General features: G+C 39.8%; 2 protein-coding genes, 2 long non-coding RNA genes and 1 pseudogene across 4 annotated transcripts in view; 2 read left to right on the top strand and 3 right to left on the bottom strand.

Moving 5' to 3' along the window:
- Positions 1-32,472: 32,472 nt before the first annotated feature.
- Positions 32,473-36,143, top strand: LOC104439699 ((-)-germacrene D synthase). Its single transcript, XM_039308800.1, has 7 exons — positions 32,473-32,628; positions 32,984-33,263; positions 34,093-34,465; positions 34,679-34,897; positions 35,009-35,147; positions 35,315-35,566; positions 35,674-36,143. Exons 1-7 carry the CDS (start codon positions 32,488-32,490, stop codon positions 35,968-35,970), a joined length of 1,701 nt encoding a protein of 566 aa, XP_039164734.1. The 5' UTR covers positions 32,473-32,487; the 3' UTR covers positions 35,971-36,143.
- An 8,297-nt stretch (positions 36,144-44,440) lies between these two features.
- On the bottom strand, positions 44,441-46,951 carry LOC108958598. Its single transcript, XR_005549260.1, has 2 exons — positions 46,844-46,951; positions 44,441-45,137 (listed from the first exon to the last, which is right to left on the bottom strand). It is a non-coding gene; the product is annotated as an uncharacterized LOC108958598 (long non-coding RNA).
- Positions 45,380-46,522, top strand: LOC108959798. Its single transcript, XR_005549261.1, has 4 exons — positions 45,380-45,437; positions 45,563-45,710; positions 45,846-45,959; positions 46,077-46,522. It is a non-coding gene; the product is annotated as an uncharacterized LOC108959798 (long non-coding RNA).
- A 1,011-nt stretch (positions 46,952-47,962) lies between the features above and the next one.
- LOC120291873 lies at positions 47,963-50,085 on the bottom strand (annotated as a pseudogene).
- Positions 50,086-71,865: 21,780 nt separating this feature from the next.
- LOC120291874 (dirigent protein 1-like) overlaps positions 71,866-72,089 on the bottom strand; it is a 972-nt gene continuing 748 nt past the window's right edge. Inside the window, exon 2 of the mRNA XM_039309644.1 lies at positions 71,866-72,089. This exon is cut by the window's right edge and continues 324 nt beyond it. Coding sequence (XP_039165578.1) covers positions 71,866-72,089 — 224 coding nt within the window.

Genomic DNA, 72,089 nt, shown 5'->3' on the forward strand with positions numbered 1-72,089 from the left:
ATGTTGCATTAGTCATATATCAGATGAGAAAGAACCGTCTAGTTATGATGAGGCATCCAAAGACCCACGGTGGTAAAAGGCCATGGAAGCAGAATTACAGGCCTTAACTGATAATCACACATGGGAGATAGTTCCTTTGCCCTCATATAAGAAATCCATAGGATGCAAATGGGTCTATAAAGTAAAGTATAGAGCTGATGGATCTATTGAATGATACAAAGCTCGATTAGTAGCAAAGGGATATACGCAACGAGAAGGTTTGTCACCATCCGCTCATTCTTATCAGTTGCAGCCATCCATGATTGGGTGTTGCACCAAATGGATGTTCATAACGCTTTTCTTCATGGTGATCTGGATGAAGAAATTTACATGGATATTCCTCAGGGCTTACGGAGACAGGGGGAGAATAAAGTATGTCGTCTCCGCAAATCCCTTTATGGGCTGAAACAAGTTTCCAAACAATGGCATGCTAAATTTACTAATGCTCTCATCAGTGCAAACTTCAAACAATCCAAGTATGATTATGCCTTATTTACATGAACCAAAGGTACGTCATCTATTTACTTGATGATCTATGTAGATGACATTCTTATCATGGGAAATGATGAAGTTGCAATAAAGAGCTTAAAGAAATATTTGCATACTACATTTCATATAAAAGATCTGGGAGCACCAAAATATTTTCTTGGGATTGAGATCGCTCGATCTCACCAAGGAATTTCTTTCAGTTAGAGGAAGTTTGTGTTGGAGATTATATCATAGGCCGATTTATCGGGATGCAGGCCAGCTGTCATTCCAATCGAGTAGAATATCATATTGACTACAGCAGACCACACTGGAGGAACTTCTCAAGATGATCCTATATTATAGGATCCGACGAGTTATTAGAAGCTCGTTGGAAAACTTATTTATCTGACTATGACTAGGCCTGATATATCATATGTAGTGTAGAATCTCAGTCAATTTATGCACAAACTAAAGGAATCCCATATGAATGCCACTCTAAAGGTCGTGAAGTATTTGAAGGGATGTCCAGGACTCGGGATACTTCTATCTAGAAGATGCAACATGGAAATGATAGCATATTGCGATGCAGACTATGCAACGTGCCCTATGAGTCGAAGATCCATAACTGGGTTTTGCATTAAGTTGGGAGATTCTCTTCTTTCATGGAAAACCAAGAAGCAAGTAACAGTTTCTCTATCCTCAGCTGAAGCAGAATATCGGGCCATGGCAAAGACCACATGTGAAATTGTGTGGATACGAGGATTACTTGGTGATCTCAGAATACAGCTAAAAGGTCCGACGAAATTATTATGTGACAATGAATCAGCTCTGAAACTTGTGGCGAATCTTGTAATGCATGAGAGGACCAAGCACATAGAAGTGGATTGCCATTTCACTTGGTAGAAGATTCAAGAATGGATAATCGAGACAAGAGGGATTGGAACTGCTGAACAACCTACAGATGTGTTTACCAAAGCCCTATGTCAAAGACAACAAGCATATCTACTGAGCAAGCTAGGCGTCTTGGACATTTACAAGCCACCAGCTTGAGTAAGGCGTCTTGGACATTTACAAGCCACCAGCTTGAGGGGGAGTGTTGGAAGATATGCAGAAGATTCTAGAAATATATTGGGAATTGATTGATCCACATTCTGATTATAGAGAATCAATCCAAATATTAGATTGATTTGTAAAATATTACATTGCCTTTCTTTGTGTATACACTTTGTAATATAAATAGCAAAGCCTTTCTTTGTGTATACACTCCGTTCCTTGCTTGCCTTCAGTTTTTGACAGTAAAGGATTGCCGTGATGGGGGTGTTCGTACAAGCAAGCGGCGATGGATGTTCATCGACAATGGACTCCCACGTGAGGAATTATTATACTTCTCAGCAAGACCAAGGAAGCAGCGAAGCTCACGGTGTGGTAACTCTCACTTGTGAAATCCACGCCTCGAGAAAATTCGCACGCTTGATGAAAGTCAACAAGTCTACAAGAAAGAAGAATCGGGGATTGGAGTAGCTACAGGTTTTTTAGTGCAGGATCACGAACAACTTTGTCGTCACGATGCAAGTCTTCTCTTATTAGCACAAGCAGCAGGGGTGGGTGGTCAGCATGTTTATGGAGCAACGAGAACAGTTGCGGGCTTGGGCTTGTGGCAGCGATGGAGATGCTGGCGTCGCAGGCAGCAAGCAGCAACGTCGGCTCGCATTGGCTCGGGTAGTGAGGCAGCAACTCAGATGAATAGGAACTTCGAGACTCGGTTGGGATGTAGGAATCGACGTGGCTTGGACAGGAAAGCAGGGGTGTTTGTAAGAAAAAATAGTTCATATGATGCGGAAGCCAGGATCAATTAAGACAAACCTCCAGCCATTGTACTTGTTCACGTTCGTCAGAAAAACTTGAAATCAAAGAAAAATTGGGGACACTTTACTACCCCAATTCACTCTCGTACTGATGGTGTATTCTGAATGAGAGAGTTTGAGTTAGACCTTGTCATCACCCGTCAGAAATGAACGTACGTTCCTATTTATATCTCGTCTTCCATCAAGACGGTTACCAAATGGGCGGTTGTCACGAAAGGGTACGAAGCGTGGAAAAACTTCATGTCGAATAGTCGCAACTTTAAGAGAAAATATGGGTCTAAAATGTGGGATCACAAAAATAAATAACATTCTCCCACTTGATCCCATCATTTTCGTCATACAGATTATCCAACTTATTCCATGAAAAATTTATGCTTAAAGAAAAGAAACAAAACACATGGATCATGGTGACATGTCCTCTAAGAGTGAGTAATATCTTCCACGTATCACAATGCATCTTATTTCTTTAATGTCAGCCTATATGTGACAACATATCTTAATGAATAAACCCCATGTTTATTCCAAAACCAAGGATAAATGTTATTCTCATAAACAACAAAATGTGTACACAAAAATTGAGAATCAACATTACAACTGAATAAGAGTTTCATACAACAAAAAATCGTTTATATGACGACAAATTACATGATGGGACCTATTCCCATACTAGTTACATGATCCTTATACTTCATTGGTGGCATGCCTTTAGTTAAAGGATCAACTATCATCAATTCAGTGCTAACGTGTTCTATGACAACTTTATTCTCCTTAACACGTTCCCTTATGGCTAAATACTTAATGTCGATATGCTTACTTCGACTGCCACTTTTGGCATTTTTAGCCATAAAAACCGCAGCTGAATTGTCACAATATATTCTTAATGGCCTAGAAATAGAATCAACAATTCTAAGCCCAGCAATGAAACTCTTCAACCATACACCATGCGAGGTAGCCTCAAAACAAGAAACGAACTCAGCCTCCATAGTGGAAGTAGCAGTCAAAGTCTGCTTGGCACTTCTCCATGACACGGCTCCGCCAGCTAACATAAAAAAATGTATCCAGATGTTGATTTTCATGAATCAACGCAGCCTGCGAAGTCCACATCCGAATAACCGATCACTTCCAGGTTGTCAGTCCGTCTATACATAAGCATATAGTCTTTGGTACCTTGAAGGTATCTCATTACTTTCTTTGCATCTCTCTAGTGGTCTAAACCTGGATTACTCTGATATCTTACAACATTCCCACAGCAAAAGCGATGTCAGGTCGAGTGCAAACCTGAGCATACATCAAGCTTCCAACAGCAGAAGCATATGGAATGTTGTACATTTGTTCCCTTTCTAGATCGTTCTTTGGGAATTGGTTCAAATTGAACCTGTCACCCTTCACAATGGGTGCTATACTTGGTGAACAATCTTTCATCCGAAATCTCTCTAGGACCTTATTGATATAGGTTTCTTGAGATAGTCCTAAAATGCCTCGAGGTCTATCTCTATGGATCTTAATGCCAATGACATAAGATGCCTCACCCATATCCTTTATGTCAAAACTCTTAGAGAGAAATTGCTTCACCTCATGTAGCAACCCCTTATCATTGGTTGCAAGTAGTATATCATCCACATACAGCACAAGGAAACAAATTTTGCTCCAACTGACCTTCTGGTATATACATTGATCCATGACATTCTCTACAAAACCGAATGAAGAGATGACTTCATGGAACCTTAAGTACCATTGGCGGGATGCTTGTTTCAAGCCATATATAGATTTCTTAAGCTTGCACACCAAATGCTCACCTTTACTAGAGGAGAATCCTTCAGGTTGTTTCATGTAAACCTCCTCCTCTAGTTTGCCATTGAGGAACGCCGTTTTCACATCCATCTGATGTAATTCCATATCAAAATGGGCAACTAAAGCCAAAACAATACGAAGAGAATCTTTCTTAGATACAGGAGAAAAAGTCTCCGTGTAATCGATTCCTTCCTCTTGAGTGAATCCTTTGGCAACAAGTCTAGCTTTATATCTTTCAATGTTACCCAATGAATCCTTCTTAGTTTTGAAGACCCATTTACAACCAATGGCCTTCACACCATCAGGTAACTCAACCAAATCTCAGACTTTGTTAGATGCCATAGAAATTCATCTCTTCCTTCATGACATTGTACCACAAATTGGATTTATCATTATCCATGGCTTGTGAAAACGTTTCGGGATCATTCTCAGCTCCAATATTATAGTCAGACTCTTATAAATACACAATATAATCATTAGGAATAGCCGATTTCTTTATTCTATAAGATCTTCTCAATGTTGCATCAACATTCTCTTGAGGAGCGTGTTGTTCAACCGGTTTGTTCAACAGTTTCGGTAATTGCTGAACAACCTGGATCTACTAGATCAATATCGGCAGTTGTGGAACTTCAACGATTGGTTGTTCAATAGCCGGTTGAACTGAAGGGGCATTATGAGCAACAATCAATCTTAAACTTGAGGTGGAAGGTTGAGTATCTGTATGATCTTTCTTAGGATCAAGGTCCTTCGATCGATCGCTCCCACTAATTAAGTCATTTTCAAGAAATTTAGCGTTTCTTGATTCCACAATCCTAGTGGTGTGAGATGGACGATAAAACTTGTATCCCTTAGACCTTTCAGCATATCCAATAAAATACCCACTTATGGTCCTTGGGTCCAACTTCTTTTCTTGTGGATTATAAACTCTCACTTCAGACGGGCATCCCCAAACGCACACATGATGCAAACTCGATTTCCAACCCTTAAATAACTCAAAAGGTGTCTTTGGGACAGTCTTGGTCGGAACTCGGTTTAATATGTACACTGCCGTCTTAAGTGCTTCAGTCCACAAGGATTTAGGAAGTTTGGAGCTACTAAGCATACTACGCACCATGTCCAATAAGGTCCGGTTTCTTCTTTCCGCTACGCCATTTTGGTCCGAAGAACCAGGCATAGTATATTAGGCAACTATCCGATGCTCTTGAAGAAACCTTGCAAATGGACCAGGTGCTTGTCCATCTTCAGTGTATCTACCATAGAATTCTCCACCCCTATCTGATCTCACGATCTTAATTTGCTTATCGCATTGTTTCTCTACTTCCGCCTTAAATACTTTAAAGGCATCTAATGCTTCATACTTATTATGAATCAAGTAGAGATACATATAACGTGAGTAATCATCTATGAAAGAAATGAAGTATTTCTGACTACATGAGTCCATATCCGGACTACAAATATCCGTATGTATGATTTCTAATATTTATGTACTCCTCTTGGCACCTTTCTTTGTCTTATTAGTCTGCTTTCCCTTTATGCAGTCCACACAAGTATCACAGTCAGTAAAATCTAAAGTATCGAGTACTCCATCATTTACTAATCGCTTAATTCTTTCTATGGAGATATGTCCCACTCTCCGATGCCACAACATAGAGGAATGTTCTTTCTCAACACATCGTTTTATACCAGCTTTATCATGAACATGCATCGCATCATAATAGGCATTGTCTTGTAAATTAATTCGAAAAGACCATCGACAAAGTACCACTCCCAACAATTTCAGATTTAAATGATAAACAAAAGTTTGAATCTGAAAAGTTAAAAGAGTATCCCAAAGGTACAAGTCTTGAAACTAAAATTAAGTTCTAGAAAAACTAGGAACATAAAAGGTCTTTTCCAAATTTAAAACAAAACCACTATTGAGAACTAGTCTATATGTCCCAATAGCTTCCACATGCGAACGCATATTGTTTCCTGAATAGATGCTTTGTTCACTTCCCACTGGCTTCCTGTGGTTTTGAAAATCCTGCAAGGAATTCGAAATATGGATTGTAGATCCAGAATCAATCCACCAAGTGTTGTGACTTATATCAGTCATATTAGATTCATAACAAACACAAGAGATTGGATTACCTTTCTTCTCGAGCCAGGCCTTATATTTGACACAATCATTCCTTATATGCCCCTTCTGTTTACAGAAGAAACACTTGGATTCTTTCTTAATGTCAGCTTGGGGAGGTATTTTACCTTTTCCCTTATGCTTGCTATAGCCCTTATTCTTTCCTTGTGTTGCCAAATGAGCACTTTCTCCCAATTCCATAATTAGTCTTTCTTCCTCTTGAACACACATGGTCATCAATTCATTAATTGATCATTTATTCATATGTGTGTTATAAGAGATCTTGAAAGGTGCATATTGTTGTGGGAGAGTGTTCCGAATATAATACACAATAAAGGATTCAGATATCTCAACCTCAAGGTTCTTAAGCTGAGCTGCAATGTTCCTCATTTGCATGATGTGCTCACGCACACCTCTAACACTAGTGAGCTTCAATGATGAAAACTTCATAATCAGGGTCACGGCATGCGCCTTTTCATAATTTTTAAACTGCGCATCTATGGCCTCCAATAAAGCCTTAGCATTGCTATGCTAAGCAACTGAACCACGAATACTAGGAGATATCTTAGCTCTTATAAACATGGCACAAACGCGGTTGGACCGCTCCCATTGGTTATAAAGAGCTATCTCAGCTGGAGTGCTCGAATCAGTAGGAGCAGGTGGTTCGTCTTTCCTTATAGCATAGTCAATGTCCATCCACCCCAATTGAAGAAGAACTGACTCCTTCCAAACTTTATAGTTCTCACCATTCAGTATAGGAACATCAAACTTAAATTCAGAAAAATTCACAGGTTGCAAAACTGCATATCAAATAATCATGCTTATGTCACAAAATTTGAGGCAAATATAAATAAATCATGTTTTACCAATGTAAACATGTCACAATATGAATCACATAACATAAAAACTACCTATGGGCTAAGTTTTTAATTTAATTAGATTTATATTACTTCATGAAGAAACTACCATATTATATGCCTTTTCTTAATCCCTGTGGGTAAATTAAGAAAAATAATTTGATATTTCATCCTAATTAATCATATTAATATAATTAATTACAATTAATGTCCATTTCTAAATATGATCCAAAGGCTTTTATTATATAATTTAATTAATTAAAGATGCTGTGGCCACTCTCTAATTAATTAAATATATGGACCATTGGACATTTAATTTCATGTATAAAATGACATAATAAATAAATACATCAAGGGCAGAACAGTAAATAAATAAATTGGCCAAGGGCAAGATTGCAAAAACATGAAAAATTTGGGGCAAAAGTGTAAAAAGGAGTCGCGGGTGGGAGACGACAGGCGCGTGCCGAGCACGTGCGCGTCCAGCGCACAGGCGCGTGCTCGGCACACGCCAGAATCCGCGTGGGCGCGTGCCCCGCACGCGCGCCGTTCAGCGCGCAGGCGCGTGCAACTCACACGCCTGGCAACTGCCGCGCGCGTGGATCCCACGTGCGTAGCGGTTGAGCGCGTGTGAGGGCGTGGCGCGTGGATTCCACGCGCCTGCAACCTCAGCGCGCGAGTGGGCTCCACGCGCCTTCTTCCTCGCGAACAGAAGCCTTTCCGTCGGTTCTTCCGCCATTTTCAGCCGCGATTTCACCCCGTTTCTTCTCCGGCAGCCCATCTCAGACCGAAATAAATGATGGTTTTTATAAAGCATGCCGGCACGACTACAGGGTTCAAGTTTCGGCGAAAATGACGAAGAAATAAGCCCCAAAATCAGACGAAAATTTCCCAAAACACAATTCCTTCAACCACCGCGACTTCCGCCGCCCGATTAGCCTCCGGCGAACACCGATATGCCGAAATAACTCATGACTAATATTCCTCATGGCGGTGCGACCGTGCGGGTCCGAAATCAAGGGGTGGGTCGCCGGAATTTGCCTGGAATTTGGGAGTTTCTGTCTTGGCCTCAAAATCCCGAGTTACTGTTCATCTCCAAAATGCCCGAAAACACACCAAAAATTCGAGAAAAACAAGGCAGAGGCACTAGACATGCTCTAATACCAAATGTAAGACAAAATAATTTATATGATGCGGAAGCCGGGATCAATTAAGACAAACCTCTAGCCATTGTACTTGTTCACGTTCGTCAAAAAAACCTGAAATCAAAGAAAAATTGGGGACACTCTACTACCTTAATTCACTCTCGTACTGATGGTGTATTCTGAATGAGAGAGTTTGAGTTAGACCTTGTCATCACCCATCAGAAATGAACGTACGTTCCTATTTATATCTCGTCTTCCATCAAGACGGTTACCAAATGGGCGGTTGTCACGAAAGGGTACGAAGCGTAGAAAGACTTCATGTCGAATAGTCGCAACTTTAAGAGAAAATATAGGTCTAAAATGTGGGATCACAAAAATAAATAACAGTGTTGTCTAGAGGGACCAAGGGAAAGAGTCTTCGTGTGTCTGTCGATTGCGTGGTATCCTGGGCACACGCAAGTCAGAAGCCTGCAGAGAAGTGTTCCCTTTTTTGACTTCTCCTCCCCCAACGAGTGCTCTCTAACTTTTTTTCTCTTTCAATCTCATGTCGTGTCCATGCTTTTCTCAGGTTTGTGGCCGTGTCTCAATTTTTTGGTGGCCTCCCTGTTTTGTTCATATTCGGGCCAATTTATAGGCAAGGGCTTTTGTAAAATTTCATTTCCTTTTTTATATCAAGATACATGAAGATCACCTCCCAAATGCAATATTTCGACATCTCTTCTAGCCTTATTTGATTTCCTTTGTATCTTTCCAAATTGGACTGCAAAAAATGAATATTCTTCACCAATAGCTGGATGAAGCTCTTGTATGCATTGCTTCTCTAGCCTTAGACTTGACAGGTACTTTAGACTCCATGTTGCAGAAGCCTTTGTAAGCATGTCAAACTGGAGGCTTGTTGACAACTTTGACAATTGATCTCGAGCTAGAATTATTTCTAAGAACTTTAAACACTCTAGCTTGCAGATAGAGCTACTGATTTGTGGTGACTTTGGACAATGGTCATCAAAAACTAGTATCCTCAAATTCAAGCATGTTGAGAAGTCGGCAGTGGTTGAGAGATGGCACCTCATAAGATGTATAACTTTCAAATCATGATTCGCCTACAAAATAGTTAGAATTTATTGAAATATGGCAAGGGAAATGGCTACAAACATATCCATGTGATATGAAAGCATACCAAGCATGGCCCCCATCCCTTCCAGTTTTGTGGAAAATTGCTATTTGAAAGCTTGAGCACAACTAAATTCCATAGATATAGATTGATCACTTGCAAGTTTGAAGGGCAAGGATGCCAAGAGAGCCATCATAAACTTGAGAGAAGATTCTTAAAGTCTCCTACCAAATTCTCTCCTTCCAATTCCAACAATCTTAGGCTAGGCAGCCTTGAAAACTCTTCACTTGTAAGTCATTCTCTTTTGAAAGTCTTGTTAATTTGAGCACTGTGAGTTTCTCTGTTCCCTGACGACATGAAAAGAAATAAGTGAACTTTCCATAGTTAAAAAAAAAAAAAACTAACTATTTCCATACGTCTTAGACTTGATCAGCATGTAAATAATTATGCTCGCTTCTACAATCATATTGGAAATGTAAGCTAATAATATCTTTCACTAGATATAATTATATTATCTTCACTCAAGTTAAATAATTGTTTTCTCTTCCTTGCACTAGACAGATAGAAGAGCACATTCAGTGTATAAGCTGAAATTTGAGCTAATGTCAATATATACCTTTCTAGTCTGCAATACATCCAATGCAATCTTGGGATACCATAGCCTACTACACTTCCTAGCAAATTTGAGGTCTTCTTGTTGAATAATTTCTCTTCCAAGATCTTTGAGTAGGTCATGCAACAATAGTCTATCATTTTAATCAACCATTATCAAAGACATACAGGCGAGGACATTGACACCACTTCTCGGGTGAAAATCCAATGCTTTCCACATATAATATGGATGGATTCTTACTTCACCAATAAAGAAGCATGCAATATTAAGAAAAATTTCTCTCTCTACATCCTTTAGCATTTTGAAACTAATCTTTAATTTATCTAGGACGTCTTGATTTGGAACTAAGTTTGAATTCTTCAATGTGTCTTTCCAAAGTCGCTTACTTTTGCAATAAAGAGAGGAATGGATAATTTCAAGAGCCAAAGGAAGTCCATCAACTTTGCTAATAATATTGCAAGAAATATTTATGTAGTCATACGGAGGGGAACCCATTTTGATAGATTCTAAACTCTTCAAAACACGTTTGGACATTCTTTTCTCCGATCTCCTCTTTGATTGGGAAAAAGTTAGTGTTTCGTGTTGTAATAATGATTCTGCTCCTTAAACCAAACCAATCATGCTTCTCTGCAAGTTTGGAGAGTTGATCCCACTTATCTAGTTCATCAAGCACAATGTGAATTTTCTTGTTGCGGAATCTTCTTTTAATTTGGTTAATCCCTGCATCAGGGTCAGAGATCTCCATTGGTTTGAAGTTGAGAATATCTGACAATAACTGTTTTTGCAATTGAGTGATTTTGCCAACTTGTGAAGCTTCTCGAACGTTGGAAAGAAAGCTACACCCATGAAACTGACAATAAACTTGGTTAAAGACAACCTTGGTAAAAGTCTTCTTACCAATGCCGCCCATATCATGAATTACCATATAATGTACATCAAGAGAACCTTCATCTAATAGGCACACAATGTCGACAACGTCTTCAACACGATCCTGGATATTAACTGATCAGGCAAATTTTTTCTCTCTTTTATTCAGCCTGATCAAAAGTTCAGCTGTGACTAATTTAATGAGTTCACCTGGCTATCATATTGGATACAAAAGGGGTCTATTCAGAAAGATCACAGATACAATATTAAGTTCAGGAATATTGTTAAAAACACAAATTAGCCATGGAGGGAGAAATATAAAAGGAAATCGCCCCCAACCCAGTGTTAAGAAAATCAGCCGACCGTCCCCCTCTAAAAAAAATTGAATATATTACTCCACAAATATAAAAGGAAAAAAATATCAATTTAAAGAAAATCACCCCAACCCAATGTTAATTTAGTTAAATAAAAAGTAATCTCATATATAGTTTCAAGCTCTAACTTTATTTTTGTTAAGAGAGTCGATCAAAATCTATGCCAATTATACTCGAATGGATTACAATTATGTATTGTATCCAATAGCCAAAGATGTAAATTGTTAAGATAAGAATGAAGTCTTAAACTTATAAAAGATACCCCCTCATCCTTAAATTGTAACATCGAAACCTTTGGATTTTGTTCCTTTAAATATATGCAAAGGATTTGTTTATTCCTATTTTATTGCTCACATACAGTGCATGCTCTCTTTCCTAGTTTTGCATGGATAAAACTAGTAATAATTAGGTAAATTATTTTCTATATTAAACCTTCATAAAATTGATGTAGAAATTTTTAAAAATTATTTATATCGTCTCTAAAAGATGCAAATCAATATTGAATTCAAATTGGATTTATCATGGCACAGTAGAGAAATCATCTTGCATATATTGTTCTACATCTTGCCTTCTATGTATTAACAATTGTTTTATGTTATTTATTTCTTAGTATTATTTATTTTGTAAGAAAGTAGTTCTTCTTAAAAATAACTTTTCAAATTTCATATAATTAATATCACGACAACTAATTTTTTTTTTTTTTTAACATATTGCCTTGATACTTCGGAATGAAATGGAATCAACAAGGGAACAGAATATGACTACAACACTTTTTGGTTGGTGAATCATGGGAATAATGGAAATTCTTATAGTTGGTTGATAAAAAAAATACAGCAGGAATGGTATCCAATGAGAGTATGCTCATGAATTCCGAAAAATTTAATTTCCATGGCACTTATACGTATTATTCATAGAATCATTGTATTTAAATTAAGCTAATATCCTTTTATAATTACAGTAGAATAGTATATCAAGGAATCTTTCTTAAATATGATTTAGAAATGTTAGTCCTTTAGGAAAAAGAAAGCCCAAGGCTTACCCTCTATCTTTGAGATTCCCTCACTTTGGTACTAGCAACCTCCTTCAAAGCCTCCTTCCATCACATCGCACCCAAACTTCTGCTCGTGCTTCTGCAAAGCGTCCTGGTATAGGGTGGTTTTGAGCTTGACATCTTTGGGATCCACGTTGAAGAAGATTGGCAAGATCATTGTTTTGTTGTCTCTGTTTCTCGAGCAATCCACCATGTATGCAAGCTCGTGAAGACACCATGCGTTTAATGCATGGTTTCTAGAAAAGATGAATATGCAGATTGTGGATCTATTGATTGTGCCCTCCAATTTGCCTCCGAGCAGGTCAGGGAGGAGCAAGGGACGGGGGCATAGGACTTGGAGGCGAGCGGGCGGAAGACAGGCTGCGAGGGCGAGCTCAGGGAGGTGCAGCGGAGCCAGGAGAGCTTGCTGCCGGTGTCGAGGACCATGGTGGCGGGCTGCGTTAGGGACCCGAAGGAGAGGGCAATGGTGAGGGTGATGTTGTGGCGGAACGGGAGCTTGCCGGCGGCGGCAGAGGCTCTTGTCCTCCGGAGGGACAAGGAGAGGCGCGGGACGTGCTGGGTTTTGAGCGTGAGTAGGAGTGGTTGTTGTTGTTGTCGGTTTGGCGTCGGAGGCGACAGAGAGAGCGTGCACTTAGAGTCGAAGATGGCGGTGAAGAAGAGGAAAGCGAGGTGGTGGAGACAGGAGCGGCGGCCGAGAACGGCCATGGACAGGTTTTGAAGGAGGTCCTTTAAGGGAGGGAGGGAGGGAGGGAGGGAGTTCTGGTTCTGGTTCTGGTTCTGGATGGATGGAAGATGAGAGGTAACGAAGGAGACAAGAATGCAGGCGTACGTGTTCGTGTTCGTGTCGTCTGGACAATGGCCGACTTTTCAACGTGCGATTACTTTCGAGGGCAACCGAGTTCGTGCCTCATCGATGGGTGTTTTATACTGTAATTACTTCAGCTGAAACTTTTTTCTTAGGTTCATGAAGTTGTGTCATATTACATGTCGTTTTTGTTGTCCGAAAACAGTTGGTACTTGGAACAATCTATTGTCAAAATATAGTTACTATCTTTAAATATGGCACGAGGGTCGGTGCTGCTCGCAGCGGCTAGGCCGTGACGCGATCAGCCCGCCTGATGGGCGCCGCGGAGAGGCGGGAGTCAGGTTGGCCGGGTCGGATGCAAGGATCCAATCGGGCATATTTTTTTTTTTTTTTTTGGGTCTGGTTTTTTGGGCTAAGATGAATTAGGCCTGTTGGGCTTATTCTGTTTTCTTAGGCCAGATTTGGGTTTTTGTTTAGCATATGGGCTTGACTAATTCCTCTTTTTATTTTCTGATACTTCCCCTTGGGCCAGGCTAACCGCTCCCATTAGCCGGACTCAGCCCAGCCGAGGGCTTGACTAATTCCTCTTTTTATTTCCAATCACTTGTTCTTTATCAACAACTCTTATAAATTGTATTTAAAAGAAAAAAAAACACAAGAATAGTGAAGTGTTCATACTCAAAACATTGTATTTCTCTGTTGATACTTAAATGAATTTCAGTTAGAAGGCTATTAGTGTGGGAGAGTGGATGTAGACTTGACTTAATCTGAATCACTATAAATCTCGTGTTCAATTTTCTCTTCTATTAATTCTTTTTCATTTGTTCATTATAATATTTTTCTGAACTTATCACATTTCTAAACTATCTTTAATTGAGTTTGAGTTTATTTCAGAAGTTTGGTGGCACTTTTAGTTAGATTTTGCTTGAAATATAACTTATTATGCATTTATTTATTTATTTATTTTTACACCTATTTACCCCTCTCTAGATAGTAATAGTAGCATTTTAAGTTTTAACTTTTCTAGTGATGTTAGCATGCAAAACGACATTGTTTTCGGCTTATTTAGGCACGTTAGCGTTTTAGCCGGATTTTTTCACTGTTAACACTTAACTAATCCATTTTGTTATGATTTTAACATTTAAGCGTACATTTTCTAACTTTTAGTACTTTAAATGTCTTCCCGTGCCAAGTGTTAGGTCTGGGTGTCCACTTTCCTGGCAATTCTTTTTCTAGCACATCCAACAAGTTTGCGTAGGGCAGCCTTCAATGTTGCTCTGACATCTTGGTCTACTGTAGTCCCTATAGCGTCCCGGCAAACCAGCGACCTTCAGCAAACCTCCGACGCCTCAGTCGTGATATTGTGGCCTCCCCAAGTTCCTTGCAGTCTCGTGGCCAGTTTGGCTTCGCTCACATTCAATGCCATACCGCACGGCAGCATTAGTGTCTATCTCTTACAATTATATTCCGTTCATTGCCCAGCGTAGCACTGCTCCCCTCTACCGAGTTCTCAGGCATTTCTCATGACCTGGAAATCTCTGTCGGTCGTCAAATCTGGCCCAGCATCAGAGACTTCAGTCCCGTGTGATTTAGGCGCCCACACGGGTTCGCTGTGTAGGTCTCGGTCTTTGACTGGCCTAGAGGGGATTCTTACTATATATAAGTGTTCATTTATTCTCTTTAGTTAGTTGATTCCAGTATAGGATTTTAAATAAGCATTATTAAATATTGCAGCCTAGGTTATCTAATCATGTTTTGATTAACCAAGACGTATTAGGCCTCCCGACCTTTAGACATAAGTCAGACCCTAATGTCATCTTGCATGACTTGTGATGATTGATTTGATTAAGTTGGAATTCGATTGCTTTGAATTAACATGTTATCAATGAAACGATGAATTTTAAGTATGTGTGTTTCATCGTATCACAATATTATCAATCGTCATTGCAGCCACTTGCACTTTAGGAGTTTTCATATTTAGGGTCATGCATTATTGTTCTCATAATGCATATAGACTTAGAGCATGTTAAATTTTAGAAAGCATATAGATTTAGGACAATTCATCATTTTTGTTAAATATAAAATCAAATAAAAAATCTCACATAGATTGCATGTAGACCTAGGGTCAATCTAGTCTCATATCATATAGTACATGTCACGTCATACGAATATTCCTAGGTTATTCGCACTACATAGTTAATATAGTACAAAATATATAGGAGTTAGCATCGTACCATGTAATTGTTAGTCATATGGCTAAGTGATTCGAGTCTTGAGATTTAAATTTATCATTTTCATTAAAAAAACATAGAATAAAATAGCACTTCACGATTGTATATATGTAAAATGTCCCACCTTGCATATAGAAAACAAAATGTATGCGCATTTAATTTATAGACTTTTAGGGTAATTTGTCTTTTCATTAAGTAATAAAAGAAAAGGAACAAAAAAATCACATTAGTCAGCCTCATATACATTGCATCAATTAGGAAAAAATAATTTAGTATAGATTGCATTTCAATTAGTCATATCATGCATAATACTCATGCACTCCGCCTGCATATTTTTCTAAAATAATAATTTGCAGAAAGTTTGTGGTGATGGATAGAGATACACTTTGCTTGCTTAACGCATCCAAATTCTCAAAGTTTTCTGTAATTTATTTACTGCATTAATAATTGGATGTTACTTTTCTAAGTGCGCAGCCGCACCACATGTTAGCAGCGAAGGAAAAAAAAATGGAAAAAAGACTGCATGCAAAATATTTTCGAAATAAAGAGAAAATATATCAAAATGGCGTTAGATTAATCTAGCATAACTCAATTCCCAAATCCATTGAATCTTTGGTTCATAGAATAAAAATATACTTCCGCATTTTAATTGGGTGTCTAATCGACCTTAAACGATTTAGCAGTTGCTCCAAAAGGTATGGTTGAATCGAGTATCAAGTTGTGATTGATAGGATTACGAGACGTGATATGTCAACCTTCACCGACTCATGTTAGACCTAGAAAAAGCTTGAAGCATAATCTTTGGAAACTTAGCCGTCGGACGATGGAAGAGATGATAACACATTATGCGTGCGGGCCGGGGTTGGCGAATTGGGAGGCATCGTGGAATGGAGTCCCAAGTAGAATAAAACTATAGCAGAAAAAAAATTATTTTATTTATTATGTAGTAATACGCCTAACAGAAGAAGAAAAAAATTTTAACAAGGAAAAGGACATTAAAAGTCCATATCTGTCCCCTGTCACAACCCATTTTTATTTTGGTTTCAAGGCTTCATTATATAAGCCCTTTTGCAATATTATCATTAAATTTTCATAACAAATGCATTTCGGTAACGGATGGGAGCAATCCTAAAAGGTTAAATTCTTGAAGATACATAAAATTGCATTTCCCAATTAAGTTATGAGTTTTGGGTAGCGCATGCAAACGTTTCTATTTCTCATGGTTTCTGTTCTTTTGTTCCCCGGAACAAAAAAAGAACAGAAACCAGTTTGCTAACGACACATTGTTTTTTTTTGTTCGGGAATACAAACTTAGCCCGGGAATAGTTTGGGAACAGAAACAAGAAGCAAAAAAAAGTTGCTTCTTGTTCCCGGGAACAAAAATAAGAACCAATTTCACTCCTCACGGCCCTTCTCTTTTTTTCTCCCTTCTCATCTCAACTCACGGCTCAAATTTTTACGAACCCTAACTTCTCTTTCTCCCTTCGTCCGCTTGCCTCTCTTCGATCTCATCATCTCCGGTCGCCTCTCTCCGGTTCCGTCGCCGCCGATCTGTCGCCGCCGGTATCGTGGCCCCGAGTAGCCTCCGGTCGACTCTCTCTGGTCTCTTGCTCGTACTCCCGTTCGTGCCGCGCCGACCCACGATTTCGGTGACCCGTTGCCGCCCGACGCCTCCCCGTGCCGCGCGACCCAAGATCCTGCTGTTCGTTCCCGCCGGAGACCGTCTTCACCGCCGCTGCAACTCAAAGCCCGCTGCAACCAAGCCTGACGCCCCCGCTCGCCTGAGTCGGTCCCGCACCAGCAACCGAACGCTGCTCCCCGGCCTCGCCTGAATCGCGACACCTGCTTCTCGGAGCCAAAGACCCACCTGCTGTTCGGAGCCGAAGACCCGTGCGGCGACGCCCACCTGCTGTTCGGAGCCGAAGACCCGTGCGTCGCCCGTCGCCCAGCCTCCAAAGTCCGAGCCCTCGCCTCGCACCTGCTTCTCGGAGCCAAAGACCCACCTGCTGTTCGGAGCCGAAGACCCGTGCGGCGACGCCCACCTGCTGTTCGGAGCCGAAGACCCGTGCGCCGCCCGTCGCCCGGCCTCCAAAGTCCGAGCCCTCGCCTCGCACCTGCTTCTCGGAGCCAAAGACCCACCTGCTGTTCGGAGCCGAAGACCCGTGCGTCGCCCGTCGCCCAGCCTCCAAATCAGGTTTGTTGGTTTGATTTTTTCTCAAATTACCTGTTCTAGTGGTGATTGGGGCCTTTTCTGAAGTTGAAGGTCGCTTCGCTTTGGTCGCGTTGCCTCTGGTTGGGTTGCCTCTCTCTGATTCCGCCGCCTGCACTCTCTTCGCTCCGGTTGGCTCGCTTTGGTCGCGTCGCCTCGTGGTCATCTTGCCCTAAATAGGTATGTTGCTTTGATTTTTTTCTCAAATTACCTGTTCTAGTGGTGATTGGGGCCTTTTCTGAAGTTGAAGGTCGCTGTGGATTGGTCGCGTTGCCTCTGGTTGGGTTGCCTCTCTCCGATCCCACCGCCTGCACTCTTCGCTCCGGTTGGGTCGCTTTGGTCGCGTCGCCTTGTGGTCATCTTACCCAGGTTTGTTGGTTTGATTTTTTCTCAATTAACCTGTTCTAGTGGTGATTGGGGCCTTTTTTGAAGTTGAATTCGCCGCCTGCAGTGCCATCGCTTCTGATCGCGTATTTCCGATCCTGTTGCCTCTAGTCCCGTCGCCGCTAGTCACCTTTCTCCGGTCGCATCGCCTCTGGTCGTGTTGCCTCGTCGTCGTCTTGCCTTAAATCAGGTTTGTTGGTCTCACCTGACTGTTTTGGTGCAGGATTCTGGGATTCTGGGGGGATTTGGGTAAGATCCGGTTCTTTGGATGTGGTCTCCCCTACTCTGGCTCATTGTTGCTGGTTAATGCCTGTTTTTTTTGTGGGGTGTGATTGGTCTCCCCTGCGTGGCTCGATGTTGCTGGTTAATGCGTGTTTTTGTTGTGGGGCGTGATCAGGGTTATGCTTTAATATGGTAACACAGGCATTGCTCATGGAAGATTGAAGGCAGCATGTTATGCTGAAGCATCTTTCGCTGTAGTTTCTTGTCTTTCTATGTTTTTTCATTCTCTGGCAAAGTCCTTCAATTCCGAGCTTGTGATAAAAGCATTATGTGAATACTAGAAAATCTTAAGTGCATAACCATATTAAAAAAAGAACAGATATGTTAGAACAACAATAGCTTGGTTTTACAAAATCCTTAGCTTTATTGTACATTTCTTATATAATCGATGTTTGTTTTACTTTCCTAATGACAACTTTATATCAGAGTTGCCACCACAAAGAGAATGTTCAGAGTAGAGAAAGGACATAGAACATACTGCACGTGATTTGTTTACTTGCTCTTCCCAAGTAAATCCATTCATCAATCATCGAAGAGATAGAAACTGAGACTTTCCATTAAAATTTTGCTATAGATTTCTTCTAAAGAAACAATACCAAACAAAACACTCAAGCATTATAACAATGCTTCGTAATGGCTGAAAAAAACAGCATTCAGGAACAAAATATATATATAGATAAATGGCTTGAGTTCCCAATTTTGGAAGTGAAATTGTCTATGATCTTTCATTTCTCACCTCTCAAGTAAATCCACTAACAATATCAGCATAGTAGACAATAATTTTCATCCTCTAGAAAATGAAATAGTTGCTGGTGAATGTGTGTTCTTATTGTGTTCTTGTTGTGAGTGCCTATATATTTCATCCTTTGTGTATGTGTGTGCGTGTGCATGAGTAGTTGCAGTTGTCGATGCTCTGTTTTAGCGATAGGTTGTGATAAAGGCTCCGTTTTAGCCAATGAAGTTGCATGTTGCACTCTCTTTTTAATTGTCTTGAACTCATATTATGCTCAACTAGTGAAGGATACATGGCATCCCAAAAAGAGGCATTCATCGCAAAGTGGACTGAATCTTTAACCAATTTGTACGTCAATTTGTTGGTAGAAGAGGTCAAAAAGGGAAATCGAACCTCTTCTACTTTCAATAAAGCAGGGTGGAATTCCATACGGACAGAATTCAATAAACGAGCAGAACTTCAATATACTCAAGTACAGTTGAAGAACAAGGTTAACAAATTGAGAAAGCAGTATGGTAGTTTCAAGAAGCTTCTTTCACAATCTGGATTTGGCTGGGATAATGTGAACAAAAAAGTTGTTGATGATCCAAGTATATGGGAATTGCACTGTGACATCCCAAATTTTCAACCCTGTCTTCTACCGAATTAATCGGGCATTTCATTGACGCGTCTATAGGGTTATTCTCGAGCCGATCACTCTCGAGATAACTAGACTAGCTGGGAAATTATTAAGGAATTTTAAGGCAATAGACTTGAGAACTCGATCGGGAATCGCTTCTTGACCGTGTCTATCTTTAGAGGCCATTGCGGCGCAAAGTATAAAATCGATTAGAGATCGAGATAGGTCGGTTCGGCGAGATGTGTGGCTAATCGTGGGTGACACCACTAAATTAGAAAATTCTCGTTGACCGGCACTAGACCGATTTCTTATTGTTTTGGTACCTGTGTCCGTAATGAATCCTCGAGATTTTCACGACAATCAAGAGTCGTCATTGAGTCGAGTGGGTTTATAGTGGCTCGAAGAAAATCGACCACGGGTCATTTGCCTTAAAAAGTTCTGAAAACTACCAAATAGTCTAGGTCACGCTAAAAACGCACCGAATGAAAATTAACCGCCAATTCGAGTCCGATTTCAGAAATTGAAGTTTTGGCCATGTCACAATAAATTTTAGGAGCATCGACTCAGTCTCAGAAGATTTTTCTGACAACCGATACTTTTGGGAAAAGTCGTCGCCGGGTTGTTTTAGTGCAGAAAATGCCGAAGGTGGTTTTCGATTGTGAAATTGAGAAGCGTGAAGGATTGTTGGATGAGGGGAATTGTCAATTGAGGCATTGAAGTGCCAATTGATTTTGTAGAGGTCAAATGAATTTAAATCGAGCAAGTTCAATGTCCAATTGAGGAGGGCTTGTGCCAAATTTCGCACCCCACTGCCCACAACCTGGACCACTTGCCTGGGTCTAGAAGAGGTGTTTTGATGGCTATCAGCCAAGTATTCTTATACGGGCCAAGATTGATTTTGGAAGATATTTTGTGAAATATCCAACCAAAGTGAGCCCAACTCTCACTCATCTCTATCCATCTCTTTCCCCTCACCCCCTCAACCGATCGGACTCTCCCTCCCCTTTTCATTTTCGTGCGACATTTCCAACAGCCGCTGAAGAAGACCGAGCAAACCCCTGCAGCTCATACAAGATTTTCCTCCATCCGTATCTTCTGTCCAGCCAGCTGAGTCAAAGACCCGAGCAGTCTTCTCCGCAAGCATCGACACCAGCTGCATCTCCATTTGCCGCGCGTCCTTCACCCTCAGCTCCACGATCGTCTGCTCCACTATCCATCTTCACGCTGCCTCTCACGCCAGCTCACGGTCAACACCAGCAACAAGCGGAGACCGCGTGCAGCTTCCACCGAATGAGATCTCCCCGCCAGCAGCTGCTCGAAAATTCCCCAGCTCGTTCCAGCGAGATCCCCATGCCTGGTCAACGGGAGAGTCCAGCAAAATCGACTTGTTGACCGCTTGAAGACCACCTCCACGCGTCCAGTAGCTGCGGAAGTTCATTCCACCGAAGCCCTGTTGATTTAAACCACCTCACGTGCACACGATCCAGTCAAAGGTGCCCTCTCCTCCACCGTTTGTTGACCGAAGTCTCCACGACCAGCAGTCCCACGAAGAATTCTCTACTTCGGCTTGTCTTCAACGGAGCAACTGAAGACCAAAGCCAGCAGACGCCGCGCAACCCCGCCTTGCTTCTCTCGGCCAGCACATCTCTAACGTCTGCTCAGCCTTCAGCTTGCCCATCTCCACGAATCAGGACGCCGAAGCTGCTTCTTCTGCCTGTTCGTTGGCCCAGCGAAGCCTACGGAGTCTTGATTTGAAGCCACGAAGACCGAAGATAGGCCCACGTCTTTCTCTCGCCAGGCCCAGCTCAGCAGCTCATGTGATCTTCAGTCCAACAAACTAGCTGAAGACAAGCCCTGCAGCAAGCCCAGCCCGTGAGCTTCAGTCCTTTGGGCCACCGAATTCAGCACAAGACCAGCAAGCCCAGTTCAGCTAGCGCAGTTAGTTCAGTCCAGAAATTCAGCAGGTCCAGCCCATTCCAGTGCAAGAACAAATCTCAATTTGGGCTGAGATTTGTTGGGCCTAAGCTTAAGGCCCGGTCCAGGTCCGCCGATATTGTCGAAAGTTCGATTTCGGCCGCCGTCGCGTCGCCGTCGTGGTGATTCGATTCCCGCTTTTGATCAAGTGAGTTTTACTCACTAATGCTTTATTAGTTTGCTAATTATGCCTTAGGGTTGGTTAGATTTAATTACATGCACTTTAGGTGGTTAGATTAGGTTAGAACAATTAAATTAGTGACTTGAGGATGCATGTTAGGTGGTTAGACCTAGCTATTAGCAAGTAGAAATGTTTGGTTATTTATTGAATGTATCTCGGGATTTTTCCCGACCCGTTTCGGGCTCCAATAAGGCAATATGGGCCTAAATTGGATTTTTTGATGTTTATTTATTTATTTTCGAAATTATTTATTTAATTATTTATTTTTCCGGAAATTCAACCGGGATGGTCGGTGACTGGAATTTCGTGCCGATTGTCGTGGTGCAGACCGTTTATTTATTTGAGCTCTACGTTGTGTGGAATTGAATTTATTGTGGAATTTTAGGAATTGTCCTAAATTGTTTGTTATTGAGTATTTGATTGGTAATGGCCGAGCATGAGTATATAGCGCCGACGTTGATGGGCTATATAGTAGGGAGAATGGTGAGACCAATCAGGTACGATATTATTGGACATACGTGGTTCGGTGATTGGAAGTATCACTGGCGAAAACGGCGCCTTAAAGAACGCACGTAAATGACTTATAGACAAACGTGGTTCGGTGGTTATGGGAATATCACTGGTGAAAACGGCGCCTTAAAGAACGCACGATATTGTCTATAGCCGATGTCACCTTGGCGAAAACGGCGCCCTTGAAAGGACACGTGGTTCGGTGATCAAGGTTATCACTGGTGAAACGCGCGCTTAAAGAACGCACGGTGTCGGTGATCGGTATGTCATTGGCGAAAACGACGCCCGAGAAACACATGTGATTTGGTGAATGAGTACACCACTGGGAAATCATGGTATGAGTGGGAATGACCTAGAAAAGGTCTGGCTAACATGTAATCGACTTAGTCGATTGACCAGTGCTTGATCGGATGTCGTGAATTGTTTGAATATCTATGTTTAACCTCGAATTACAGGTTGGAACTGAGGCCAAGGTAAGTCCTCTGACTCGTGTTGTGCTTAGGCAACCGTATGGCATATTAGTTTACTAATCGAGTCGTAGGAGGTAGGACTCGCTGAGACGTGGTCTCATTGGTTATTGAATAACCATTTCAGGAACCTGAGAAGAAGCTAAGGAAGAGGAACCTGAAGGGGAGAAAGTATTTTGAAGTAGAAGATGATCCAGAAAGGGATCTTGAGTACAACCCAGATGTGGATTGAGATCCCATCCCTTGTGTAAATCCTGTCTTAGCATAGATAGGTGTGAGACAAGTATGTTGTGAATAGTATTGTAAATATTCTATGAGTTGTGCTGTTAATGAAAGTGTGGTTATGAATTTCAATATGAAAAATATGGCCTACTTTCGTATCCCATTGTTTTATTGTCTGGGGATTTATAATTGCTTCCGCATGTGCTTAATAAAAAGAAAGGGTCGGCGATACATAGTCCTGGGATATCGCATTATAAAATCGACCAAGTAGAAGGATGTGCGCGCGTCCGAGGATCGGGCCGTGACATGCACATCAAGGTATGTTTTAACCTTTGATCATTTTGGTACGTGCAATATGTTTAATTGTATTACTGATATATGTTATCATTGTGAAAATTGCAGGATAATATTGAGTGGGCAAAATTCAAGAAGGATGGGTTTCATCAATATCCCGACTTGTGTATTGTATTTGGAGATACATATGCTACTGGGGATTATGCAGGAGGAAGTGTCGAAGGTTTTGTGATGTCAGATGAAGTTGACATTGGTGGTGATGATGCAGACAATGGACTAGAGGACATTGGACCAGAGGACGTTGGTGAACCCCATCTTGATGAGGGAGTTTTTACGTCTGACAAAACTCCTACTCCAGGTCATGACAAACATAGGATGGATAGAACTCCAAATAGTAAGAGGAGAAGGAGGAGTGAATCATTTGGCATTGCTAGCACCTGCAAAGCCTTACGAGAGATGATCCAGAGCAGGGCTAGTCAATCTGTGAGTGGTTCCATCAACTCACAAGTCACATCACCACCTACAGACCCATTCTCCATATCTATTGTGATTGATCTTCTACTGGCCATTCCTATGTTGGAGCCGGATCTTTACAACAAAGCAGTGGAACGAGCCTGTGTTAATCCCACATGGAGGGAGGCTTTTATCAAAACCCCAGCTGACATGAGATATGGGCTTCTCCAATATCTTTAGTGGATGCTAGGAATTGCATGGAGTTTTAGTAGACTATGTTTTTTATGTTGCTGGTTGTCATTTTGTTGTTGAAGATATTGATGTTGAGATTATGTTTTTTATGTTGTTGGTTTGGATATGATGGATTGTGATGGATTGTGTTGACTTTCTATATTTGGTTTGCTTTCATGATATTGGTTTCTATTGTTTTTTATTTTTATTTTTACATATATCTATATTGATTTTCTTGTATTTGTGTGATGACATAGGTACTATGGAAGATGAATCAAATAGTGTGTCTAATGAAGAAGTAGCAACAGTTGAATATTATATGGATGAGTTTGATATTGACCTAACAATGGGATGGTTATTATTGGAAATTTATAACAAGTCTTTGCATACAAGAGAGCCTATTAGGGATAGTAAATTATTAGGAGCCGAATGGGTAAGGGAAATTGTTTACGGACATTCAGATAGGATATATGAAGCATTCAGGTTAGAGAGACATGTTTTTCTTAACCTATGTGATTTAATGAAGGCAAGAGGTTGGCTGAAAGATACTCGAGATATAATGGTAGATGAACAAGTTGGGATTTTTTTATCTACGGTTGTTCACAAAAACTCCAATAGAGATTTATGTGAGAGATTTCAATGTTCGGGACAAACAATCAGTAAGTTTTTTACTCTAGTGTTGAAAGCATTTCTCGAATTAGCGAAAGAAATTATCAAGCCGCCTTCTTTTGATATTGTTCCAGAAGAGATTCTTCTTGATCCTAATCATGGACGTTACTTTAAGGTATGATTTTTATATTAATTTTACATTATTAAAATATATATAGCCGATAATATTGTCTAACGCTATACTTTTATAAAATCACAGGACTGCATTGGTGCTATTGATGGCACCCACGTTAATGCATCCGTCCCTATATCGAAACAAATCCCATTTAGAGGCAGGAAAGGAACTACCACTCAAAATGTGCTGTGTGCTTGTTCGTTTGATATGAGATTTACTTTCGTATATGCTGGGTGGGAAGGATTTGCCAATGATTGTCGGGTTCTCTCAGCAGCACTCAAGACTCCTCGATTGCAATTTCCTCGACCACCACCAGGTATTTGCTTTGTTATATCATGTGATTTTCTTTATAATTGTATAGCTATTGTACATCATAATAAATTTATGTATATATTATTGTAGGAAAATATTATGTAGTTGATTCTGGTTATGCAGCACTTCCAGGATTTTTAACTCCATTCAAAGGTGAACGGTATCATTTGAATGATTATAGGGGTAGAACGAGACGGCCCAGATCAGCAAAAGAATTGTTCAACCATAAGCATTCTTCATTGAGAAATGTTATTGAGAGGTCATTTGGGGCATTAAAAAATCGCTTCCCAATTTTGAGACACATGCCTCCATTTTCAATTCGAAAGCAAGTATATATTGTAATCGCCTGTTGTACTCTCCATAATTATATTCGCGACCAAGACAAGATGGACAAGAACTTTGCCTTATATGGAGATCCGGAGTTTCCGTTTGGACCTACACAAGACGATGTTGCGGATGATACATTACGTGATGAAGCGGCTGAGATAAACATGATCAGGAAAAATATTGCAAATATGATGGCAAGGGATCACAATATGCAAGAGATTCCATGACTTTTTATTTCCGACTTTTGCGATGTGTTTTTGTTTTTTGGTGAAAACTTTTGCGATGTGTTTGTAAACTATTATAAATATATTTCTATTAAATAGTATTAAGGTCATCCAATTCTATCTCCATGAGCACAAATGCCATTGAATGTATCATAAATGTGGACAAACAAAAGAAAAGCAAATTGTAAGCAACCGTATAGTTGACACTTCAAGACATACAAACCGCCATCCAAAGCTTACATCCTATTCAAGAAAGAAAAAAAGAAAAAGAGGAGAGGAAAAACATCTCCCTTCATCAAAATTAACCAAAACCTTATAAGGTTATGTGAAACACGAAAATAAAATAATTTGTAATTTAGAAGAAGATGGGTAAAAAGTAGTATCAAGATGGGAAATTTCCAACCCCAACCCGACATCCATATCAAGATTACAATACTAAAAATTCCCAAGTCACGCATGCACTCAAATTACAATTTTTTTTAAAAAGAGTAAAAACTTAGTCCCAAGGAAATTACTACAAATTCAATATGCCTTGTGCTTTTTTTTTTCGTAATATTTGATATACCAAACAGTAAAATTCGCAAAAATAAAATATATTAATCTAATAATATTTTGATCTTTTCAATTCTACGTAATATCTAATATATTCTTTTTTATTTTTTATTTTTTATTTTTTTAAATTAAAATTTGGAATATAAATTTTTTAAAGCTTATCAAACGTGTTTTTTTTTTTGTTCGAGAAATAGAAATATCAAACAGGTTCTTTTGCTCAGAAATTGTTCCCCGGAACAGAAATAGAAAAGAACTATTTCTGAAAAAAAACACTTCCCCGGAACAGAAACGTTTGCATGCGCTACCTTGGAGTGTACGAGGAGTCTATTTTGTTGTTCATAGGATGGATAAAGTTGTTCATAACAAGAGATTAAATATGCTTTCAGTAATATGTAAGGCCTATTACTTTATTAGTGACAAACAAAAGATTAATAATAGATGAAATTTGTTTATTTAGCTCCATTACTCCTCAATAAATAACCAATTTGTGCTCTCCTGATCTAATCATGGATTTGAGAATTTGAACTCTTCAAATCTAGTTTTAAACCTAGGAGTTCTTCTCTCCTGATTTTGATCTAAGAATTTCATAATATTTTTGGAGATTCGATACCTCATACTCCGTCCGTGTACGTGTCTTCGCCTCTAATTTCAATGATGATTGCAGAAGCTTTGTCGTCTCATTAAACTATGAAGATTTGCTCTTCCAAATGTTATATCTGTATTTATTCAACCTATTACCACACACACACACACACACACATATAGCCAAAAAGGCTTTTCCACTCTTCTCTTTTCATTGTCATCTCCAACTTCAATCATGAAGGGGATTTGAGCAAGTCTCATCCTCCTCCATATCTATTTTGATTTTCTTGGAGTCTTTTTGTACTTTTCTTCTCCCAATCTAATTTAGGAACTGTGCTCCCGATCTAATCCTGGATTTGAGAATTTGAACTCTTCAAATCTAGTTTTAAACCTACGAGTTCTTCTCCTGATTTTGATCTAAGAATTTAATAATATTTTTGGAGATTCGATACCCTCATACTCTGTCCGTGTACAGGTCTTCTGCCTCTAATTTCAATGATGATTGCAGAAGCTTTGTCGTCTCATTAAACTATGAAGATTTGCTCTTCCAAATGTTATATCTGTATTTATTCAACCTATTACCACACACACACACACACACACACACACATATAGCCAAAAAGTCTTTTCCACTCTTCTCTTTTCATTGTCATCTCCAACTTCAATCATGAAGGGGATTTGAGCAAGTCTCATCCTCCTCCATATCTATTTTGATTTTCTTGGAGTCTTTTTGTACTTTTCTCCTTTTTTCTCTCCCAATCTAATTTAGGAACTGTGCTCTCCCGATCTAATCCTGGATTTGAGAATTTGAACTCTTCAAATCTAGTTTTAAACCTAGGAGTTCTTCTCTCCTGATTTTGATCTAAGAATTAAATAATATTTTTGGAGATTCGATACCCTCATACTCTGTCCGTGTACAGGCCTTCTGCCTCAAATTTCAATGATGATTGCAGAAGCTTTGTCGTCTCATTAAACTACGAAGATTTGCTCTTCCAAATGTTATATCTGTATTTATTCAACCTATTACCACACACACACACACACACACATATAGCCAAAAAGGCTTTTCCACTCTTCTCTTTTCATTGTCATCTCAACCTTCAATCATGAAGGGGATTTGAGCAAGTCTCATCCTCCTCCATATCTATTTTGATTTTCTTGGAGTCTTTTTGTACTTTTCTCCTTTTTCTCTCCTAATCTAATATAGGAACTGTGCTCTCCTGATCTAATCCTGGATTTGAGAATTTGAACTCTTCAAATCTAGTTTTAAACCTAGGAGTTCTTCTCTCCTGATTTTGATCTAAGAATTTAATAATATTTTTGGAGATTCGATACCCTCATACTCTGTCCGTGTACAAGTCTTCTGCCTCTAATTTCAATGATGATTGCAGAAGCTTTGTCGTCTCATTAAACTATGAAGACTTGCTCTTCCAAATGTTATATCTATATTTATTCAACCTATTACCACACACACACACACACACACACACACACACACACACACATATAGCCAAAAAGGCTTTTCCACTCTTCTCTTTTCATTGTCATCTCCAACTTCAATCATGAAGGGGATTTGAGCAAGTCTCATCCTCCTCCATATCTATTTTGATTTTCCTGAAGTCTTTTTGTACTTTTCTCCTTTTTTTCTCTCCCAGTCTAATTTAGGAACTGTGCTCTCCTGATCTAATCCTGGATTTGAGAATTTGAACTCTTCAAATCTAGTTTTAAACCTAGGAGTTCTTCTCTCCTGATTTTGATCTAAGAATTTAATAATACTTTTGGAGATTCGATACCCTCATACTATGTCCATGTACAGGTCTTCGCCTCTAATTTCAATGATGATTGGGAAGCTTTGCTTTGTCGTCTCATTAAACTATGAAGATTTGCTCTTCCAAATGTTATATCTGTATTTATTCAACCTATTACCACACACACACACACACACACACACACACCAAAAAGTCTTTTCCACTCTTCTCTTTTCATTGTCATCTCCAACTTCAATCATGAAGGGGATTTGAGCAAGTCTCATCCTCCTCCATATCTATTTTGATTTTCTTGGAGTATTTTTGTACTTTTCTCCTTTTTTCTCTCGCAATCTAATATAGGAACTGTGCTCTCCTGATCTAATCCTGGATTTGAGAATTTGAACTCTCCAAATCTAGTTTTAAACCCATGAGTTCTTCTTTCCCAATTTTGATCTAAGAATTTAATGATATTTTTGGAGATTGGATACCCTCATACTCTGTCCATGTGTAGGTCTTCTGCCTCTACTTTCAATGATGATTGCATAAGCTCTGACGTCTTGTTAAACTATGAAGATTTGCTCTTTCAAAGATTATATCTATATTTATTCAACCTATTACCACACACACACACACACACACACACACACACACACACACACACACACACACATATATAGCCAAAAGGCTTTTCCACTCTTCTCTTTTCATTGTCATCTCCAACTTCAATCATGAAGGGATTTGAGCAAGTCTCATCCTCCTCCATATCTATTTTGATTTTCTTGGAGTCTTTTTGTACTTTTCTCCTTTTGTCTCTCCCAATCTAATTTAAGAACTGTGCTCTCCTGATCTAATCTTGGATTTGAGAATTTGAACTCTTCAAATCTAGTTTTAAACCTAGGAGTTCTTCTCTCCTGATTTTGATCTAAGAATTAAATAATATTTTTGGAGATTCGATACCCTCATACTCTATCCGTGTACAAGTCTTCTGCCTCTAATTTCAATGATGATTGCAGAAGCTTTGTCGTCTCATTAAACTATGAAGACTTGCTCTTCCAAATGTTATATCTATATTTATTCAACCTATTACCACACACACACACACACACACACACACACACACATAGCCAAAAAGGCTTTTCCACTCTTCTCTTTTCATTGTCATCTCAACTTCAATCATGAAGGGATTTGAGCAAGTCTCATCCTCTTTTATATCTATTTTGATTTTGTAGGAGTCTTTTTGTACTTTTCCCATTTTTTCCCTCCCAATCAAATTTAGGAATTGTGTTCTTCTGATTTAATTCTAGATTTGAGAATTTGAACTCTCCAAATCTAATTTTAAATTTATGAATTCTTCTCTCCCGATTTTGATCTAAGAATTTAATGATATTTTTGGAGATTCGATATCCTTGTACTCTGTCCGTGTGTAGGTCTTCTACCTCTAGAAGCTCTGACATCTCCTTAAACTATGAAGATTTGTTCTTGCAAATGTTGTATCTATATTTATTCAACCTATTATTAACACACACACACACACACACATATATATGTGTGTGTGTGTGTGTGAATGTGGTAGCTGAGAATTCTTTTGGTATGGACAAAAAATCAGCAAGTACATTTTTTTTTTCTTGCAATATGTTTGGGCTCAAAGGAGTACTTTGAAAACTTGCATGAGTTTTCCACTTTTGTGACCACAAACTCGTCTCTTTTCATTAATTTCTTTAAAAATAACAGCAGCCTAGTACTCATCATTGGCATCTATTCGTAGTAATCTTTTTCATGTAGAAACGTACAATGATGGTATAGAGGAAATTGAACCTAAGTGCGCATCACCAAATGGCAACGCTGTAGTTATTGGAAAATTAATTTTTGGCATGTGCTCTCGTATCCAGTGATTGTCCACCAATTATTTTGCTCGATAGATCCGTTCTTTCGAAACGAGTGTGTGCTTAACATTATTGGTGCTTTGTTGATCCTCGTTGTTTTATGGATTTGGCTTCGTTTTGTAGTGTTCTGACCTTTACTTTGCTTCGATTTGCTTTATCATGAAAGTCTATGTACTTGTCATATATCTTTTTTTTTTTTTGGTAAGGTAAGAATATATTGATTTAAACCAAACAAAACAACGTGGAAACTAGCATAAAAAACTTACACTCAATGAGGTAACAAGCCAGGTCAAGTGGAAGATGCTAGGAAAAGGAAGCCAAAAGCTACCAAGGTAGCAACAGGAGGCCAAACGGCATCCACGAAAGAGCCAAATAGAAAGAAAAGCTACAAGAAAAAATAACCAAACAAGTGAAAACAACCAAAAGGAGCCAACGGACAAGAACAACACCAACCCTCCAAAAGAAAAGGCAATGAGACCTTGACACGCTGGTAGGCGACGAATCAGCAAAGGCCGAAGGAGATGGCTTTGTCCATCACAACTTTAAGTATGTGTCACTTGGTTAAATGAGATGGCTTTGTCCCTCACAACTTTAAGTATGTGATTCTTCATGATAGGCACAACGAGAGTCTTGCCCTGAAAGAGAATGCCAATCCTTGTCATATATCTTTTTAAGCCATGAATACAATTTTTTTTCAACAAAAAAAAAAAAGTGAGAACTACACTCATTACTACCAATCTCAATTTTTGCATTCCAATGCTCACGCATTTTGAGAGTAATTGTAAAAAATTCTGAACATATTGTACCCGATTAATACTAATTTAGCCCTAAATCTTTTGATAATTTGTTGACTGAAAATTATTAACCTTAATGTTGACTGTTCTATTTGGCATGCCAGTATTGACGTTAACAACTTTTACAAATTCTTGGATTGACCCTAGAACCAGCCCAAACCGATTGGTTAAGTTTGACCCGGTACTAGGACTACGTGGGCTAGTTCCCAATTCCACAAACCGGAAATTGACTATGCCCGGTTCAATTCAGGTTCTAGGGTGGGAACTAACTCACCTTAAGACCAATATCCATGTGTATATTCCTTATGGGTGATCGGTTATACAGTTGGTGGGTTCTAGATTTGAAATCTAGAACCTATCCTATTAGAATTGGTTTCCAATTTTTAAAGCTAGGAATTTACCTTGTTTGTCTTGAAACCAACTTTGGAACCTACCTTATTTGTCTGGTTCAACTTTAGGGTCTACTCTGAAACATGTTTTTTTTTTTGCTTCATATTTCAAAATGGAGAAATGATTTTGTGATAGTCTTTGGACTACTGTGAGAATAATAGCATGTTTTAAACAACAAAAAATCAAATAACAAACAATTATAAATTGTTGTGAGGTCAACTCCTTCAAAAATTTATGGCTCAAAACAAATTGTTATTCTAACAGTAGTCCAAAAAATATTATGCTAATAAAGCTCTTTAAAAAACAACCTAGACAAATATCGATTATAGCAATATAATATGAGCAACAAAATAGCTTAAAGTAAAATATCAATGTAAAACAAACAGAAATATAAAGTAATAGGGAAATTAAGTGTTAGCAATGCATAATGATCATTTGTCCGGAGCATGAAGTATCAATCTCGAGCACGAAAGGGAGGGGTTTGCTTTTGTCTATGCCCCCAATCATATTTAGTTCTTGAAGAGAAAAATAATAAAAAAAAAAAACAAAAAAGCATTGTAGTCTAGTTTGGTCGATTTGGTTCCACACTCAGAACCAAAAACCGGACCGGGTATCGTGGGTTCCAAATTTTGGGAATCAAGAACCGCGTAGAACCAATTGATTTGGTTTGGTACCCGATTTGGAGCCAGATTGGTGCTTACCTCCAGTCAAGTTAAATTTTGAGAGAGCTGCCCCTATTTTCATGGCTGCATATATGAGATATTCAACTTTTGTATAGTACAACTTGAATGACATGGCATATCAATCAGACCTCCAAATCAAATTAAAAAAAGTGTTTTGAGAAAATAAATGTTTGCCCTTCGTTCCTTATCTATCTACCAGTCCAACATATGATGCTACAGCCTATAAAAACCATTGGTAGGGGATTCGACACTCACAGAAGCCTCTACCCTCTAGCGTCCTTCATCTATTCACCTAAATCAAGAAAACAGCGAAAACAAAATGTCTCTTCAGATTTTAGCAATCTCATCTTCTTGTCCTGCTCGAGAAACAAGCCGCATCGTTGAACGCCGTTTAGCAAATTTTCATCCAAGCATATGGGGGGATTATTTTCTCAAATATGCTTCTGACTCCAACTCGATGGTATCATTTAATTTTTTTTTTTTTGGGATTATATTCGAGAACATAATAATCTTGAATGATGGGGCACCATCCCACAGCATTTGAAAAAGTAAAGGAAAATAAGTTTTAGTTGATTTGAAACTCCATGAATGTGTTGATCGTTAAATGATTCATAATTTCTACGTGAACCTTGTGGCATTCACATATGATTTAACAACTGTTGAAAGCGTTTCTCTGCTATTAACATGACGGAATGATTTTTAGGTAATTCAATTCATATTTATCATGGTCAATCGGGTCATTCGACACAAAATGTATTTCTTGCATTCTTACTAATTCATGTCATTTGAACTTTCAATTTTTTTATTTATTGTAGAGTTCTCCTACTATAGCAGAGGATCGAATAGAGGGATTGAAAGGAGAACTGAGGAAGATGTTGATAGGTGCTATGGATAAGCCTTCGCAGAAGTTGAACTTGATCGATCAAATCCAACGCTTAGGAATTGCCTACCATTTTGAAATTGAGATATATCAGCAGTTGGAACAAATTCACAAAAGCTATTTTGAATTGCATGATGGTGATAAAGACAACGACCTACACACAAATGCTCTTCTCTTTCGATTGTTACGGCAACAAGGTTATGCAATTTCATGCGGTATGCAATGTTCTAATTCTCGTTGATCGATTAGTCAGCCAAATTATATTGCGGACATCAATTTGACAGTCCATTTTATTTATTAGATTGAACACATAGGGAGAAGACCACTAGAAATGCAAAAAGTAGTGTATGGCGCTTACTTTAGTATAAAAAGTTTTCGCCGGCTCACTTAAGTGCCGGATTGGAAAAAAAGAAAGAAAAATATCACTAAGTGCCTCTGATAAGAAATTCTAGCCAAAAAAATTACGTGAGCTTTTTATTTAAAATTTTTATCTGATGTGACTTTTTTGGCATAGAAATGATCACTTTTTAATAATGCCGGTATTGAAGTGATCTTTATTTAATAATGATTGACACAAATAGTGATAACTTTTTAACCTGATACACAACGTTGTTTAAGGGTTGTATGTTGATTGGGCATGCCAACGAGCCACGTAAGATTGAGAAATTAATAAAATATGACCATGTCAGAATTCTGGTGATCCAAATCGAAGTTAGCACTTAAGTGATCCCAAAAAAATATTTGACATTAAAGTGGGTGTTATACACAACTTTTGGCACTTCTAGTGTCATTCTCCCCATAATATCACTAACATGTTTGGTTCGCTCTAGTTTTGATTTGTTTATTAGTTAACTTTCTCTATATGATTCTCGTATCCCAAGTTCTTCAAAATGTCTTGCTTTGAAAGGTGAATAGTCCTTTCTTCTAATTCCTTAGTTTAGTACATCGTTTTTTCATTGATTCCAATTGATCTAGATGTTGAACATGAATTTTTCATAGTATCTCATGATAGTATCTTTTCTCATGTTTTCTTTGGCCATTTAGAAATCTTTAACAAGTTCAAGGACATCAATGGGAATTTCAGCAAATCACTTATTGTTGATGTGCAAGGACTACTAAGTCTATTTGAAGCTTGTCATATGAGGTTTCATGGCGATGATGTTTTGAATGATGCACTTGCTTTTGCTATGACTCACCTCGAGTCAATTGATAAAGGAAAGGCAAGCCCACTTAAAAAACAAGTGAGGCATGCCCTAAAACAACCAATCCACAAGGGAATACCAAGGCTAGAGGCAAGGCGCTACATTTCACTCTACCAAGAGGAGCCTTTGCATAATGAAGTACTGCTATCCTTAACTAAACTCGATTTCAACTTATTGCAAGAGCAACACCAGAAGGAACTCGGTAACCTTACAAGGTTGGCTTCATGATACCATGTCTGAAGTAGCTAGATGTTCTAAGAACACCAAATCAACATAGATTGATTCGTGCAATTTCAAGTTATTTTGAACTAATTCATTTACTAAAGTGACAACGAGTGTCTTCTCTTTGGCTCATCGGTCTTAAGTGCTTTCTATTATTCCATCAATGATGTGTTTGCCTTAAGCAGGATTTATGTTGTTAATTATAGGTGGTGGAAGGATTTAGATGTAGAAAGGAAGTTCCCATTTGCTAGAGATAGACTTGTGGAGATCTATCTTTGGACGTCGGGAGGTTATTTCGAGCCAGAGCATAAAGCCACAAGGGAAATACTAACCAAAGTGTTTAGCATTGTTACCATTATCGATGACATCTATGATGCCTATGGCACATTGGAGGAACTAGAACTTTTCACGGAAGCAATTGAAAGGTAGAGTTCACCCTCGGATGCTTTTCTCAGTTTACAAATTCTAAATACTAATTCTAATTTGATCAACTATTAGTTAGGGTCAAGTGCGATATTTTCTTAACTTGAACTCAGGTGGGATGTTGAAGTCAAAGATGGATTACCAGAGTACATGCAAGCATGTTATAAGATAGTTCTTGATTTGTATGATGAAATTGGCTACGAGGTGACTAGAAAAGGGCGATCGGACTACCTTTTCTATGCAAAAGAAGCGGTAAGCCATTCAAGGTTATATAAATCAAATGCAATTTTTACTATGTCCACTGGCAACAAAATATCAGGTTTTTGGATAAGGATGAGAGACAGTCATATATTTAAGTCTGCTGAACACATTAAAGTTCAAATTTTGATGTAGCTTTGTGTTTGAAAATGAATCCTTAGATGAAAAACCAAGTGAGAGCGTACTTCACTGAAGCCAAATGGTTCCATCAAAACCACATACCGACGATGGAGGAGTACATGCCCATTGCATTACCAACCACTGCTGTTGAATTGCTGTTGGTGATGTTGTTGTTAGGAATGGGAGATACCGTAACAAAAGATGTTTTTGACTGGCTATTGTATAGCAACCCCAAGATGGTGAATGCTGTGAAAGTAGTCTGTCGGCTCATGGATGACATCGCCGGACACAAGGTATATATAAGCTACACTAGTGAACAACATTACCTTATCTAAATTTTGTCTAATAGATTTTATCAAAAAGATAAAAATAATAATTTCCATGAGATATGTGTTTACAGTTTGAGCAAGAGAGAGGCCATGGGCCATCTTCAATGGAGTGTTTCATGAAACAATACGGAGTTACGGAGGAAGAGGCTAAGGAGGAACTCCATAATCAAGTGGCCAATGCATGGAAGGACATTAATGAAGGGTTGTGCTGCTCGACCAATGTCCCTAGGCAACTTCTTGTGCGAATTCTCAATTTTACACGAGTTGTGCATGTGGTGTATAAAGATGAGATAGATCTCTTCACTCATGCTGGAACCAAGTTAAAAGAGCACGTTACTAATCTATACGTCAATCCATTGCCAATGTGATGGTTCGGAAGAACAAGTACCTAGCCGTTGTAGACTGCATTAGACAGTTTCGGAATCTGCTCTGCGTAAAATCTGAATTGTGCGTCAACCGTTAGATATGACTCTTCTCTAGCCCGAGATGAAGTAAAATAAGGGGCCTGTAAATATGTGATATTGGAATATATTAATGTTCTATACAATGAGCGGTTCAGTTTCTTTGTATATACCAAACATTATATATATTCAGTCATTTATCGATCACATATACCCGATCTTGCGATTATTCAATCACTATACCCTTGTGATATAAATTCTAACCTACTTTTAATAGGCCTGATCAGTGATCATATTATAATTTTCATTCATCTTCAAAGTAACTAAACAATCATGTCTTATCTCCCAAAAGCCTATCCCCTATCATTTCATATCTTTAACAAGAACGTTACCTAATGTTATTTTTCGTTCTACGTTAATGGAGTAATCTACTCTACGTAACCTAGGCTTAGAGTTTGATGAAAAATAGATTTGAGAAATCAAAATATATTTATAATTTGATTAAATGTGCTCCATCGAAAAGCAAGCCATGTTTCAACTTCTTGATCAAGCCAAACCCTAATAGATCGTAGTTAGATTGTTGGTTTGGGTTGGACAAGTTTGGGGTCCCATGCGAAAAATAACTATAATTTTGAGTGGACATTTAAACTCAACGATTATTTTGCTAAAATATATTTTCAATAAAACACAATATTATCAGGTAAACTTCATTATATTCTTAACTAAACAAAGAAAACAAACAAAAGTACAAAGAAATTCAATGTTTATAAGGGAAAAAAAAAAAGAAACTAAATTGTTTCCTAAAGCTACGTTTTTCTACTCCATTATGAATATGAATAACGATGATGATCCTTCTAAAATGCTTGTTCTCACTATTCTGTAGGGGACGAGAAGAAGTTGATTTAATTCTAATTAGTCGGGCCTCGGATTTTCATAGTTTTTATTATGTGACGTCACATGCTCACTTTCCGGGTACTAGTAGGGGCAAAATAGACTATAGTCAGTTCACTTTATAAGGTGTTTACTGAGATTAAAATGTTTACAGAGAGGGTTCTTCCCATCGCACCAAAGAAATGTCTTCAGGATCAAAACTTCAAGAAAACTGTTGAACCACATCTCTCTTCAAGTCGTCATCAGATTGAAGCTCCGTTTACTTGCGAAAAAAGCATGGGACTTCTTTGTACGTCAATTCCATAGCCAATGTGATGGTTTGCAAGAATAAGTTTAAGTACCAAACCATCGTAGTTTGCCTTAGATGGTTGTCGCGACCCGATCTCCACCCTCATGACCCTCGGGAAGAAGTTAGGAGTGGAAAGTCAGATTTAGGAATATTTGACCACGAAAGTTCCCTCACGATTTTCATCCACAAGGACGTTATCACATTGTCCCTTGGGCGAACCTCTTGTGAATTCACTTGATCGTGATCGCGAGTTCTCCCAAGCTTATATCCTGCGTGACAGCAGAAAGTATCGTGACCCTATCTCAACGTTGCGGCACGTCTTGATCGACGGTTTTAAGGTCGAAAGGAAACCAGACTTAAATGTGAGTTTGAAGGTATTTTTAACAACTATGATAGCTCTCTCGAGACGTACATCCACCAAAGATGGCATCACTTCACCTTTATCGGCTTCACCATCTCGAGTATGCTAAATCATGATGGTGAACCTTTTCTTAAGGTTCATACCCCTCACAACGGATTCATTGAATGGTTTAGTTGTTCAAAACAATCTAGAAATAAGACGGAAATCACCACTGCCTCGTTTTTGGAAGTCGGCTAGAAAACCCAATTGAGGGTCAGGAGGTGTCCCTCAATTTCTATGAAACATAATATTTAGATTCGGGGATTTGAATTACGTTAATATCTCTATTAGCGTCTTTTCGGTACTGTTGACACCTAAATTTTGGCGACCCAGTCATTTATTTATTAGGGATTAATTTTAACCCCTAAACAAAAATACTAACTTGCATAGCATATAGTTTTCAGGATTATTAAATGCATTTTGCATATAAATTGAACTGGCGAAAGGTGGATTTAGGTAGATGAGCTTGAGCGAATAGTTCTGAGCTTATTGAAATAATTGGATCGGTGCAGGTATGGTTTGGGGCCCAATTACCATGTTTGAGTCCATGAAATGAGATTAATTGAGCTGAGTCCAAAACTGAAAATTACATTGTGCTAAACTTGGAAATTAATTAGGCTATCATCAGCATAATATTTCATATGGCCATAATTCTTCGAATATTGTAGCGACCGATTCTCTTGTTTGTAGGAAAGAAAAGAAATAAAGGAAAGAAAAGGATGCGGATGGGTTACATATGGCCTGAGTACGTAAGGCCAAAAAGGAGAATATTTTTTGCATGGTCAAAGGTGGAAAGAAATAGAGGGGAATCGTGCATAATTCAGTAAAGGAAAGTGGAAGTTCAATTTTTGTCTTGGAGCTCAATCTTCTCATGAATATAAAGGAAAGACAATGGGACGTCTTGAGGGGAGAGGCAATTCAGAATCTCAGAAGGCAAACACACGTGAGAATCGAGACGGGAGAGAGAAAGCACGAAGGATGGTCTTCTTCTTCGGTACTTGACCTACCTCAGCCATGTGATCGTCCAATTTGCTTCCTGGCCACCACTCTACGAAGATACTGGATTCGCAAACGTCCAGGCTTGTTGCACTTCATCATTCTTTGTTCCGAGTGCACCAAGACGTGCCACCCTTTCCAACGCCGTGCCGTTGCCATATCGTTGCCCGCTGCACCGCGCCCGACCCCTTCGTTGTTGACCCGCTGCTGCCGCTCACTGTCGTGGAGCTGCTGCCCGCGTTGCCTTGACGTCGAGTTCCACCCCCATGAGCCATGGCGATCCTGTTGCAGCTGTAACGTTCCTCCGAATCCGAGCTGTCATTCCCCGACGTGAGCCACATCCATACGGCCTGTTAAGCCATCGCGGAATCCCTAGCAAAAACGGCGAGCTGCTGTCCAAGCTCGAGCCTGACCATTCCAAACTGAGAAGTTGCAGTACCGGCGAATCACCGTTCTTATGAAGCCCACCAACGAAGAGAAAGAGGGGCACATAAAGAGCAAATAAAAAAAAGAAAAAGGAAAAAAAAGATCACTTTCTTTTTCTGTGCAGGCCATTCACGTTGGCAGGTGAAGTCTTGCTACTAGGCTTTCAACGAGGACTTTCTTTCCTCGTAATTTTTGTGTTGCAGGTCATCCCCTCGTCTTTTGGAAAAGACATGAGAAGCCTTTCCTAAGTGTTGACCCCTGCATTGCATGACAACCCGCTGATTGTGGTGCCAGTTACGGACCACACATTGAATTACACGGCCACAATTGAGAGGAGAGAGGGGACTCCCGTGGCCAACCCTTGGTCGAGATGCTGGTCTCGCTTCGCCCTCGCCATCCACCACGCTGTTTGCTGCGTGAGCGGACACCGTGCATCGCCCTCCTGTAGCCGCAAGTCAGCCATCCCCTTGACGACAACACCAGCTGATCGAGCAGTACCCTGCATCCCGAAGCTATAAGTCTTTGTATCGCTCTCCGCAATTGGCGTCTTCACCAACAATAGCCCCTGCGGTCTCTCTCTCTCCACAGGAGAAGATTACGACCGAATTAGGCGAGCGAAGCCAGTCAAAATTTCTCCACCGCCTGGACCTTGAGGAGGGTAGACATAGCAGGCGTATTATAAGAAGACAACCTGGGGAAGTGAGCCGGGAATCTCCACTGAGTCATCATCCTCCACCATAGATCTTGGTGCACAGATATAAAGAGAAGTCTGAAAGGGGTTTGCTCGTTAAAAAGACCACACTATTGTGATTTCATTGCCCCTCTTGCACAGTGGTTTACTGAACATCGAACGCAGCTCGGATTCTCGTTCGGTTCTGGACATCCCGATGCCCGGCTGTCCATAGCACGGGTCCACCGTGAGCAACTCCATCACCGAGGCCCGCAAGCCTTTCCATTGCCCAAATCGCTGAGCATTGCGGCCAAATCACCACGTGAGCACTTCATCGATCACTAGGCACCGCCATTCCCGATCGCGATCCCGGTCTGATTGCGCAAAATCCAAATTTGGAAGCCAATATTCGGATTAGGTAAGAGTTTTATCTAATTTGATTTCCGAAAATTTCGTCGAGGTGGTGTCCGTAAACTCGAGTAGCCTTCTAAATTAGGAAATCTTCCTAATTTCACAACATGCATATGATTGACGGTCCGATTTCATGCTCGAAATACGACTCACAATCGCACGGAAAAATCACCAATCCGATCTCACGCTCGAAATACGATTCGTGATTTTATTTAAAAATTGGCCGATCCGATCTCATGCGTGAGATACGATTCGTCAATTTATTTCCAAAATTAAATGGACATGGATGATATCTTGCTTGTTCTCGATGCCTTTATTTGATTGCTCCCGTAAAGGAAAAAGCCAAAAAATATTCGAGTTAGGTTAAATGCATGTTAGGATATTACTGGTTTTAAGGTTATGTTGCATGTTTAGGATAGGAAATTTATTTCGAATTTCTTAAATAAAAAGACCAAAAACATTAATTTAGGATATCATATTTTCTTCTCATTAATTTAAATTGCACGTTTAATTATTTGGCAATTTTAAATCTTGAATTTTATAATAAAAAAGAAAAAAATTAGAATTAGGGCATTCTTTGCACATCATTGCATATTAGGATAGATTGCATGCTTATTAAGAAAATAAAAAAAAAATCATGTGCACGTCATATAGCGTTAGGTCTATGAAATGCACGTCATTTAATGATTGTTGCTAGGTTCATTTAATTAGAAATTGTCCGTCATTAAGATTAGGTCATTTTGGTTAATTTAGATTGCATATTTAATTATTGCATGTTCATTAAGAAAACATAAAAAAAAAAAAAAATTACTTTACTCATTCATATAGTTCAGGCTATACTACTATGTCATATCATTTCATGTTAGATTAAAAGCATTGCACTGCATATGGATTATATTCTCATTAAATCAATGAAAACAAAAATTGAATGATAGCATGTTAATTAGAAATCATATCTAGGATTGATGATGTGAATTTTGATCTAACAACGCAGATGCTTTTGTTGCTACAAGGTAAGTCTTACAATTTATTCGTTGCTTTTATCTGGGTGTTAAATTGATGGTTTGCGCACCCACATGGTCACCTCACATGTTAGGGAAATAGATTTAAAATCAATTCAAGCTGCCTACCAAACATTTTTCGAAATAAAAGAGAAAGGTACCGAAATGGCGTTAGAGAAATCTAGCGTAACCAAGTCCCCGAACTCATAAATCTCTGGTTTATATGAGTAAAGTAAATCTCTCGTTACTTTGCTTGGGTTTCTAATCGACCACCAAAAATAGATTAGTGGCAACTCCTAATTGAAAAATTAATTGCATGTTAAGAACTTGAACCTAAGTCGCGAATTGGTGTGGCTTGGGAGAGCTCGAGCTAAGTCTAGGCTTAGCAATCCATTAGCCTAATTTTAGGTGGTGCAGTCGAAATTTAGGTCGCGACAGGTACCTAACAATATGTCGTGTTTACCTAAGGTGTCAATGCATTTCCTTTTTACCTTTTTGTGATCATCAATCTTAAATTAGCAATCATGCGTGGTTGGTTATTTTTCATGCCATTTTATTTCTAAAAAAGATGAAAAGAAGGCAATCAATTGAATTAAAAGTGCGAAATGGTAAGTAAACAACCAAAGAAAACAGTAAATCCATCATGTAATCCTAAAAAATATGAAAACTCAAAATGGTAAGAGAAGAGGAAAAACCTGCAACTCGTCGGACATTTATACAAATAACAAGAACCCGAGACATCTGTCGAAGAAAATGAATATAAGAATATGGTCAAAATGGACATCGACCTTTCACCATATTCATGTTATCTTTATATTCGAGATCCTAATCTAAACCTAGTCTAAAAACTATAACTAGATGCATACAATGGAAAGAAACAAATATACAATTCGAAACAATCAAAAGCATGACACAAGGCCAATATCCATCAAACAAGTGGAGTAAAGTTCTAGATCAACCAAACTTAGGCCTCGGGGTTGGCCTTTGGAATTCTTGTGTAGGTCCCTCTAGACACCTACTCAATTCATTTTATGACGTATAGCCATTATTGACTACTTGTGTTCTCGTATAGCCAATAACGTTTGTAAATATCTAACAAGGCGTTCTATGTGATCTCCAAGATTTCCCCTTGATATCATGCAACAACCCTAACATACATGTAAAAATCACATGCACGAACATGAATTTAACAGACAAGCAGGCCATTTGGACCTTATTTCCCAACCAATCAACTAAAAGAGTGAACAGTTGGCGGGTCACTTATTACAAGGGCATGTGCCATTTACAAACACAATTATTTCTAATGAATGGCATGATTATATGCATTGGAGGGTCAAAGATGTGTTTGAAATCATTGATAACGGAGAAGTGAAGATTTTTGAGATAAAGTGATATCTTGGTTATGGAACGCATTTAATTGCCAAGACTAATTCAGGACTTGCATAGATGCACTCACAAACGTCGTAGATATTTTAAATATGGTTCAAACCATGATTTTCACAATGTCAAATCAGGTATCAAAAAGGAATTTCTAAAGATTTGTTATTGGAAACATCACATGTTGTAAAACGATTTCAAGACGTAATTCGACAAATCCATTCATTGAAAGTTGTTTAACAATGAAGATTAAAAGATTTGAGACAAATTTCATGAAGGTGACATGTCCTAATGTCATGCACAAACTAGTCTAAAAATCTAACTAAGCAATCACAATAAAAACTAATAACGGGAATTTTCAGACCAAGCACAGTATATCAGCAAAATTGGGCAATAATCATTGATAATTTGGCTATGAGAAAATTACCTAATATACATAACACAATGTGGAACAATTTTCATGAAGAAATTTTTTCTAAAAGAGTCAAGCATGATTTTATAAAAATCAAATAAGCAACAATGTATAAGGAAATTGCCAAAACAACAGAACATTTAGTCATTACTATCAAGATTTAACCTACCAAATGAAGTCTAAAAATCACGAAATTTTGTCACAACATAGCTAACATGGTATACAAACAAACTTTATTGAGGGACTAAGTCAAGAATCCTTACAGAAAAAATGATACAAAAATGGTAAAGGTCCGCCTAAACATGGGTAAAAATAGGAGTCCGAATTTGACCTTAAGTCCAAATTCTAATCTAGCCTATAAAAAATGGAAAGTGGACCTAACGACGAGCAATTGACATGAAATTAATGACATTGAAAAGCTCTAGGTATGCTTTACAATTTCTTAGAAGGGTCTGAGTCCAACTAAGGTCAACTTGATGCTCTAAGACCGGCGTTTATAAAAGGACGGATGTCAGCCATTAAAAACTAGAACTTAAGCATGCATTACGAAGCCTCAAAATCATTCATGTAATGCACAAATGGCCTGAAAATCACACATACAACCTAGAATCTGATACGACAAATGGATAAGGGAATCATCTAATTCTAAGTCAATATGCAAAAATATCATGCGATTCAATGACAATACAAGATGATTAAGCACTTATAATGACATATTCGAACGTTTCTAAGTCTAACAAGCACAATTGCGATATGACTTTCACATACGAAATGACGTTCAAATATGGTGAACTACACATGCACACAAAACTTGTAACATATAATTCAAATGTCAAAAAAGCACTAATGTGAAATTTGTCCTTTAAGATGCCCAAACAGGCGTGCAAAAGTATGCACATGATAAGGTTTTAATCCTATAACAAGAATTGAAAACATACATAATTTTGATCACTTAAGGATACATATAAATCCCACAAAAAATGTGAAAAACATTTTTCGTTAAGAACTCAAAACCTAATTGTGATCACGCGAATGATGACGAAAATAGTAAAACAGATACAGGTTGCTAACCAGTCTTATTGCAACAGCACCTACGTAGATTTACACATGCAATTAACATATCGAATGATGACGAAATCATATAAATCTTACATCAATAGAAAGCATATGAAATGTCTTTTATTCTTCATGAAGGCCTTAAGGTCAAACAAGTTCAATTTCACGCTTAAATTTGCCTAAGTTCACCTCGGATCAGTGTAGGGACAGACAGACACATGTTCAGATTTAGGAGGTTTGACCTAGCCGTATATGTTAAAAAAATTTCCGAAAAAAATTACAGGATACTCTCAAGACAATGAAGAACAAGTTTCATGAAGACAAGTTTTCCCAGAAACCCACATAAAAAGCAGGACAAAAATAACCAAACACTGAGGTGGACCAAAGTCAGAACCTAAAGAGCAAAAAAAAACCTGCGGGAATCGAGCAGATTTTAATGCGTTTTTCGGGGGTCAAATGTTTGCTGTTCAGGCCGTGCGACCTATTGATTCGAAGCTCGTAGAGTCTATTTTTTTATGTGTAGAAGGCCTCGAGTCAAAATAAGGCCATCCAAGGCCTCATTTAAGCCAAAACAATAAGCATGTTACAGATACACGAAATTTGCAAACTTGTATTCAAGTCAATCTTCAACCAAAAACTTGCATTTAATCAATCATTATATTTCAGCAAACCATCGACTAAGCCAATCAACAACATATCTAAACATTTCATGAAACCCTAAGTGCAAATCCTAGTCTCAGTTAGCTATTCTAGCCTCGCTTCATCGAATTCAAGTCCGAAGGGGTTACCTTTTGCTTTAATTTCATTGATTTTGACGTAATCGGATGAAATAGACTTCGCCAGAACACGATCAGAGTTCCAAGGGAGTGGACAGGATCGCCTAGGGATTGGATCGGCACAACTAGACCGCCGGTTCAACCTGCAAAAGAAGCAAAGACCGGTCCAAGCTTGGACCCGTTTTGAGACGGCTGGTGGAGATCGGGATCACTGGAGCTATCTAGTGACTAGCCGGCTGGACTCTAACCACAACCTGGTTGGAGACGGCATAGGGGATGGATTGGATCAGGTCTAGCAGCCACAGAACCACCGCTGGCCACTAGAACGGACAACCAAGTGACGAGTCTAAGTTGAACCAGTTTGAGGATGCCGGGAGGGATGCGGACGCCAGAGGTCTTCTAGCTACTGATCGGTGGATCTCCGACCACCTGGATGTTAAGCACAAACCTGAGAACAGATTGGGATAGGTTTTTTTTTTTTGGCCTTCTGTACTTTCATTGTCTTCTTACTGCTTTTTCCTACTTTTAAAGGCAAAAGGTTTTGAGTTTCATGGCATATCACCTGTTTGCCTCCATCTCGGTCTTGTGCTGCCGTAGATACAGATTCTGAAGTTAACATTTGTTCTGAGCTGCTTTCTGATCTCTTTTTTGTGCAGGCTACTATTTGCATGTTTGGGGCTGGATCAATCTCAATGGGGTTCACTTCATTCGTTTTAAGTGATGGTTCAGGTACTGTTTCCTGCACTACATGCTCCTCCTCCATTTTTCCGTAGAAAGCGTCCCAATATGGACTGTGATCACTGGTTTCAGCCTTCAACCAGGGACCATATGATCCTTTTTTATTCATTGCCCAGGGCGATACTGCATATGGTATTTCTAAACAGTCAGTTGCATAGTGCCCGATTCTACCACAAGAGAAGCAGTAATGTGGGAGCCGCTCGTATTTGAACTCCACCCAAAGCCATTTGTTGCCGATATCGAGGATAGCTCCTGATTTCAAAGGTAAAGCCAAGTCAATCTCAACTCTGACTCGACCTCCCCTGTTCTGTGCATTTGCTGTTGCATCCGGTTGGACTTCTATTACTTTTCCTATCCTTTTCCCCAGGTCATTGAACACTGTATCTATTCTCCAACCAGGGGGAACTCCTCCAATGCGTACCCAGAAGGCTGCCTTAGTAAAATCATAGCAATGTTCAGGGACTTCTGGGATACACTGCTGTAGAACAAGCAAATTAGTTGAGTATGACCAAGGTGAATTCCTCATTACTCGCTGTTTTTCCTCCTCCGTTGGAAATACAAATGTAAAGTGCCCTGGTTCCTTCTGTGAACAGATAACCCCTTCTGATTTCCATGCTTTCTTCATTGTAGTTATGAAAGCAGGATAGTTCACATTTGGTTTGGAGAACAATTTTCCAAAAAGAGTACGTCTACATTCCTCCCGTTTCTGTTGGGGAATATCATCAGACACTTCAACTACGTCATCCTTAGACCATAGGTGCCCAAGCCTTTTACATAAAGCAGCCACTCTCATTTCATTTTCTTCTTTACTCTCCATTTGCACTAATCTTTAGAAACTTGTTTAGGGCTCAGGTCTAGACTTACCATCAACCAGCTCCAAGTTTGTCTGGATCCGGCCTTCTGCCACGCCAAACGGATCTGCCATACACTGAACTTCGGGAAAAGCGAGGCTGATACTTAGATCGGTGCTTAATGCGGCAAGGAGTACTCTTTCTGGTGAATTTTTCCCTCCATGGTCATCCCGGTTGAAGGATGCGAGCAGGCCCCAGATCTTTGAGAATGGGCTCCAACATATTGTTCGTGATTTTTTTTTTTTTTTTTGAAAGCTAGGAGGAAGAAAACACTATGGAAAGGACACGGGAATCGGGACAAACTCCTGTAAATTAGGATTTAGGGTGAACACTACGGAAAGGAAACAGGAATCGGGACAAAACCTGTAGATTAGGGTTTGAAAAAGGAGGGTTGACGCTACCAAGCGGTAGAGAGCATCTCGCAGAGGCGAGGAGATTCAAAGGTAAAAAAAGAGAGGCCAATTTTGAAAACCGGACAGAATGTTTAATCGGGATAGGTTGGGGATCTCGTAAAAAGCCGTTGGACACTAATTGAAGAGAACGAACCGGTCAGAACCAAAAACTAGTTCCGACGCCGGTCTTGTACTTCGTGATTGAGGAAGGCGAATCGAAGGGAGGCTAGGTGCCGTTCGGCCTTGTTGCTACTCCAATTGGGACGGGGAGGAGGTCAAGACCATTGCGGGGGGCTGGCGGTGGCTGACGGCTCGTTAGCGTGAGGCCGATTGGGTGGCAATGACGAGGATAGAGAGAGACGGTTAGAGGGGGCGAAAAAAGAGAGGAAAGGGAGAGTGGTTTGATCTAAAGAGAGAGAAAGAATTCTACAAATGAACCCCCCTTTTGATTTTGGAGGGACAATGTTATTTATACTACTCCCAAATCGGTCGATCTCGGACGTTGGTTTGATCCGACAGTAGAAATCCTATTCTAAAAGGCAAAAAATGATTTTAAAAGTTCCACTATCATCTAGAGGTATCGAGTAATCGATCGAGTAGGTCCAATTTGCAAAAACTCAAGCCAAAAGAGAAAATTACATTAAAAAATCTAATTAGGGGCCAAATTGCAGTTTTACGGAATTTGAGGATTAATCTGCAAAATCACAAGAATTGGAGGCGTAGAAGTGAAATTGACGTAATGAGGATCTCGGAACCGTTCGCCGAAAGTCCAAAACCAATCGGCAAGAGGCCGAACTGGCCTGCCCTGCCAGCGGCTGGTCAGACCGGTTCACACCGATTTGACCGGTTCTTGATCGATTCTATCTAATTATGGTTGATCACACGTTTTTGGTCCTCGTGAGTAGGGGTGAGCGGTTCCAGGTTCCGGTTCGGTTCTGTCTGGAACTTGGAACCTACCCTCAGGTACAGGTTCCTTATTTTTTGGAACCTAGAACCTACCTGTCAAAACGAAGAACCTAGAACCTACCCTGTCACAGGTTTCGGGGTCGGTTCCGGGTTCCAACGGGTTCTTTTTTTTTTTTTTTTCAAATTTGATTTGAACTATAACGTATGCGCCTACTCTACGGTAACTTCCCACATCTTAGCAAACATATCCAAGAATTTGGACATATATAATCAAAACCAATAAAAAGTTTCCAAAGAGGAAAGGTAGCTGAAAGAGGCATAGCTTGAGTTCAAGGTCCATTAAAAGCATAATGCAGATGTAGAAAAATCAATAGAGGCACAACTCACCATTGAAAGGATACTGATACAAAACAGCGCCCAAGCCATCAACTAAGGTTTTGAAGTTCAGTTCACTGACAGTAGCATTAAGCGCATCATCAAAAAAGTTGCAAAGAGCCGGCACAATTGGCGCTACATCCACATCAGGTGCGAGAAAATCTAGAGCATAGTAGTCACAAGCCATAGCTTCGTAATCCCGATTAACGAGATGAACCACATGACTGATGATAGCAAGCCTTGCATCCTCCGGGGTCTCACTCATCATCCCAAAATCAAGAAAAGTAAGTTTACCATCAGATGTCGCCAAAAGATTACCGGGATGAGGATGCATGAAAATATCCATACTCAAGCAAATTGTCTCGGATCGCACCGAATGCCCGCATTCACCAAATCAGAACTTTTAAACCTTGTCTCTCAATTGCTTCCTGCTCATTTAGTTTGATTCCATCCACCCATTCCATTGTTAACACTTTGCCACTTGTATAATCCCAAAAAATATCGGGGACAAGGACATCTGCCTTGTCGGCGTACAACTTCTTAAACCTCCTTGCATTCTCGCCCCTCCCTGCTGGGACACTGTCAAAATTAACAATCAAGCCCAACAAAATCTTATAGAAGGGCTTGCCAAATCACACAATCACAAAGAGATCTTTTGAACTAACTATACATCTTAAGAAGCAAGTACACCTTCGAGTTAAAGGCCAAATTTGAACGGTAGTGCGAGCATCTATCTATACCCTAGGTTCATAAGGAAGCTAACCTGCACGTAGTTGAGCTCCTGAAAACTCTTCGAGCAAATTCATCAATTAGAGCAACGACATCACTGGTAATTATGTCAACGTATTTATTGATGAGAATTCCAAGACCTCTTATCAGGTAGAAGTCTAGTCCTATAGCTTCTTCGATACCTGGTCTTTGCACTTTTACAGCAACTAATTGATTAGAATATCTCAGCCGCGATTTCCTAAACTTGCTGCAGCTATTGGAGCTATTGGAGAAGGGGATATAGACGAGAAAATTGAATCAAGGGTCAGCCCCAACTCTTTCTCAATGCAGGCAAATGCTTCGGTATCTGGGAATGTGGGCAGAGCATCCTATTGTGGTAAAAATAAAGGCAATAAACCATTGGAAAATTTGCTCTCTCTTTTCATAGTCTTCCTCTATTATCCTGAATATTATCGTACAAACAAACGAGATGTAGAAACCCCAATTTAATGATTTGAGATGTACGAACTCAACAAAATAATATGCTAACAATGTAAACAAAAATGCCCTCTCGATTCTAATGCAATCTTTACATCTGAATTGACATAAATGCATTACTCATGCATGCACTAGAATTCAGGTCGATCAATTCTTATAAGGAATCGAAGAATCGAGCAGTGCCATAGTAACATGTCTCTATGAGAGTTAAGTGCAATCTCGGAGCGCACGGATGCATATGTTCAGAGATGAAGCAGTACCTGAAGTTCAGAGAGCTCCTTCAAGTACTCGAGAGGGCAGAGATCGGGCCTTGTTGACAACCCCTGCCCTATTTTAACGAAAATCGGCCCCAATCTCGTAAAAATCCTTCTCAACTCAGCACCTCGCTTCCTCTTATTCTGATCAATCTGTCCATTGCTTTCATCCAGCAACAACTTAATCGTGAAAGAACCTAGCGAGACCAATATCTCCAGCGTTCTCCCCACCGCCTAGCGAAATTTAATTCCACTGAATCAACCAAATGAACCAGGATTCAATCTCCCCAGCGAAATTCAAAATCTACGCACATAAGCTCACCAAATACGCTCATAAGGACATAACATCCAGCATAAATTACAGCTTAGTCATCGGTAGAGAGAGAGAGAGACCTTGATAGGGCGAGAGCCGTATTGGCGAGAGAGGAGCTCGGAAGAGTAAACGGTGGCATTGGCGGCGCGGGCCATGGCTCGAGCCTCGGCTTGGATGTCCTCAACTCGGTCAATGCTCAGCACCAGCATGACCGCGCCGCCCCTGCCTCCTCCTCCTCCGCCGGCGCCGGCGCCGCCGTCCCTGGCCTCCGGCAGACCCCGAGGCCTCGCCTCGACCAGGGTCGCCCTGGGAGCCGCCACTCTCGCCGCCGCTTTGCCTCCATGGACGGACCTCGGGATCGGACACCACGACGGCAAGGACACAATGAAAGCACCAGCGGTGGCGGCCTCGAGGGCGAGCGGCGTCCGGCGGCGAGACTCAAAGCGGCGTCGAGCGGCGTGACCGTGTGTGTGTGTGTGAGGTCTGAATCGATTTTGCAAACGATACGAATGGCGATCGTCTTCTTCTTTTGAAGCCCTAACCGGTTCCGGTTTTGGTTGGAACCGAACCGGAACCGGAACTCTCGGTTCCCAAAAAAAAGGAACTGGGAATCGGAATCGGAACCGGTCCCCTTGGAACCAGGAACGAACCGGACCCTCCTCGGATTCGGTTCCGGTTCCCGGGTAACTCGGGAACCGTGCTCACCCCTATTCGTGAGTTCAAAAGTTATGCAATTTGGTCTCTCAATGACCAAATTGAAGAGAAAACTTTCCCAATTTGAGGGAAAATTGTCCAATTTTGATTCGATTAAGTCAATTGAACTTCATAAATGTGATCTATGGATCTTCTACTGACTTAATTGAGCAATTATTATGAAAATAACGGACCAAAACCATGGGTACTTAAGATTGAGCTTCGAGGGCTAAAATGATCAATTTTGCAATTTGTTAATCAAAATTGCAAATTAATTGAAATTAAGTCCATTTAATGTCGCAATTGCCCTATCCAACTAATTACCCATGTATAGGACCACCTATTGAATTTAAATTAACCTTGAATTGAAGTGCTAAAACTTATGTGAAAAACAAATTAGCGTCTAATATTAAAAATGAACCTTGATTCATGTAATTGGACCCTTAGTCTTGAATGAGTCAATTCAAATTTCATTGATTAAAGCTCGATGGTTCGGTTTTTTTACCTTCAAGAGAGTGAAATTCTTCAAATTGGGAAGTTCTAATGCTAATTTCTCAAAATTGACTTATGATTAGGATTTATCTTAAGAAAATGAGTAGAACACAATTGTCCATTCACATGTCATGAAACATTGATTTTGACCCTTAATTAGGGCTTAAAATGGTAATTTGTGTTTCGACATGGCAATTCACGAAATTGAGCACACAAGTGGATTTAGAATAGTCCCTAGACCAAATATTGAACAATGAACTACACCTAATTATGACTAAGAATAAAGTAATTTTGTTTTTTTGTCGATTTAGAACCTAAAACCGAAAATTCGGAAAACAAGGTTCTCAATCGAATTTTGTGAAATTTTTTACGCAAAAGTGAAATTGACACTAAAAGAAACGTTTTAGTGGATTTTTGATTCTTTGATTTTTTGGTCAAAGATTTAACCAAAAGTTAACTTTTCCTAAAAGATTGATTTTTTGAAAAATTAATTTGAAAAAAATGAAATTAAAGTTAAATGACATCTTTTTGGACGAAAAACCAAATTTTGACTCGGGTTGACTTTTGATCAAAGGGTTGACCAAAAAGTCAACTCATTGACTTTTCAAGTTTTTTTTTTAAAAAATTTAAAATGAGTCGGAAATTGTTTAAAAACAAGAATAAGACAAGATGAAATGAAAAACAATATTTTTGGTTGATAAATGGGCTCCGTTGTGATCGTAAATTCAAATTTCGATTTTTTTTAATCTTTTTGACTCGTTATCAAGTGTCAACAATGATTTCCAAATCTGCTCTACGTACAATTTGAATTGTGTCTTGACGCTTGATCATTGCTCTTCTCTGGCATGAAAGCCCCTTTTTTTCTGTGGATGTCGACGAAATAAAATAAGGAGTCTGTAAAATTGTGATATTGGAATATATTAATGTTCTATGCAATGAGAGGCTTAGTTTCTTGACCAATATCAAACTTATTTTATTCGATATATGCTTATGACAGTCTTAGTACACTGTGACCATCACAAATTACAATATCTAACAGAAAGGGAACCAAGTGTCACATTTTCAGACAGATTACTTCATTAATCGGGTTGTATATACCTGATCTTGCAATTATTCAATCACTATACCCTTGTGGTATAAACTCCAACCTGTTTTGCATAGTCTTGATCATATTATAATTATCCTTGTCATATTTAGTGCAACTAAACAATCATGTCTTAATCCTATGTTTGTTCTACAGGATGGAGCAATCTACGCTCGACGTCACCTAGGCTTAGAGTTCGATGAAAAATGGAGTTGAAAAATGGAAAATATATTTAGAATTTGATGAAAAATGTGCTTGATCGTAAAGGAAGTTGCGTTTCATATTCCTATTCAACCCAGATCGAAAAGGAAGTTACGTTTCAAATTCCTAATCAACCCAAACCCCAATAAATCGTAATTAGATTGTTGGTTTGGGTTGAACGATTTTGGGGTCCCATGCATAAAACAGCTAGAGTTTTGAGTTGACATCCAAAATCAGACTGATTATATGGCTAAAATATCTTTTCAATAGAACCCAATATTATCAGGAAAATTTCATCAAATTATGAAGAGACTTTATTGCTTATTGATAAATGAAACTATATTGAACCCAAACGCTACCTTTTCTACTCGATTATGAAGATAAATAATAATGATGATCCTTCTAAAAATGCTTGTTCTCACTATTAAGTTTGGCACGACAAGTAGTTGATTTAATTATAATTTGTCTGCCCCTTGTAATTTCATGGCTGTCTCTTTCAACCTTCTGCAATTTCTTTTCTACTCGATTAGGTCAGTTTTTATGCATGGGAGGACGTTCGAGCCAGAATTCTATCTCCGATTTCCCACTGAAACAAGTTCGGCACATGTGACGTAATAAGGGCAAAGTAGTCAGCTCATTTTATATGGTGTTTTTTTTTTTTTTGGTAAGGGACTTTATATGGTGTTTAGTGTTTACTGACCCAAAAATTCACAAAAAGGTTCTTCCCATCACCAAAGAAAGGTCTTCAAGACCAAAACTTGAAGAAGTCCCTTGTATTATATCTCTCTTCAAGCCGCCGTCAGATTTCGGCTTCATTTATTTCGCAAATAATTTAACATTTTTAGAAAAAATTTATAATAAATCATTTTCTAGAAAATGATAATATTTTCTGATATTTAACTGAAATTGAAAGCAAATTGGAAATTATTTTCCGTTGTTTGGAAATAAAAGCCTTTTTTTTAATAATAAAAAAAGACATGCATATTTTAGACGCTAATGACTTGGGCACAAGTAGGTGGAAAACTAAGCATGAACACTTGGTCCTGGGTTCGGCCCTTTGTAGATCAAGGACCCAGGTGTCCATGCCTAGTTGCCCATGCCCATGCTCATGCCTAGGCCCTTGACGCGATGCCCAAGACCCCAATCCTAGTGATTGGATCCTCGAAGCCCAAGCTTAGGAGCCAAGGTCCTCAAGACTTTGGTGTCCATGCATGGATCTCCAACAATTGAGCCTTGTCCATTGACGCTAGGCATGGGTGCCTAGATCCTCGGCACTAGGGCCCGGGTCCCCGGTCCATTGAGATGGAGCTTGGGAACCCAAAATTTTAATGAATATCAAAACCGAAGTCCAGGTTTTCATATCATCAATCTCAAAAACATTCTATCAAAATTTTGAGGGCAATATTATTGGAAAACTTGCTAACAGGGCGTAAAAAGCTGTTTCAACTACGGTAGAAAGTTTCTTGTGACCAAGTTGCAGCTGATGTTATTGACGTATGGTGAAAAGCTTATGTAGTAGTACTAAAAGAGACAATTGTTTAATTATTTAAGGAGTATTACCAAACAATAGGAGCATAATATTCAAAATAGAAACATCATTTGGATTCTTCTCTCCCCTTATAAGAACAACATTCTCAAGTTGAAAGACTAATCAAACAAACAATCTTGGCCAAAAGAAAGACAAGATGGGCATGTTTCGTGGATAAGAGTAAATGAACGCACATGCCGCAGGCTGGAAACTGGATACCTTTATGGGAAGTGAATGAATAGCACCCTTGAGGGTAACATTTTCCGGAAGAGGTTCTCGAATTTGCCTGAAGCCATAAGTATCGCCTAATTTCCAGTACTTGGCGCTGATTTATGATTTCCCATTTCAGATAATATTAAGCCTGTCTTCCAACAGAGCATAATGAGATGCCCACCAAAACCGGAGAAAACTATTAAAAAGCAGAATTACCCCAGGCAATTTGTTTCCTATCAATTTAAGTGCAGGTTCAAAATTAAACCCAGCAATTTAGTCGTTGTTCATATCCATGCCAATTCCCAACCCTTCAATTTATCAAAATGATGCTTGTTCTCAAATAGATTTTGGCCTTCATGAATCTGCCTCACTATTTCTATGGAAAATCTTACTACATGATGATGTCTATGCTCCCGACCAACTGAATGGGGACCAGCTGTATGAGCTGGTCATGTTGACATAGACTATGTTACTCATTCCTAAGATTAGGTAGACCGGGTCTTATTTAAAATATAGCTAGAGCTGACCAAATCTAATTAAGATCCAGTTTTAGCTAACTAAGATAAGAAATTCTGTCACGCCCCGATCCTCGGACGCGTGCACATCCTTCTACTTGGTCGATTTTATAATGCGATATCCCAGGACTATGTATCGCCGACCCTTTCTTTTTATTAAGCACATGCGGAAGCGATTATAAATCCCAGACAATAAAACAATGGGATAGGAAAGTAGGCCATATTTTTCATATTGAAATTCATAACCACACTTTCATTAACAGCACAACTCATAGCATATTTACAATACTATTCACAACATACTTGTCTCACACCTATGTATGCTAAGACGGGGTTTACGAAAGGAATGGGATCTCAGTCCACATCCGGGTTATAATCAAGATCCCTCTCTGAATCTTCTTCTTCTTCAAAAGTCTTTCTCCCCTTCAGGTTCCTCTTCCTTAGCTTCTCCTCAGGGTCCTGAAATGGTTATTCAATAACCAATGAGACCACGTCTCAGCGAATCCTACCCCCTACGACTCGATTAGTAAACTAATACACCATACGGTTGCCTAAGCACAACACGAGTCAGAGGACTTACCTTGGCCTCAGTTCCAACCTGTAATTCGAGGTTAAACATAGATATTCAAACAATTCACGACATCCGATCAAGCACTGGTCAATCGACTAAGTCGATTACATGTCGGCCAGAGACCTTTTCTAGGTCATTCCCACTCATACCATGATTTCCCAGTGGTGTACTCATTCACCAAATCACATGTGTTTCTCGGGCGTCGTTTTCGCCAATGACATACCGATCACCGACACCGTGCGTTCTTTAAGGCGCCGTTTTCACCGTGATAACCTTGATCACCGAACCACGTGTCCTTTCAAGGGCGCCGTTTTCGCCAAGGTGACATCGGCTATAGACAACATCGTGCGTTCTTTAAGGCACCGTTTTCACCAGTGATATTCCCATAACCACCGAACCACGTTTGTCTATAAGTCATTTACGTGCGTTCTTTAAGGCGCCGTTTTCGCCGGTGATACTTCCAATCACCGAACCACGTATGTCCAATAATATCGTACCTGATTGGTCTCACCAATCTCCCTACTATATAGCCCATCAACGTACTGGCGCTATATACTCATGCTCGGCCATTACCAATCAAATACTCAATAACAAACAATTTAGGACAATTCCTAAAATTCCACAATAAATTCAATTCCACACAACGTAGAGCTCAAATAAATAAACGGTCTGCACCACGACAATCGGCACGAAATTCGGTCACCGGCCATCCCGGTTGAATTTCCGGAAAAAAAAAATAATTAAATAAATAATTTCGAAAATAAATAAATAAACATCAAAAAATCCAATTTAGGCCCATATTGCCTTATTGGAGCCCGAAACGGGTCGGGAAAAATCCCGATATACATTCAATAAATAACCGAACCTTTCTACTTGCTAATAGCTAGGTCTAACCACCTAACATGCATCATTAAGTCACTAAATTAATTATTCTAACCTAATCTAACCACCTAAGTGCATGTAATTAAATCTAACCAACCCTAAGGCATAATTAGCAAACTAATAAAGCATTAGTGAGTAAAACTCACTTGATCAAAAGCGGGGATCGAATCACCGCGACGGCGACGCGACGGCGGCCGAAATCGAACTTTCGACAACACCGGCGGACTTGGACCGGGCCTTGGACTTGGCCCAACAAATCTCAGCCCAATTGAGATTTGTTCTTGCACTGGAATGGGCTGGACCTGCTGAATTTCTGGACTGAACTAACTGGGCTTGCGGGTCTTGTGCTGAATTCGGTGGCCCAAAGGACTGAAGCTCACGGGCTGGGCTTGCTGCAGGGCTTGGTCTTCGGATGGGTTGTTAGATTGAAGACTACTGGGCCTGAGCTTGTACGAAGGAAAACGGAGGAGGATCTATGGGCTTGGTCTTCTCGGGGTTGCTGGAGTTGACCGGTCTAGCGGAATACTCGAAGAAGCAGCTCGTTGCTGTTGCTAGGCGGAACACGAAATCAACGCTGGTGGAGAGCGCTGGTTCGTTGATCGTTGAAGATGCGCTGGCAGTTGGCGGAGAGGCGCACAAATTGTTGGTGAAGGCCACGCGTTGAGAAGAAGCGGACGAGGGCAGCTTCTTCGGTGGCTTCGCTCGATGGTCAACAAAAATGGGAGAAGATCTGCTGCTGTTAACCGAAGATGACGCGTGGAGAGGCTGGCCGAAACGGTGGAGGTTGAGAGGCTTCGGTGGAACATGGATGAAGAGAAGCAACACTTGTGGCGGTTGCTGAAGCCGTTGACGAAGGCTGGAGACTTTACTTCGGTGGGATCTTCGCTAGAGAAGCAACGGACGACAGCAGCTTCAACTTGAGGTTTCGTGGGCTTCTTCAAGCTTGCTGCTGGCCAGATCGCTCAGTCAACAAGCGAGGCCATCGAGGAAAGCTCTGACCGAAGGGGACCAACGGTAGTGGAGGCTGGCGTGGACGATGGAGCAGCTTCGGTTTCGGTGGATACTGAGCTTCTCGGGTAGCTTGGTGGACGCTCGGAAAATTTTCGAAGGAAGCAGCTGGGTCTTCTTCAGTTGCTGTTGGAGGTGTCGCACGCAAGAAAGGATGAAAAGGAGAGAGAAGTAGTTCACGGCAGCAAGATGGAGAGGATGAGGAAGAGGTGGGGGCCTTTTGGCGATATTTTACAAAATATCTTACACAAATCAATCTAGGCCATGCATATATATTGTCTTCAATGATCATGTGTGACACCTCAGAAGCTCAAATGGCCCAAATGTTGTGGGTAGGTGAATACACGAATTTGGGGGAGATGGCTTAAATGAACTCAAATTCTCTCTTGAATAAATCTCAAATGACCTTAACAAATATCACTTGACTTGTGGATGCCTCAATTGATAATTTTCTTCATCCAATAATCTCTCACACTTCTCAATTCCGCAATAGAAACCACCTTCGGCATTTTCCGCATAAAAACAACTCGCGAACGACTTTTTAAAAAGTGTCGGTTGTCGAAAAATCTTACGAGACTAAGTCGATGCTTTCCTAAAATTTATTGTGACATGGCCAAAACTTCAATTTGAAATCGGACTCGGGTGGCGGTTAATTTTTTTTTTCATTCGATGCGTTTTTAGCGTGACCTAGACTATTTGGTAGTTTTCAGAACTTTTTAAGGCAAATGACCCGTGGTCGATTTTCTTCGAGCCACTATAAACCCACTCGACTCAATGACGACTCTTGATTGTCGTGAAAATCTCGAGGATTCAATTACGGACACAGGGTACCAAAACAATAAGAAATCGGTCTAGTGTCGGTCAACGAGAATTTTCTAATTTAGTGGTGTCACCCACGATTAGCCACACATCTCGGTCGAACCGACCTATCTCGATCTCTAATCGATTTTATCTTTGCGCCGCAATGGCCTCTAAAGATAGACAGGTCAAGAAGCCGATTCGATCGAGTTCTCAAGTCTATTGCCTTAAAATTCCTTAATAATTTCCCACTAGTCTAGTTATCTCGAGAGTGATCGGCTCTGAGAATAACCCTATAGACGCGTCAATGAAATGCCCGATTAATTCAGTAGAAGACAGGGTTGAAAATTTGGGATGTCACAAATTCGATCAACTAGTATGGATAAGATTTTCCAATTTGAAGCTATATTTCATGATTCTAGCACTTAAGTAGACCTATCCTTTAGCCACATAATTAGTTTTATGAAAATAAATAATAGCATATTGAGCAAGTTTACATCTAAACTACTTATTTCACTAACTGGATTCTTTTGATAAATATGGGTGGGGTGTCAATTCCAAGCTATTTCTTAGTGACTTTACATAGTAAGAAGTGTATTATCAACATTTCCATCATATTTTAGTGGAAAGACTCCCAAAAAAGTCTTAAATCTATCGTAATTTTGTTAGTTCAATTATAAATCTTTCAATTGTGTCAATTGAGCCCTAAACTTTTTCAATTTTTGCCATTTGAATCCATTTGGCCAATTTTAACTAGAAATCACTAACATCGACACTAGCCAACCTACATGGGAAGGCCGAAGTTGACCTAAAGAAATTTTATTAATAGTTTAATTTTTATGATTTTTTTTAAATTTTTTTTCCTCTTTTTAATTTTTCTTTTCTTTTCTTCTCTTTTCTTCTCTTTTCTTTTTATTATTATTTTTTTTTACTATGGCCGGCGAAGGTTGTCAGGCTCTTGTTGGCCGTGGGTAAGGACCGGGACAACCTCACCCAATGGATGAGGCCATCGCAGCTATGATCAAGGCTAGCCTCGCCAAATTCAGCCAAAATCGCAATGTCCTTCCCCACTAGTCGTGCTGCCCTCACCCAAATCTAGGTTAGGCGGCCTCACCTACAAGGCTTGCTAGTAACTGACAAGGGCTTTGCTGCCCTCACTGAGTGGCCGGTCAAAATTGATCGGATGAACTCAATTAACAAAATATGGAAATGTTTAAGACTCAACTGGCATAATTAAAATTTTAAGGAATGAATTAGTAAAAGTGTAATAGATTTATGATTTATGACTTCTTTTTTTGTGATTTTTTCCTATTTAAGCAAAATTGCCAATAAATGTCAGAAGTCCATGAATGACCACGCTGACAGCGGACTCTATAAGCCTCTAACCTGCACTGCATTAGGTAAGACAATCATCTTGTCGTCTATCCAGCCGAAAATTGCATGCTGTTAACAGTATTACTTCTAAATTCATCTTGTTTTGTGCACTTTCTAAAATATCTCGGACTTCTAAGCGACATGTGAAAATTAGATAGAATTTGTATGATGGTTAAAAACTATGATAATATCGAGTTAATCGCATCGTATTCTTTGTGAGTTTCGTGTCCAATTAGCTTGTGGATTTATAATCTATTGGTTTTTGGTATGAATTTTTATTTTTAGGTTCAGGGGATGCAGAGAAAGCAGATGGCGATGGTGCGGTTTTATCTCTCTGTGGGGATATGACGTGGAGTGCGCACAAGGATGGCCCTCGTGCTCCAAGCCATATCCATCAGGCTGTTGAATCTGCTCCTAACGGAGAGATGCACCTTGGACCGAGCGGTGAGCTGAGACAGGGGTATAGTGCGCTGGAAGCAGAAGGCTACGCCGGTTCAGGGAGCAGAGCAGGAAGAGGGGAGCTGCGATCTTGGCATAGAGAAGTGAACCATCGAAGCGGTGCCGGCTGGAGGACCCATGAAAACGGCAGATCTGGAACCCACGAAGCTGAACCATCTCAGACATGAATTCCACCACAGGAAGGAGCTTTGAAGATTAGCATAGATGGGACGTATGGAAATTCCATAGCTTGCGTCTGCCGAGACTCGGGAGGGAGGATGGTGGGAGGTGTGGCTGAAGCGATTAGAGCCTCTTCTCCCTTGATGGCTGAAACCCTAGTTTTATGGGAAGCCCTTAACTTTTTCTTCCCGAAAAGACACAAAGTACTTATCTTTGAGTCAGACAGTTCGCAACTAGTCCAAGCCATGAACAGTTCAAATCAGTTGAGTTGGGAAATTCAACCTATTGTCAGTAAGTGCAAGGAAAAACTGCGGGCCTTCCCAAATGTTTGGATAGTCCATTGCTCTAGAGAGGCCAATCTTGTTGCAGACTGGGTTGCCAAAGCCCACAAGAAAAATTACTTATCTCTGAATTGGGTCTTATCCTCTCCTCAAACTTTGTTGGACCTTTTATCTAATGATACCCATTTACCGGGCCTCTAATCTTTGCTTACTTAATGAAATATTTCCATTTCTGACTAAAAAAAAAAAAAAACTGGTAACTTGTAACGCAAAATCTGTATGTTTGAAGTTCATATCAACAAATATTGCGATGATCTTTGCATATTGTTCTTAAAACATTCGCGTTATGTAGTCTCAAATACTATGGGTGACTTTTAGTTCTCCAATTGCAATTATGTTCTTCCTTCATGTCCTCACGATCACAATCATGATCATGAGCCAAAGGAAGAACAAGGATTTAAAACGAGTCAAACTTGTGTATCTAATTGCTCAAATGACCACCCTCGTAAATAAAAAAAGTGCCGCTGGATGTCACGCACAATGCCATCTCTCGCCCGCTTTATTGCAATAAGGATGGTGGATCGTAGGAATGTCCATTTGGACAAGTTCAATCTAAGAACTGGTCCGAACCAAGCTTACTTGGCCAATTCACATGGGGACCTATCCGATCCCGGTTCCAAAATTTTTAGAAGCCCTCGACTAGTTTGGAGCCCTAGGTTAGAATTGGGATGGAACTAGAGTTAAACCAATTCTTTTTTTTTTGGGTTGAAAATGTAAGTATTATAGAGCATATGAAGTACAATAGCTTCAGAGCATCTCCTGGCATTTCAAATAGAGCTAATAATTCAAAAAAATGGAGGTAGGAAGTCTCCACATAGTAGCCAATACGGCATTTGACTGGGAATGTTTTATTTTTTGGTAAAGTGAGGCTCTACCTTTTATATTTTTGTGCACCTTGGCCAAAATGATATGGATGTTAGTTGATTTGTTTTGAAACCATCTCTAATTACTCTCTATCCAAATGTAAATATGGTTGTTAGGAAAGATACTTTGAGGAGTCTTGCCGCCAAATCTTTGCCCTTTGTTGCCATAATCATCCATTGAAGTTCCTCATCCATCCTCCTAAAGAACACCTAATCCCATGTTACGTAAGGATACTACAGCAAACGCCACCCGTCCATTCGCATTTGAAGAATAGATGAGTTATGTATTCTATGCCGGCCCTACAAAAGTTACACTGGATATCAACTGAGGTCATCCATTATGCTACGATCTTTGCTGTCGGTAATCTATCTCTCTAAACTAGCTAGCCAATAAAATTGTATTTGCTGATGCGGTTACTCCAAATTAGGTTGAACCACTCCATAACCGAACCCCGTGTTTGAGTTTGGCATATATATCATGGCAATAGTATCCTCAGCTAGATATAACTAAGGTTAGAACATATCGTATTTTGAGGAGACATTGCAAACTCCAAGCCATACTATCCCTAATGTCTAGTTGCATAATTAGGGAACCTCTATATTAGCTAAATACGATATTTACTCGATTTTGTATATCTTAGGATTATGCATATGTCTCATTTGATAGAGCTTATCATTGATTGATTATATTCGATATTATATTTAGTTTATTACTTTATATAACCATTTCATAAAGCCTATAAATAGAATGATATACTTTTCATTATATATTTCAAAGTATAAACAAATTCCATAATTCTATCTTCTACATATCATTTTATTTATTCAACTTGGTATCAGCAAGTCCCGAGTTCAAATCTTCCAAACCCATAATTGCCTCTCCAATTACATAATTCCACACTTTAGGCTTAAACCAAAGATAGCCTACTTATATATAGGGGTGTCATTGAGTTGGGTCGGGTCGGGTCAGGTTTTTATGTTACTTTTATTTATTCCGACCCGACCTCATAAAATCATAAGGGTCACATATTATGACCCATAAGGGTCACATATTATGACCTGAATCAACCCGAAACACATTAGACCCTCATCAAAAATTCGGGTAGCGTCGGGTTTTTGGGTTTTCCTTTTTTTTTTTTTTTTCACCTCCCTTTTCTATGGGGTTAGTTAAACCCAGCTTCTGCTTTTGCGTTCTCTGCCCAAACAAAAATCTAGGCCCCTAACCTACTCATTCCCTTCATCATAAGTTATTAAGCAAGTATTAGCACAAGCATCACTACGGCATCACTTACATTAAGAAGAGCATAAATCGTGTCAGCTACATCAGAAGCCTCGGCCGTGATCCGATACGCAATGACCCCGGCAGAAACCCCACCCCCGCCTTCAAAGAACCCCGAATCCCTCTCGAGAACCCTCTCGAACACATCCACTCGAACCCTGTACACAGCGTTCAACGCGGCGTCCCAAAGAAACGCATGCTGCAGGTAGCTCGACACGGCCCGAGCCAGCACCAAAACCCCAGCGCGAAGCCCTCGCCCCTCAATTTGAAAAAATCAGCGCCAGAAAAGTCGGAGGAGAGTTTGCCGATCCAGGGGACGAGCTTGGAGAGAGAGAGAGCGCAGAGACCGCACTGCAAAGCCAACCGAGGAGGACGAGCCCGAATTGGGAGAGGAGGTAGGGCTTGAGGGATCGGAGTGGAAGGGATTTGGGAAGGGGAAGGGGAGGGGTTTTCGGTGACAGACGGCGACGATCGACTGATTTGGCGGCAGCTAGGGTTTCGGCGTTGAGACGAGGGGTGGCGACAGCGACGGCGAGGCGGAGGCGCGTTGATTGGAGGAGAGGCCGAATTGGCAGTCGTGAACGTAGGCGACGGAAGCTCCATTGGAGATCGATGAGGGCGGCAGCGGAATCGACAAGAAGGTGCAGTCGTGGATAGCGGTGGAGTCGACGAGAAGGAGAAGGCACAGTTGTCGGAGAAAAAGGCGGAGCCAACGAGGGACCGAGGGTATGTGTTTGACTGTTTGGCCTTGGGTAAAGATGAGAACGTGTTTGTGTTTGTTGGCTTGGTTGGAATTTGGAGTTAATGTGTTCCGGGTTGAACAATGTTCCAACCTTGACCCGACCCAAAACATATTTCTTTGCTTATTTTATATCTGTTACTCGAACAGTATCAAGACCCAAAACATGTATTATACTTATTTCGTGTTTGGATCGTGTTCATATCGTGTTCTGTCGGGTCGGGTCGAGTCAGGTTTTTTTGACACAGCTTTTAAAATGGTCGCAGTGGTCCTATAAAATCTCACGTGATATCAAAGCCTCATTTCTTGAGGCAAACTTAGTACACCCGGTGCACCTCACACATCCCAAAATTTCCCCAATCTTTTCGGTTTATCATTCTTAGTGTTGCACCTGATGCACCCTAGTAAAATAAATTCATCCCGCTCTTGACATTGTTCATCGAAATGCCTCATTGGCATGTAACCAAGTGCCACGGTGGTGGTGTTACGACATCGGTGACGCGTCACCAAGTTGAGCTTTTCTTTTCCATGGAGGTATTTTTTGAAGTTGCAAGACGTGTCGCCAAGTTGAGCTTTTCTTTTCCATGGAGGTATTTTTCAACGTCGCAAGATGCATCTTTGCACAGTAACCTTTGCTCAATAGTGCCTGGTTTATTAGCTTATTGTAGCCATGTATGCCTTTATTAAATTACTGTTTCGATAGCAAAGTCGATCACAAAGGACACATGCCGTTCGGCTCCAATGCCTCTGATTCTTGACTTTTCATTTTTCGTTTGGAGAAGCTAACACCATCACCAAACTCGCAGCCATTAGATGAGCAACATACTGAAATCTTCTCATCAACAGAAGCTTGGAGCCATCACACACGCCACCTCGTCTTGTATCCGTTGAGCTTATTTTGATAAAGATTTTTCGTGACATTGTTCGAATTATTTTTCAAACTCAAGTTGATTTGTTTCAACTCAACTTGCGTTTGAGGAGATGTTAGCAATATTAGTATATTCATTTGATTTTGCACATCTCTCAAGATTATGCATATATCTCCTTTGATAAAGCATATGTTTGATAAATATATTTGTTTATCTTGTTACCTTAGATAACCATTTCATAAGGCCTATATAAATAGGTTGATGTATTCTTCATTATATATATCGAAGTACAGAGAAATTCCATATTTCCATTTTTCGCATATGACTCTATTTAAGCAACTTCTGTTTTTGACTCCACTCCGGCGACTACACTCATTTTAATCTTATAACAACAACAACAAGATCTGAGCGGAAAGGTTTTTTTGGACGAAAATTCTCGACGAAAGTGCCTTTTCGAGCTCAAGCAAAAGGGAGTCCGACGAATAAGAAGAAGATCTGAGCGTAAAGGTTTTTTTGGACGAAAACTCTCGACGAAGGCGCCTTTTCGAGCTCGAGCAAAAGGGAGTCCGACGATGCTTCACGTGAGGTATCGATTGTCTGAAGGAGAGATGGTGTTCTGATTACAATTCAGAAAGAGAAAACGCTGCGAGATGTGGGCTTTAGTTTTTAAAATTTTCTTTAAGTTTCTTGTAGCCCAGTAAGGACGGCCCAAATTAGTTCGAAAGGTCCGTCAAAGTTTACCTCGGAAGCTTCAAGCGCAATAGCGAAGGCCCCTCTCCTGTCGCTAGACGCCATCTTTAGCGACGGTTTTTTATGGCCGTCCCGGAAATCCCTAACATTAAGTTTACATCCCTAACATTTTTCGTTTAGACATTATAGTGACGAAGATAATTTTGAAAAGTTTAAACTTTTCTAAGCATATGTAACTATAGATTCTTATCATTACTACTTTATAACTTTCGTGCTCTTCTCAGAATTATTTATTAACAATTTAATGATGAGGTTTACTACGTATATAAATATTGACAGGCATTAAGACTAAAGTTATATATTTTAAGTACGGTAGAAAATTTTAGTGGTGAATATGAAAATCATTTACATATTTGGACTAATACAATGAATATTCTAAAGCTAAACGAGTATTGATAGTTTATTTTGTCTCAATACATTGCTTTGTCCTCTTTTCTTCATTTGTAAGATATCATAGTGCAGACAAAGTACTCTATCGGATCTTGTATATCATTGCTATCAATCACAATTGGCCAATTAACAAGTGAGCTCATCCAACGTTAAGTACGCAATATGTTTATATTTTTAATTTTTATATTAATATTTATTTTAATTTACAATCATAAGTTTGAATGCAATTATTTTAAATTAATTGAGGTCTTAAAGCTTTAGTTTTTTTTTTTCTTGAAAAAAATATATTTTTGTAATTTAACATACTCTTATGTTAGGTTCTGCTTTATTGTTTGAAGTTTGATAGGGCAATTTGAAAAGCAGGGAAGCCAAAACTCCAAAATTGGAATACATACCTTAATTATTCCTAACCATTAGAAGTGCAACTAGGCTAGTCATTAAACGAGGCAAAGCTTTTTCCGTTGATAAGCACAAACACCTCCCTTCTTCTTTTTTTCTCTTTTTCTTTTTTTTTTCCTGATGTTGCCTTGTTATCTACAGGAAAATCTTAGATGTTTTATCCATGTAGCTATGAATCTTCTCATCTGGGTAACCCTTGCTGCCTAAAGTCGACAAGAAATTGAAGAAGTTGACGGTGGCATGAGACACTCTCTTCTTGGTAAGAGCTTCTCCCTATCCATGGTTGGTGATAGCTAACCCCAAAACCCTAAATACCTCCAATCAGAAACCCCAACCTGTCCATCGATGTCTACCTCACAGATCTCGTGCAGCAGCAGCCCACAACCCAATCATGGTACCGCCACATTTCCCTCTTAGACCCAAAGCTAGCCACGTTCATCCGTCACCTCCATTCTCTACCACTGACTGCTGCGACACCCGCCACCTTTACAATCCCACATTTCTATCAAACCTAAGCAGCCTTCTCTGATCTCTCAGCCCCAATATTCCTTTCTAGCCCTAAATCCCCTCAGCCAGCATGCCTACTAATATTTCATCCCTGTTTTTTTCCCCTACCTGATAGCTCCCTTCATCCACAAATCTTAAACCCTTTTTGTGCCCTCCTGCATCTTCCCATCCTGCAAGTCAAAGGTTAGAGTTGGTGGCTTGATAGGCTCTTGCTGAGGCTGACACCGGTGCTAGCAGATTATCCGTCTGGCTGAGAACCTGTGCTGTGAAGGAAAGGAGCTGCTGAAGTCCCCTGGCCGAGAATCTCTCTCTCAGGAAGTCTGGAGTGTGCCCTGCCACTGCATCATTGAGGTAAAATGGAGAATGTGATTGATAAAGAACTAGGACTAGCTGCCTTAGGTAGAAGATTGTGCAATGATGTAGTACTGACTGTTAATGATGAGATTCTGGAAGGAATATTGAGGGAATGCAGTCTAACCCTGTTGGGAAAACTCTATTCTAGGCCTAATGTCAATTTCCAGGCTTTCCAATCTAGGCAAGCTTGGAAATCTGATGATATGATTTGAGATCAAACGCAACCAGGACTCTTCACGTTTGGGTTCAGCTCTGAGAATGAGAAAAAGAGAGTTTCAGAAGCCAGTTCATGGTCCTTTTCAATTAATTTGCTGATTCTCCAGCCATTAGACCCGAATATCTGTTAAAAAAAGTGATCCATTTTTGTAGAAAATTCTAGACTACACTAGAGAAAAAGTTGGCCAAAACAAACCAGCAAAAAGCAAGCTTCGAAGACTCTCAAAGGCTGAAGAATTTTCTGGTACGTAGAACACGTGGAAAGAAAAGTCAACAAAAGTGGCTGAGAGTTGGAGAGAATAGAGAAATGCAGAAAAATGGAGGAGAGACCAGAATAATCGGGAGAAGCCGCAACATGCAAGGACAAAGAAGCAAGCTGAAATTTTTTATTATATCTGTACTCAATGTCGGTGAAGAAGAGGCGGTGCTCACGCCTATAAATAGAGGTGTGGTGTCTGTTTTAGTTGGCTGAAAAAACCAAAACCACTCCTTCCTTTATAATACTTACTTTCATAATAAAAGCTCTCTTTTTTTAACCCATACACCCTTGCCTTTGTAGCCCATATTTCACACATACACACTTGCACACACACACGCTTCCGCAAATCACCAACAGTGGTATCAGAGCCACGTCTTTGGTTGGTGTCGGGCATTTGTCCTACCCACCCACTCCTAAAACTACTATTTCCAAATACCCACTAACTAAATCATGGCCAACTCTACCTCGTCCTCATTTCCCATTCCCATTTTTGATGGGAACAACTATGACTTTTGGAGCATAAAAATGACTACATTCTTGATGGCCCAAGACTTATGGGACATTGTGGAAAAAGGTCACGAGGCTCCGCCAGAAGGTGCAAGTGTTTCGAAGGATCAACTACAAAAGGATGCAAGGGCGCTATATTTTATCCAACAAGCACTCTCGAAACCGTATTTCCGAGAATAATTGGAGCAAGGATTGCAAAAGAGGCTTGGGATATACTACGAGAAGAATTTCAAGGATCGGAAAAGGTACGCACTATTCGTCTTCAAACACTAAGAAGAGATTTTGATAATTCTAAAATGAAAAATTATGAGACCGTACAAGAATATTGTGGAAAATTAAAGGAACTCGTTAATCAAATGAGAGCCTATGGAGATGGGATAACTGATCAAAGGGTTGTTGAGAAAATATTGGTGTCACTTACAAAAAAATACAACTCTATAGTTACAACTATAGAAGGAACTAAAGACTTGACAACCCTCTCAATAAGTGAATTAATTGGCTCTCTAGAAGCATATGAGAAAAGACTAATGGCACAAGATGAAGATTCAGTTGAAAGTGCCTTTCAATCCAAAGTAAATATACGGTCTCATCAAACTAAAAATGATGGAAGGAGCTCATGGAAAAACAAAAGAGGAGGAGAAATTATAAAAAAAGAAAATTATCCACCTTGTGGTATTTGCAAGAAAACAAATCATTTGGAGAAAGATTGTTGGTTTAAAAATAAAAAACAATGCCGCTTTTGTAAAAGATATGGCCATGTAGAAAAAGATTGTCGCTCGAAAACAAATAATCGAGCAAACTATGTAGAAAAAAAAGAAAGTGAAGAGAATACATTCTACGCAAGCCAAGCGGCAAATGACAATAAAAGCGAAATATGGTACATCGATAGTGGGTGTAGCAATCACATGACAGGGGACGAAACTATATTCACCGATATCAATAAGTCGGTGAAATCTCAAGTAAAGTTGGGCAATGGTGCATTAGTAGATGTCAAAGGAAAAGGCACCATCGCCGTGGAAACGAATAAAGGCCCAAAATATATACGTAATGTATATCTAGTCCTCGTCTTGCACAAAATCTCTTAAGTGTGGGCCAAATGATACAAAGTGGGTATTCTCTATATTTTAATAGAGATACCTGCATTATCTATGATAAATATAAAAATATCATTGCCTCTGTTAAGATGAAAAATAACAATTTTCCTATTCAATGGAAATTGGTCAAAGATATAGCCATGAAAGCTCAACTTGATGATTCATGGCTATGGCATCGAAGATTTGGCCACTTCAATTTTGCTGGGCTAAAAATTCTCCATCAGAAAAATATGATGAGAGATTTTCCAGCCATCACAGAAATCTCAGATGTTTGTGAAGGCTGTCTTCTTGGAAAACAACAGAGACAGTCCTTCCCATCTGGAGGTGCATGGAAAGCTAAGAAGCCATTAGAACTTGTCCACACGGACGTGTGCAGTCCGATGAGGACACCTACACCTAGTCAAAATAAATATTTTATCCTATTCATTGACGATTACACAAGAATGACGTGGGTATATTTTCTTCGAGAAAAATCTGAGGTTTTCTCTATCTTTAGAAAATTCAAGAACCACGTCGAGAATCAAAGTGGCCAAAGAATCAAAGTCCTAAGAAGTGACAGAGGCACAGAATACAATTCAAATGAGTTTAATAAATTTTGTGAAGATGAAGGAGTCCATCATCAACTAACTATTGGCTACGCCCCAGAACAAAATGGAGTAGCTGAAAGAAAAAATAGAACCGTCATGGAGATGGCAAGGTCTATGCTAAAAGAGAAAGGCCTTCCCAACACTTTACGGGCGAAGCAGTTTATACTGCTGTATACCTACTAAACAGGTGTCCAACGAAAGCTGTACAAAATAAAACTCCAGTCGAAGCATGGAGTGGACGAAAGCCTTCAGCAAAGCATCTTAAAGTGTTTGGATGCATTTGCTACGTCCACATCCCTGCTCAAAAAAGGAGTAAACTAGATGAAAAGACAGAAAAGGAATATTCCTTGGATACGGTGACCAATCAAAAGGCTATCGAATTTACAACCTAAGAACTAAAAAGCTAATGATTAGTCGAGACGTCGAGTTCGACGAGAATGCTGCCTGGAATTGGGAAAGCGAAGATTGAGAAGAAGTACATAACCTTGCCGGACATACCACCTGCTCAAGAGGAGACAATGTCACAAGAAGAAGGAGTAGTACCGGATTCTACCACTCACGATATAACTCCACCAAGCTCTCCAAGAGCAACACAAGAAGAGTCTACTCGAGTCTCCGTACTAAGGGTAAAAGCCCTTAGAAGAATTTACGACACATGCAACTTTGCTATTTTAGAACCTGAAAACTATGAACAAGCATCCAAAGAAGAAGTTTGGATAAAAGCTATGGAGGAAGAGATCAAGATGATTGAGAAAAATGAAACTTGGGAGCTTGTCGATCGACCCGAAGACAAAGAGATCATTGGCGTCAAGTGGGTCTACAAGACGAAGCTCAATGCGGATGGATCAATCCAGAAGCATAAAGCAAGGCTTGTGGCGAAAGGATACTTGCAACAACCAGGTATCGACTATACTGAAACTTTTGCTCCCGTCGCTCGCCTTGATACTATTCGAGCACTTATAGCCTTAGCGGCACAAAAAGATTGGAAGATTTATCAACTAGATGTAAAATCAGCATTTCTAAATGGATACCTTCAAGAATAAATATATGTAGCTCAACCAGAAGGCTTTATTCTCAAAGGCCAAGAAGAAAAAGTTCTCAAACTCAAGAAAGCCCTATATGGGTTAAAACAAGCACCACGTGCATGGTATAGTAGAATCGATGAATACTTCATCAAGCAAGGATTCAGGAGGAGTATGAGTGAGCCAACACTCTACATCAAGGCCCAAGGTAAGTCCGACACTCTCATTGTCTCTCTATATGTAGATGATCTCATATATACAGGAAACAATGAGACAATGATCCGAGAATTTAAAGAAGAAATGATGAAGACATTTGAAATGACGGACTTGGGCTTGATGAACTATTTCCTCGGTATAGAAGTCAATCAAGATAAAGGAATTTTCATCTCGCAAAAGAAATATACCGAAAAGCTCCTTGAAAAATTCAAGATGAATAATTGCAAAACAGTGGCAACACCACTTGTGATGAATGAAAAACTATTGAAAGAAGATGGAGCTGCAAAAGCAGACGCTTCACTCTATAGAAGCCTAATTGGGAGTCTACTATATCTTACTGCTACAAGGCCAGATATTATGTACGCGACAAGTTTATTATCACGGTTTATGCAAAGTCCAAGCAAATTCATTTTGGAGCAGCCAAGAGAATTCTAAGATACTTACAAGGAACCATTGATTATGGAATTTGGTACCGACCTAGCGCAACAACTAAGTTGATCGGTTATACGGATAGTGATTGGGCAGGATCATCTGATGACAGGAGGAGCACCACTGGTTATGCATTCACACTGGGTTCTGGAATATTTTCATGGATATCTAAAAAACAAGACTTAGTGGCACAATCCACTGCAGAAGCAGAATATGTTGCGGCTGCTACAACTACTAGTCATGCAATATGGCTTCGAAGAAATTTAGAAGACATTGGAGAACCACAAATGGAATCAACGCCAATATTTTGCGACAACAAGTCCGCGATTGCAATATCAAAAAATCCAGTCTTTCATGGAAGAACAAAGCATATTGATATAAAATATCACTTCATTCGTGAAGTGCAAAGCAGAGGAGAGATCGAGCTAAAGTATTGTAAGACTGAAGATCAAATTGCGGACATATTCACTAAAGCACTACCAACAGCAAAATTCGAGACATTAAGAAGCATGCTTGGAGTATCACAAAAATGGATCAAGGAGGAGTGTTAAAAAAAGTGATCCATTTTTGTAGAAAAATTCTAGACTACACTAGAGAAAAAGTTGGCCAAAACAAACCAGCAAAAAGCAAGCTTCGAAGACTCTCAAAGGCTGAAGAATTTTCTGGTACGTAGAACACGTGGAAAGAAAAGTCAACAAAAGTGGCTGAGAGTTGGAGAGAATAGAAAAATGCAGAAAAATGGAGGAGAGACCAGAATAATCGGGAGAAGCCGCAACATGCAGGGACAAAGAAGCAAGCTGAAATTTTTTTATTATTTCTTGTACTCAATGTCGGTGAAGAAGAGGCGGTGCTCACGCCTATAAATAGAAGTGTGGTGTCTGTTTTAGTTGGCTGAAAAAACCAAAACCACTCCTTCCTTTGTAATACTTACTTTCATAATAAAAGCTCTCTTTTTTTAACCCATACACCCTTGCCTTTGTAGCCCATATTTCACACATACACACTTGCACACACACACGCTTCCGCAAATCACCAACAATATCTCTATTCATTGTGCATTTTGGATGCAAGTGCATGATTTACCATTAGCAAGAATCACTGAGAAAGTAATGCGAGGAGTGATCTTAAAATAGGGAAGGTGCTGGAACTGAAATTGGAGGCTAGGGGAGGCAGCCCCTGCAAAACTAGAAAAGCAAGAGTTTCTTGACTTAGCGAGACCACTTAAGTCGGGGATTGTGGCGAATATTGCAACTGTGCATTGACTTTAAATATGAAAGATTTCCTTATTTTTGCTATTCAAGTGAGCGTATTATAAGCTATTACGCTACCGATAGCAAAGGAATCCCCATGAAGGATCAGCACTGGAAGAAAATGATGTGGGGAACTTTGGCCAATGTCTAAAGGCGGAAGTACGTGAGACAAGTCCTCCGCGTGCGAACCAGAAGAGCCTGCTCCTGTCGACAATCGGCATCTCCCTCACGTCAGAGAACACTGCATCCTGGCCAAGGACGCTTAGCGTGCTCCCGTTGTACATCCCTTCAGTGAAGA

The sequence above is a fragment of the Eucalyptus grandis genome, chromosome 3, assembly GCF_016545825.1.
Source record: "Eucalyptus grandis isolate ANBG69807.140 chromosome 3, ASM1654582v1, whole genome shotgun sequence".
Classification (NCBI taxonomy): Eukaryota; Viridiplantae; Streptophyta; class Magnoliopsida; order Myrtales; family Myrtaceae; genus Eucalyptus; species Eucalyptus grandis.

Excerpts from the sequence above, each read along its gene's own strand:
- LOC104439699 (XM_039308800.1), top strand. The coding sequence starts at position 32,488 with ATGTCTCTTCAGATTTTAGCAATCTCATCTTCTTGTCCTGCTCGAGAA. Across the intron at positions 34,466-34,678 it reads GAACTCGGTAACCTTACAAG|GTGGTGGAAGGATTTAGATG; the intron begins GTTGGCTTCATG and ends TGTTAATTATAG. Across the intron at positions 35,148-35,314 it reads TTTTCTATGCAAAAGAAGCG|ATGAAAAACCAAGTGAGAGC; the intron begins GTAAGCCATTCA and ends ATGAATCCTTAG.